The sequence below is a fragment of the Microcaecilia unicolor genome, chromosome 11 (assembly GCF_901765095.1).
Source record: "Microcaecilia unicolor chromosome 11, aMicUni1.1, whole genome shotgun sequence".
Classification (NCBI taxonomy): domain Eukaryota; kingdom Metazoa; phylum Chordata; class Amphibia; order Gymnophiona; family Siphonopidae; genus Microcaecilia; species Microcaecilia unicolor.
Window position 1 is genome coordinate 184,567,990 of NC_044041.1, and position 60,948 is coordinate 184,628,937.

The 60,948-nt window shown below is 45.9% G+C and overlaps 1 protein-coding gene and 1 long non-coding RNA gene across 2 annotated transcripts; both read right to left on the reverse strand.

The window, feature by feature from the left end:
- Positions 1–21,546: 21,546 nt before the first annotated feature.
- On the reverse strand, positions 21,547–24,086 carry LOC115479656. The gene is made up of 3 exons (XR_003943733.1): positions 23,812–24,086; positions 22,411–22,417; positions 21,547–21,691 (listed from the first exon to the last, which is right to left on the reverse strand). It is a non-coding gene; the product is annotated as an uncharacterized LOC115479656 (long non-coding RNA).
- Positions 24,087–27,645: 3,559 nt separating this feature from the next.
- On the reverse strand, positions 27,646–60,258 carry PTAFR (platelet activating factor receptor). The gene is made up of 3 exons (XM_030218973.1): positions 60,172–60,258; positions 49,191–49,421; positions 27,646–28,981 (listed from the first exon to the last, which is right to left on the reverse strand). Exon 3 carries the CDS (start codon positions 28,944–28,946, stop codon positions 27,870–27,872), a length of 1,077 nt encoding a protein of 358 aa, XP_030074833.1. The 5' UTR covers positions 28,947–28,981; positions 49,191–49,421; positions 60,172–60,258; the 3' UTR covers positions 27,646–27,869.
- Positions 60,259–60,948: the final 690 nt, after the last annotated feature.

The following is a 60,948-nucleotide window of genomic DNA, read 5'->3' on the forward strand; positions in this document are numbered from 1 at the left end:
CCTTCTACATGGAATGTTGCTAGTGGAATAGCAACATTCCATGTAGAATCTCCAATAGTAGCAACATTCCATGTAGAATCTCCAATAGCAGGGGCGTAGCCAGACACCCAATTTTGGGTGGGCCTGGGCCCAAGATGGGTGGGCAGAAGAACCCCACCCCATCCCATAGGTGATTTGGTCTCTCCTCTCGCCTGCATGCCATATGGTCTCTCAAATATCCCTCCTCTCCTGCACACCTTTTAAATTTCAGATTTTCACCAGCAGTGAAGAGCAACTAATACACACTACTCATGTAGGCCCCACATCCTTCCCACTGATGCAGCTTCCTGTTTCCGCATAGGCGGGAATACGTCAGAGGGAAGGCTGTGGGGCCGGTGTAAGCAGTATGTATCAGTCGCTGCTTCCTGCAGGCGAAGATCTGCTATTTATAAGGTATGCAGGAGGGACGGTTGTTGGGAATCTCTGCCGGCCACATCAAAGGTGTGCTGCTACCGGTGGGCCTGAGCTCAAAGTGGGTGGGCCTGGGCCCACCCAAGCCCACCCTTGGCTACGCCACTGTCCAATAGTATCTATTTTATTTTTGTTACATTTGTACCCTGCGCTTTCCCACTCATGGCAGGCTCAATGCGGCTTACATGGGGCAATGGAGGGTTAAGTGACTTGCCCAGAGTCACAAGGAGCTGCCTGTGCCTGAAGTGGGAATCCAACTCAGTTCCTCAGGACCAAAGTCCACCACCCTAACCACTAGGCCACTCCTCCACTCCTCCACTCCATAACAAGATGTTGCTGATGCCCGATGCAACAGAACACATTTTGTAACTTTCTCTCAATGCTGGTAAGCATAATGGTGCTTCTCTTCACAGCTGAACTTCATGCAGAAACCATTACTGTTAGCAGCTTTCTTTTGTAGACCATTTTATTTTTATTTTATTTGTTACATTTGTACCCCACATTTTCCCACCTATTTGCAGGCTCAATGTGGCTTACATAATACCGTAAAGGCGTTCGCCAGTCGGTGATAACAAATAGAAGGTTGTATTGTGGTCAGATGAGGTAGGTGTGTGTCAGGCACCGTGAAGGTAGAAGGGAATGAGGATTGTAGATTAGTCAGTACGATCATTGGTTGTGCTGTGTTGCTGGATGTGGGGATTTACGTTGGATAAGCCTTTTTGAAGAGGTTGGTTTTTAGTGATTTTCTGACGTCTAGATGGTTATGGATTGCTCTTACAGCTTTGGGGAGTCCATTCCATAGTTGCGCTCTTACGTAGGAGAAGCTGGATGCATAAGTTGTTTTGTATTTAAGTCCTTATCGTGAAGATCCGATTCTGTTTCTGGTCTATGAGGTCTGTCATGTATCCTGGGACTACGCCGTAGATGATTTTGTGGACAAAGGTGCAGATTTTGAAGATGATCCGTTCTTTGATTGGGAACCAGTACAATATAGCCTGGTGCTACCCAATAAGAACTTCTAAAAAAAAAAAAAAACCCTGCTATATTATAAAAGTTAGTGGCTGGCAGTCAGAGCTGCTCCAGATCCCAGCCCTGGATCCTAGCTTTGCTTCAACGTGCTCCTGTTAGCATCTGCAGAAACTGCAGGCAGAGACTCTGGCCTTTAGTTAAGTAATGGTGCCATCTCGTGGCAACTGTATAAATTTCGCTTGGGGGCCCTTTTACTAAGCCACGGCAAAAGGTGGCCTGCGGTAGTGCGAGAGTGTCTTTTGGGCATGCGCCGGGACCATTTTTACAATGTCCTGGAAAAAGAGCCTTTTTTTTTTGAAGGTGCCAGAAAATGGACGTGTGACAAAATAAAAACCAGTCAGTAGGCATGCAGCACGCACCCACTGACGTTTACCGCCGGGTAAGCACCACCCGGTAGAAAATAGAAAGTATTTTCTACTGCATGTTTTTGGTGCATGCCAAATTCAGAATTACTGCCCGGGCGACATTGGTTGGAGTGGAGGAGTGGCCTAGTGGTTAGGGTGGTGGACTTTGGTCCTGGGGAACTGAGGAACTGAGTTTGATTCCCGGCACAGGCAGCTCCTTGTGACTCTGGGCAAGTCACTTAACCCTCCATTGCCTGCCGCATTGAGCCTGCCATGAGTGGGAAAGTGCGGGGTACAAATGTAACACAAATAAAATAGATACTATTGGAGATTCTACATGGAATGTTGTTACTATTGGAGATTCTACATGGAATGTTGCTATTCCACTAGCAACATTCCATGTAGAAGGCTGCGCAGGCTTCTGTTTCTGTGAGTCTGACGTCCTGCACATACGTGCAGGACGTCAGACTCACAGAAGCAGAAGCCTGCGCGGCCACATTGGTGATCTGCAAGGGCCGACTTCTACATGGAATGTAGAATCTCAAATAGTAGCAACAGTGGAGGAGTGGTCTAGTGGTTAGGGTGGCGGACTTTGGTCCTGAGGAACTGAGTTCAATTCCTGGCACAGGCAGCTCCTTGTGACTCTGGGCAAGTCACTTAACCCTCCATTGCCTGCCGCATTGAGCCTGCCATGAGTGGGAAAGCACGGGGTACAAATGTAACAAAAATAAATAAAATTACGAGAGATTAAATGGAGGATTATAGACCATGTGCAGCTAGGGTGGGAAGGTGGGAATGCTAGTCAGTTATTGAATTTTAAAGACCAGCGCTGGATTTTCCAACTAAAAACTTTTACAACCTGATGGACTGAATTCTGAGATTGATTGGTGGTCTCTAATCTGATTGGTTATCTGTGCAGTTCCTTGGTCCAATCATAAGCCGTGTTGTGTCGATCAACTGTAGACTATTTAAAGCTTAAGCCCGCGCTGAGACGCCGCGGCCATTTTTTTCTTCTGCAGGAGCATGATTACGACATAGCTGTGAGTGCTATGAAAGTTTAATATATCGCTGTAGGAATGTAAGTCAAGAAAATTTTGCTACTAGTGTTATGACAGTTTTTGATATATTTTTTTGTTCTTTTACAGAGCCTCTTCCCTGAGGAAGTTTGTCGAAACCTGGCCAAGTCGGCGGAGGTTCTCCTGTTGCCAGAAGGTGCTGCCAATTTAAAAAGATAGGTGCTGCTTCTTACTATTCACATTTTGGAAAAATGTTTGACACTGAAGATGTTTAAAATTGACAAAATCAAAAAAAAACCCACAATGGGTGATCCTTTGACGATTTGTGCCACAACCATTTTTTTCTCTTTAGAATAAGGAACGCTGAGTTCCTATGGTGTGAGCTGCATTAGTTTCTGAAGATATGGTCGAGAATATTACACATGTATAAGAATAGCCTGATGGCACTCTTGGCTATAATTATAACAAAATAAAGTTCTGTTATACATATATGAAGAAAAGTATCTTTATGTAAAGAATGGCCTCTTCCCAAAGGAAAATGGCAACATCCTACTTACCCCAATACCAAAAGATACCAAGAAAAAAACAAACGAAATCACTAACTACCATCCAGTAGCCTCTATCCCGTTGATAATTAAATTGATGGAAAGCCTGGTAACCAAACAACTTACCGACTACATAACAAATTCTCAATACTACACGAATTCCAATCAGGATTCCGCCCCCTCCACAGCACTGAAACAGTCCTAATCACTCTCCTAGCCAAATTCAAACAGGAAATAGCAATAGGCAAAAGCATCCTTCTCCTCCAATTCGACATGTCTAGTGCATTCGATAAACCACAATATACTACTAAGACTACTAGACTACTTCAGGATTGGTGGAAAATACTTAGCTGGATCAAGGGTTTCCTGACCACGAGAACATACCAGGTGAAATCAAACTCAAATATATCACCACCGTGGAAAGCAACTGCGGAGTACCTCAAGGATCACCACTATCACCAATCCTCTTCAACCTAATGATGACCCCATTAGCCAAGTCCTTATCCAACCAAGGCCTCAACCCTTTCATCTATGCAGACGACGTCACAATATACATTCCGTACAAACACAAACTGACAGAAATCACCTACGAAATCAAGCTCAGTGTGAACATCATGGAATCTTGGGCCAATGCTTTTCAACTAAAACTCAACAAATTAAAAACACACTGCCTCATCCTCTCATCCCAATACAGCGCGGACAACCCCACAAATATCAACATCCCAGACCATAACCTCCCTATCTCAGACAACCTGAAAAACCTTGGTGTTACACTAGACCGCAACTTAACTCTAGAGAGCCAAGTGAAATCCACAACAAAGAAAATGTTCCATTCAATGTGGAAGCTTAAACACGTGAAACCATTCTTCCTGAGGGAAACATTCCGTAACCTGATACAATCAATGGTACTAAGCCACTTAGACTATTGTAATGGAATTTATGCGGGATGCAAAGAACAAATCCTAAAGAAACTTCAGACCGTCCAAATCACAGCAGCCAGACTTATTTTTGGCAAAACATGATTTGAAAGCGCAAAGCCTCTCCGTGAAAAGCTACATTGGCTTCCAATTAAAGAACGTATTGCCTTCAAAATCTGTACCATGGTCCACAAAATTATCTACGGTGAAGTCCCGGGATATATGATAGACCTTATTGACCCACCAACTAGAAACACATCCAATTCAACACGAACATACCTGAATCTGCATTACCCTAGCTGCAAAGGTCTTAAATACAAATCCACTTACGCATCCAGCTTTTCCTACATAAGCACACAACTGTGGAACGCACTACCAACAACCGTGAAAACAACGTATGACCACCTTAACTTCCGTAAACTATTAAAGACTAATCTGTTCGAGAAGGCATACCCCACTGATCCAACCTAAATGACTGATCTCGACAACACAACAAAGCAAAGCAAGTAACGGCCAGAACACATCCAGTCCATTGACTGTCCCACATGATCTTCTGTATTTGTTCACACTGGAGACTGTAACACACCTCCGGCACTATGTACATAACTACATAAGCATCGCCATACTGGGACAGACCAAGGGTCCATCAAGCCCAGCACCCTGTCACCAACAGTGGCCAATGTGTAAGCCACATTGAGCCTGCAAATAGGTGGAAAAATGTGGGATACAAATGTGACAAATAATAAAATAATAATAAGTCCCAACATATACAATATATGGTCCGATAATTGGAATATTTCTAGGATAAGCAGCATAAAATGTATTGTACTGTTTTGGGATCTTGCCAGGTATTTGTAACCTACTGTTTGAAACAGGATGCTGGGCTTGATGGACCTTCAGTCTGTCCCAGTATGGCAACTCTTACGTTCTGTTCTTATGTCTTTGATTTTAGAACGCTTTGGCATCATGGATTTTCTTTCCTTTGCACGATAAGCATCTATTTTGATTCAGGTCCTAATTACAGGGTGATAGAATCCTTTTTGTGGGTTAAATAGTGTATTAACTGTAAAAATGGACTTTCTGATTACTGCTCGCCTTGTACATGGGTAAAGCTCTGCATAGACCAACAACTTATGCACTTTTCTCTGTGGGCTCTAGGTGGCGCTTTTGGTCAGGGAGAGACAAATACCGTACTGTCGTTTTAAATAAAGCTGTGACCTACTTTTGCCTTTCAAATGTATCGAGAGACACAAATCTGTGCAAGGGATTTTGAGGAACAGGCATTACGCAAGAAAAGGCTTGCGCAGATCTTTTATTTGATTAATGTGGTAAAATTTGCAGTTAAGAACTACTCATAGGGTGTGGATAATTTGATTATCTATTTTTTTTTGTTACATTTGTACCCTGTGCTTTCCCACTCATGGCAGGCTCAATGCAGCTTACATGGGGCAATGGAGGGCTAAGTGACTTGCCCAGAGTCACAAGGAGCTGCCTGTGCCTGAAGTGGGAATCAAACTCCGTTCCTTATTTTTGGTTTTGTAGTTTATTTGGTTGTGTTTACCAAAAAACATTCCATTAGGGAGATTTTGTGTGGTTGCTATTCCACTAGCAACATTCCATGCAGAAGTTGGCCCTTGCAGATCACCAATGTGGTCACGCAGGCTTCTGTTTCTGTGAGTCTGACGTCCTGCATCAGACTCACAGAAACAGAAGCCTGCGTAGCCTTCTACATGGAATGTTGCTAGTGGAATAGCAACATTCCATGTAGAATCTCCAATAGTAGCAACATTCCATGTAGAATCTCCAATAGTATCTATTTTATTTTTGTTACATTTGTACCCTGCGCTTTCCCACTCATGGCAGGCTCAATGCGGCTTACATGGGGCAATGGAGGGTTAAGTGACTATCCCAGAGTCACAAGGAGCTGCCTGTGCCTGAAGTGGGAATTGAACTCAGTTCCTCAGGACCAAAGTCCACCACTAGGCCACTCCAGCACTCCACTCTATTCTTTAGTTAGGAAGGTTAGGGTTGATATTCAAAGCAATTTAACCAGGCAGGAGAGGCTGCGATGAACGAAGGCTAGTGCTGGGTAGACTTGTACGGTCTGTATCCTGTATATGGCAATCAGCGTCTTAGGATGGGCAGGAAAGGGCTTTGAAGACAACTTCAGCGGCTGGAACCTGAGAACAATGCAGGGCAGACTTTTACAGTCTGTGTCCCACAAATAACAAGACAGATAGGCTGGAGGGGCTTCAAAAGCAACTCCAGTAGTTGGAAGGACAGGGGCTGGGCGGACTTCTGTGGTCTGTGTCACAGAAACGCTAAAGAAAGACCATGATCAAGTATTTTACACATTCATTGTTGATTTAATCATGAATTGATAATGAGTGGGACAGTTGGGCAGACTGGATGGACTGTTCAGGTCTTTATCTGCCGTCACTTACTAAGTTACATATGTAGCGCATTTACACATGTAAACTCTGCTATCTACACAGGTAGAAGCAGTGGCGTACCAAGGAGGGGGCGGTGGGGGCGGTCTGCCCCGAGTGCACGCCGCTGGGGGGGGGTGCCACGCGCCTGTTGGCTCCGAGTCCGCTCGTTCCCTCCCTGCTGCTCCCTCTGCGCAGAACAGGTTACTTCCTGTTCCGGGGCAGAGGAAGCAGCAGGGAACGAGCGGACTCGGAGCCAACAGGCGCACGGCACCCCCCCCCCCCAGCAGGTAAAAATGCACCCGGGGGGTTGCGTTGCACCTGGCGGGGGGTGTAATTTCACCGGGGGGGGGGGCGCGCTGCACCCGGGGGGTGTAATTTCACGGGGGGGGGGTTGCGCTGCACCCGGGGGGGGGGGGCACATTGGCAATCCGCCCCGGGTGTCAGCCAGCCTAGGAAAGCCACTGGGTAGAAGCCATGTAAGCCTTTGAAAATGATCTTCTGAATGATCAAAATCAATAAGAAGCATAAGAAAATGGCCAACAGACCCAGAACAAATTACTACTGTCCCTATTCAACAAGTTCTGTTGATGGGCCTAAGCCATCAGAGACAGACTAAACCAGTCTTAACTTTGTCTTTTTACGTCCGTGAACTTGGTCTTATTGTCCTAAATCACACCTACAAGTGCCTGGATGCTGTAGAGCAAAATCAGGGCTTGCTCAGTCTGCCTCCAATATCCTGGCGCCCTCTGGGAATTATGGTGGAAGGGTAGGATTTCTGATGGCAAAGGTGGGAATAGGAAATGGATTCTCCTGGAATGCATGGGGATAGCAAGAACTGAATTACAGGGAATAGGAAGAAGGAACTGAACCTTTGCTCAAAGCCCACCTCTTCAATGTTGCTTTCGGCACCTAACCTTTATACCTTTCAGGAAATCTAGACTGCCCCTATTTGACTGACTGTACATTTGTCCTTTAGATTGTAAGCTCCTTTGAGCAGGGACTGTCCTTCTATGTTAAATTGTACAGCGCTGCGTAACCCTAGTAGCGCTTTAGAAATGTCAAGTAGTAGTAGTAGTAGTGCTGAGGGAAGGAGGAAGTGATTCTTGTTATAGAACTGTGAGAAAGAGGAAGTGAATTTTTACAGTACGGTTGGAGAAAGATAGAACTGAATATAGATATTCCCAGTATTTTGAAGGAATATCTAGATTTACTAAAATTCCAGAGGCAAATATGATATTGCTGTGCTCCTATATTGCTCGCCAGACACCAGTAAATAAAAGACATCTGAAAGTTTGAGCACCTCCTTATCCACCCTCCCTGACAGAGTCCCGGGATTTGTGATGTCAGCAGGTGTGAAAGATCTATAGCTTGCAAGTTCCTCCAATTCACTGCTGACCACAGAATCTATTAGCAGGGCCGCCGAGAGGAGGGGGCAGGGATGGCAAAATTCCCCAGGCCCGGGCCACCAAGGAGGGCCCAATGCCATCTCTCACCCTCTCCTGCTCCCAGGCCGCTGGTGCCACAGTCCCATCTCCAACTGCCTACCCTCAGCTCCCTTCTGTCTGTCTTCCAACCCTCTGCATTTAAAAAAAAATCTCTAAAGCAGCAGGCCCAGCGCCTTCTCTGCGAAAGCAGCAGCTCTCCTCTGGTGGGCCTTCCCTCACTGTGTCCTGCCCTCCTCTGATGTAACTTCCTATTTCCGCGAGGGCGGGACACAGCGAGGGAAAGCCCGCCCAAGGCGATCTGCTGCTTTTGCAGAGAAAGTGCTGCGCCTGCTGCTTTAGAGATTTGGTTTTTTTAATTTAAATGAAGGGGTCGAATGGCAGGCAGAAGGGAGCAGAGGGTAGGTAGGTGGAGACTGGGAACTGCGGCGCTGGCAGCCTGGGATCAGGAGAGGGAGGAGACAGAAGTAGCGATTGAGGGGTGGGGGGGGCAATCCTTTGGGGGCGGGGTGGCGGTGATCCTGGGGGCAGGGCGCTGGTGATCCTGGAGGGGGCGTGGCGATCCTGGGGAGGGGCGCGGCCTTGACCCCGGGCCCAGCTCAGTCTCTCAGCGGCCCTGTCCATCGGCCATACCATCTGTAAATGTGAGCTGCAGATTTGACTTTCAGTGATGATCAAGGAGAATGCTGAAGTCTGGAATTCATCTGCTGTATCTTATATTTTTAAGTTTAACACCTAGTGCTATGGGTATGAAATGCAAATATTAAAAAAAAATTATTAGTAAAGGCTTGCTCTGGGGGCAGGAGATTGTGACTTTCCCTGTTTACATGTATTTTTTTGGTATTTCTTCAGTTCATTCCAAGAATTCATTTTAATCAAAAATTTTACACAACAGAACTTTCTCATGTGGGCCAGTTGAACATATATATGCATGTTAACTTGTAGGTTAACCTGCATTAAGTCAGCTTTGCACACACTAAGGGACTTGTTTATAAAGATTTACTAGCATTTTTAGCACAAGCTAACTGTGTAGATGCCCATAATATTCCTATAGGCGTCTACACGGTTAATGCTTGCTAATTTTTAGCACGCGCTAAAACCACTAGCTCACCTTTATAGACGTGTCCCTAAATTTTCAATGTAAATGCTTCTCACACTGGCAATGTCACTTCTCTACTGTGGGATTCAGCTATATCAGCACACAATGGCAATGGGACCTGCACATAGTTCTTCATCGGTTCACAATATTAATGATTTTTCATAGTTTTTTCAACTTTTTAATATTTTTACTCTTTTTAGTTACTTCTATTACTAAATGCTCATCTTAATTAGATGTGTCGAACCAGGGGTTGATGGTACCCCTGGTTCGACACATCTAATTAAGATGAGTACTTAGTAAAAGGAGTAATTAAAAAGATTAAACATTTTAAAAAGTTGAAAAAACTATGAAAAATCATTAATATTGTGATCCGATGAAGAACTATGTGCAGGTCCCATTGCCATTAACAAAGATTGGCAATGTGCACAACTGAGGTCACCAAGAAGCTGATAAGTGGTGAATGATTGATGAATAAGTAGTGGTGGTAAAGAAACAAGGTGGTGGGAATAAAGTATTGTGTGCCTAAATTTTTCAAAGCATGCTAACAAATGCACCTCTCTAGCATGAAATGAGCACAGTGATTGAGTCCAAGGAGGTCGGGGACAGGTTACTTCTTCCAGGCCCAACAATGTCTGAAAAATAAGACATCAAGTCCTGATTTCTCACAAATGAAACATCACACTCATGCTTGCTGGTCAAAAAAAAAGGGGGTATTATATTGGGAGTGATATGGCCAGGCGTACTGCCACCTGCAATGAATCTGTTTGGTTTCTTGCTGTTTGATTGACTTTTTTTTTCTTCTCTATTGTGTTTTATTATTGATTGATTTGATTTTTAGAGGTCTTTTTATTGAATACTCTTCATACCTACAAAGCAACAAGAACAGGATGAAAACGAAATGTATAAACTTTGCCAAAATCTTACAATCGTAAACCAAAATCGAACAGCCTTATGGGTAAGGATAATCTTACAACGTAAACTCCAGTTTAACAAGAAGGAAATGCATTGCAACCCTTGTATATTTCAGATCCCCCCTCCCCAATAATTCACCCGAATCTTGTGATGATTGTTCTTTTGGGGTATCACATAAAGCCTTGGTATTGCTTTGAAAGGAAGTTAATCAAGTTGATTGCATTGACATCAACATCCATGTGAGAAATCCAAAGGAGGTGCCTATTTTAAGGAAGTGTAAATATACCCCTCGGGTACTCTGTTCTGTGGATAAATCTCTCTTGTCTGTCCCCGTCTCCTCTACTGCTAATTCAAGACTCCGTTCCTTTTATCTCGCTGCACCTCACGCCTGGAATAGACTTCCCAACCTTGTAAGTCTAGCCCCGTCCTTGGCCGTTTTCAAATCCAAGCTAAAAGCCCACCTCTTTAATGCTGCTTTTGAATCCTAACCACAACTCTGTACTCTTTTATCCCCTCCTCTTTAATTCCCTTACCTCTTAGTTGTTCTGTCTGTTTGTCTGTCCTACTTAGATTGTGAGCTCATTGAGCAGGGACTGTCTTTTTATGTATGATGTACAACACTGCATATGCCTTGTAGCGCTATAGAAGTGATAAGTAGTAGTAGTAAATATGTTTTTAAGCTCTAGGTATGCATCCACACAACTCTGCCTTAGCTCCCCCCTCCCAAACTACTCCTCCTAATAGGATCTTGTAGGTGTACTTACCTATATACCCACAAGAAAGGCAAGTGACAGAAGTATGCACACACAACTTTCCACATATAGAGCCAAACTCTAGACCGTCCCTGCTGTGTTGCAGCCATTCTGCTAGGTCCTGCCTAGTTCTATGCTTCAGTCAGTTCTAGTCAGGTCCTGTCTTCTCCAGCTCCCGGACTCTGCCAAAGCCAAAACCAAAATTCAGTTGGCCTCTAGGTCTTGCATCCGATGAAAGACCTCACATTCATGATGAGACTACTAAGATTTTGTAGGAGGGAGCATATAGGAAGGTTCAGAGGGAATTAATTTAGCATTTTCAGGCCCAAGAAATCACTGTGTAGGTCAGGAGTGGGCAACCTTTATACACAGAGTTCCACATTAATGTCAGTACTATCTCTAGCAGGCCTAACGTCAGAACTAGAAAGACTCAGAGTTCCATAGATCTTCTGAGGTAAATAAATAAATAATTTAAAGATTTAACTAAAAATGATAGCGGCAAATGCTAGAGTGCCTATTCTGAAAATATTTGCGAAATACAGTATTTAAAATTGCAAAAAATCTGGTTAATGTTGTTTTCTGGTCATAAAATTCAATGGCAGGCCACATTTGGCCCATGGGCTGCAGGTTACCCACCCCTGGTGTAGGTACTAGCAGATCTACTTGTGAGAAAGCAGCAGGGCCACCAAGATAGTGGTATCAGATAACCTTCCTCTCCCAATTGAACTGATCATTGCGGGGTTTCAGTGTCTGGATCGCAGCAAGTAATCAGGAGAAACTCAGTCTGGGTTTGTCCGAGAATTGCACACTGAACAGAGGGAAATACCTGAGGAGATTTCCTGGACTTGGAGGGGACATCCTATAAAGCTACCTTGGAAGTCCAGACTGATCTGTGAAGGACCAAACTCTGGTTCATCCTAAGCAGACCATAAGGAGGTTTTGAGAATATTTATCATATTGCTGATGTTGGTTAGTTTTTGGTTGTTTTTTTTTTTCCTGTGCCCTTACTCCAAAGTATCAAATGGAAAGCAAGTTTGTAATTGGTGAGGTTTTGAAAAAGGTCACAGCAAGAAACTCGTGATGAAGGAGCATCTGTTTTGAGTATACTTCAGAGAAAAAAATCAAGGATGCTGTTTGCCCACCCAGGGACTCACAAGAAGAAGGAATCAGGAGCTGCTCTTCAAGCAGAAGATCAGAAACCAGTTAGCATGGAGGCTGGTGCAATAGGACCAGAGGGTGGCCTGAAAGGTTACAGCAGAAGCTAAGAGGGTTTTTCTGCTCATGAAATGGAGTTATATTCCTGACCGTGGGACCCTTTACCAAGCTACGGTAAGTACTAATGAGCAAAAATGACATACCATGGGGGTGCGCTGAGGTGTCCTTTGGTAATATCAGGATGTGTGCACGCTACCTATCCAATAAAAAATTCGCTACCTACCCGATAAAAAATTCGCTATCTACCCGATAAAAAATTAATTTGTTTTTGTGATGGGGGTGTGTCTGGGAGTGGGGAGGGGGTGTGTTCTGCACTAATCAGTTAGCACAACTACATGGCAACACGCTAACCGATTAGCACACGCTTAGCACATGAACCTATGCCACCTACATAATGGCAAAATTAGTGCATGGCCATTGATACAAAAATTAGGAAATTCAGCCATTTAATCCCAGAAGTAAAAATGGCTTTAGTGCACAGGAAAGACCTGCACAAGCGCTTGCTATGGCCACTTTTTATCGCTGTTTGGTAAAAAGTCCCCTTTCTGTTCCTGAATTCACCAGTTTTTTTTCTGTGTGTCTTTTGATTTTGGGGGAAAGCACCAATACAGGTGATGTATATAGAAGCGTGTGAAGCCTATGGACATATTTTTTGGGTGCAGAACGTTTCTGTAATTTAGTAATCCTTCAAGGGATTACATTTAAGATTTCTCTCATCTGCTGCCACCTTAATCTGTCCAGGGCATCGAGATCCACCAAACAGAATTATCCTGTGGTACTGTCATCTTGGCATGTATGTCTAGACACAACACCGCCATTAATACTCCAAATCTGAACCTTCCAATTTCGGACACCCTAAAAATTCTTGGAGTGACTATCGATCGACACCTAACTCTCGAGAGTCATGCGAAAAACACAACCAAGAAGATGTTCCACTCAATGTGGAAATTAAAAAGAATAAGACCGTTCTTCCCAAGGACAGTTTTCCGCAACCTGGTACAATCAACAGTACTCAGTCATCTAGACTACTGCTACGCACTCTACGCTGGCTGTAAAGAACAAATAATCAAGAAACCTCAGACAGCCCAGAACACTGCAGCTAGACTTATATTCGGTAAAACTAAATATGAAAGTGCTAAACCCCTACGAGAAAAACTACACTGGCTCCCACTCAAAGAACGCATCATGTTCAAAATATGCTCCCTAGTCCACAAAATCATTCACAGAGATGCACCAGCCTACATATCAGACCTGATAGACCTACCCCCCAGGAATACCAAAAGATCATCACGCACATTCCTTAATCTGCACTTCCCTAACTGCAAAGGACTAAAATACAAACTAATGCACGCGTCAAACTTTACCTACTTGAGTGCAAAGTTATGGAACATACTGCCGCGAAAATTAAAATCGATCTACGAACTAACGAACTTTTGCAAACTACTGAAGACCCATCTCTTTAACAAAGTATACCCCAAAGATCAACCAACGTAAATATACACAACTCCTCCACATACATTCAAAACTGTCCGACAGTATCTGCTGTTATACCACTATCATGTTTTTCTTTATCATGTTGCCAAAGATCCTTCTGTAACACTAAATATCTATTTTCTAATGTATTTCCACTATTCATGATGTATTGTAAGCCACATTGAGCCTGCAAAGAGGTGGGAAAATGTGGGATACAAATGCAATAAATAAACAAACACGTCGTTCTATTTTAATGAAGTAGGTCCTCTCTTTGGAATAACCTACCTAAGGGTTTAAGAAAGGTCTCAAAACATTTTTATTGCTGGACGCATTTGGAGATTGTTTAACTTAAGAGATATCTTCTACCAACTGATGCAGGGCAATGAAGGGGAGAGCGTACATAGAAGGATTGAACAAGGGCATGCAATATGGAATATGCACTCTGGAATGCACTGCCTGAAAGGTTCCGCTTAACACAAGACTATCTCTACTTCAGGAAGCAGGTGAAAGCTTGACACTTCAACCAGGTCTTTAATGGAAGAAGTAACTAACTCCTTAGTCTCACTCACACACACAAGGAGTGACTCAGGCTGCATATACTGCGGTAAGACATATTTATCCACTCCTACCCTAGCTGAGATAATATTTAACCATCTCTCTGACCTCATGTGCAACTTTCTTTAACTCACCTTACTTTCCAACTCTTCCTACTTTCTTACCTATCTATATGTTACATTTTTTCTTTACCCTTCACTATCAATTAAAATGTTCTATTACGTATTGTGTTGACATTGTAAGTACTTTCCTGTTGCTCATGATTGATCTATTCTTACTGTCCACTGCCTTGAGTGAATTCCTTCAAAAAGGCGGTAAATAAATCCTAATAAATAAATATGCAAAAGCAGCTTTTCTCCTCTGTCCTTTATATGAAATATTTTTCTTTTTCTACCTTTTTTCTATAATTTTAATATTGTAAACTGCTACATTGGCAGCTCCAAATGGCAGAATAGCAAATTTTGAAAAACTGTGCAAACTCTGTTCAGGCAGGGAAGGCCTTGGTGCAGGTTGCCTCCCCCACCCCCAGGACTTCACTTTTCTCACAAAAGTGACCCCTGCTGAGTGACCCAAACCTCACTACAAGTTAGAGAAGAATGGAGTTTGTGTCGCTCATCAAATTATCCTTCTTACCAAGCTTCATGGTTAAAGATTGACAGGCAGATGATCAAAAGCCCTGCGCTGTTCCAAACAGCGCTCTAAAATAGCGCTGGAACAGCGCGGGGCGCTACTAGACCTATGATCAGAGATAATGCATGCAAATTTAAGCAGCACAATTATCTCTGCTCATGGGGTAGAAGTGTGGGAGAATTGTGCCTGAGCATGCACTCAGCATAATCCTCCCACACTTGTTTGACAGGTCTGGGCTGGAGACCAATGAAAAGAGAAGGACGCCCATCTTTAAATCGGAAGATGGACGTCCTCAACTGCCCTGTTGCAGGGACGGCCAGATTTCAAGGGGGTGTTGGAGGTATAGCGATGGGGCAGTTGAGGACGTCCAAAATGTGGACGTTTCTGTGGCGGGGCAGTAGAAGACGTCCAAATTTTGGACATTTCTGCAATGGGCAGTTAAGGACGTCCAAAATTGGATGTTTCTATGAGAAAGACGTCTTTCTCATAGAAACATCCAATTTTGGACATCCTTAACTGCCCATTGCAGAAACGTCCAAATTCTGGACGTCCTCACCTACCCCGTCACAGAAACGTCCAAATTTTGGACGTCCTCAACTGCCCTCGCTGGCAGGTTTGCTGTAGGGGGGAATGGGGGCCTGCCAGCATGCAAATGCATGCTGGACAGGGCTCACCATTCCTCCCCTATGATCTGCAAACCCTAACGCCAGCTCGGAGCTGGCATACGGTTTGTCGCAGCCAGCGACCCAATCTTTGGCACACTGGTCGCTGATCATTGGGGATGACTGCGTTAAGCACTGATTAGCATGCATGTGCAAGCTACTTGCGCTAAGAGCCCTGTTTAGCATGCATTTGCATGCTAATTGCGCTAAGAGCCCTCAAGCACGTTGTTTCACGTGCTCGAGGGCTCTGATCATGGGGCGGTAGCAAACGCCAGTGCTAGTATGGCGCTAACAGCCTCTAGCGCCGGCGTTTGCTTTTGATCATCTGCCTGTGAGTGCCTGCAGAAGCTAAAAGAAAAGGTGAAAAAGATAAACACATTTTGGTGTCTCAAGGGTTGTGTTGAAACTGCCTTTCTGTGCTTTCCCTGTGCCATGCCCTGTGGTTTTGCTGCGCTGTGGTTTCTATAGAAATAGGTCATGACAAGGGCTGGATACAACGCTCTGGTCAAAGGATGTTTCAGAGACTTTTAAGCCAGAGCATGTTTATGCTACAACTTCATCTTTCTTCATGGCCTTTTCTGTCCCATTTTGACATCGGTGACTGTGCCCCTCCTGGAGAAAAGGAGAAGTCTGTCAAGGAAGCAGAAGTGGGAGATATTTATTCATCACTAAACTTTATGCTTCTTAAATGCCAACGGCCCAGAAAAATCATAGATTCTTGCAACACTATGCTGTGTCATGGAGGATTATTGACGAGTCCTACTCCGAGTCATCGGGGTGGATGGGCAGTAGTACCTCGTGCCTCTTGAGTTTGGTGGCATGGATGCCCACGTAGACCTGAGTTCACTCACTTCCAATGCAAATAAAATACTGATATTTGCAATTAACTTCATGACTGCAATTTCATGAGGAACTGCTCAGTTTTATTTAATGTAATAATTTTTGTATACTGTCATTCCATGAGTACACAGCTGTTTCTAAAACCGGCTGTGAACAAGGCAGAATGAAGTGGTAACAGAGTTATGTGTCTCCTGCTCTCACAGAGACACTCATGAATATCTCGCTTCATTAATCTCTCCAAGGAACTTGGTCCCAAGTCCCCCTCAGCACAGGTTCTATAGTCTCATATGTCTAGTTAATAGGGGATTCTCCTTCTTTTGAGTAGTAAGTTAATGGCCCCGATGCTCTGATCTTTGGGCGAGGGTTGGCCTTCCACTACACTGACCAATGTATGTTGTCGTGACCAGATCAATAGAGCCCAGTGTCTCAAGGACTGACAAGGTCACCAGAGAGTGACCAAAGGCATGCCAGGGTCCCTGGGAGTCAGTGTCTCAGGTGGTAATGAGGTTTGTGAATTTGCAGTAAGAGTTATTTTGTCCCCCGTCAAGTGTGATAATATTCAGATCTGAAGTTCACTGAGGGACCCTTTTACAAAGGTGTGCCAAAAGGTGACCTGCGGTAGTATGGGCATGTGTATTGGACACGCGCTGGACCATTTCTCCACTGTGTCTGAAAAAAAGGGTTTGGGGAAATGTATGTGTAGCAAAATGAAAATCTGCAAGCATCTATTTATGGTCTGAGCCCTTAACACCACCCATTGACTTAGCGGTAAGGGGTCATGCGTTACTTGTGTGGTAACCACCCAGTGTGCACCAACTGCCGGTTACCACCAGGAATGCCCCTGCGGTAGAAAATTATTTTCTACCGTGGGTTTCCGGCATGTGCCAAACTCAGAATTACTGCCATGCACAGACGCTAGCTGGGTGGTAATGCCAATTTGACGCACACTGCATGCATGTAGGCCCTTTGTAAAAAGGTCCCTGAGGAAGGAAGAATTGTTTCTGTACTATGATTTGCTCTAAAACCTGATTGGCGTGGATGGAGAACTTGTGATGAAGCTGTATGTGAAAGAAGATGTTCTTAATTTATCTTTTCAGTGGTCTCAGACCGGAAAGGTAAAGGTGAAACTGGACACGAGAGGTCAAGTTTAGAGTTTTTTTAAAATAAAGGATGAACCACAGCAGATTTCCAGAGATTTGGAAGAGACCCCCCCCCCCCCCCCCTCCCTCTGTTAAGCTATGTGAGACCAATTGGTAAGCAAAAGGGAGAAACTCCAGATTTTGCTCCCTCAACCAATCTGGGGGAAGAGGGTCCAGAACTGACGGGGCCCTATTTACCGCAATTAACAGTTTCCTAAATTGTGTAAAGGAAGGGATATTAAAATTAGTCCACGAATGCGACCCTAACCCATTAGTTGATCTTGTTGAAACTACCGATGGAGTTGGTTCAGTGAAAGTGGCCTCTAATGTCTGAATCTTAGAACAGAAAAATGTTCCAAGGATGTCAGCTGAAGGGTGTTTATTGCAAGAGTTGTTGGCTGAAGAACATCCTCTGGCATCTTCCTACAGCTCATGCCAACCCTGTCCAAGATTATCTGCTCTGGAAATGGTGGGGATTACTGTCTAACGCAATAGTAACATAGTAAATGTCAGCAGATAAAGACCTACATGGTCCATCCAGTCTGCCCAACGGGGTAGTCAGAGTTGAATGCAGCACTCAAAAAAAAAAAAAAACAACCAAGAAGCTGCAGCAGGAATTGAATCTGGTTCCCCTGACTCTTAACCACTGCACTAACCGTTAGGCTTACACAGGGGGGAGGAACTGGACAGTGAACCTGTTACCTGTTGAGATGTTGAGGAGGAGGAGGATATGGGAGGAGATGAGGATGCTGTCTCTTGCAGAGGGGAAGAAATCAGTTTTTGAGATCTAAGTAATAACATTTCAGAAACAGGATAAAAGTACTAGGGTTGATATTCTGCGCTGTTTAAGTAGTCAGGAGAGGCAGGGCCGCCGAGAAGGGGGGACGGGGGGACAAATATCCCGGGGCCCAGGCCTCCAGGGGGGCCCGGCGCCGCCGCCGCCGCCACCTGGCCCACCCTCTGCCGCCGCCTGGCCCGCCCTCCATCACTCCCAGAACTAACCTTAAGCCTCCTTTCACTTCGCAGCAAGCAGCAGCAGGTCAGGCCACTCCTTCCATGTCTCGCCCTCGCCTGACGTAACGTCTGCGAGGGCGGGGCACGGAAGGAAGGACGAGAGGTCTGCCCTGCCGCTGCTTGCTGCAAAGTGAAAGAAGGCTTAAGGTTAGTTCCGAGGGCCCGGCCCGATAGCGGGTGGAGGGGGGCCCGGCAACCTCGGGTGGGTGGGCGACGGGGGGGGGCCCGGCGATCTCGGGTGGTTGGCGACCTCGGGTGGGCGGGCCTGGCGATCTCGGGTGGGTGGAGACCTCGGGTGAGGGGGGCCCGGGGGCGGCCTTGTCCTGGGCCCGGCTCCGGCTCTCGGCGGCCCTGAGGAGAGGATCCTTCCCAGATCTATAGAGCTGACGGGCTCAAGCATTGATATTCAGCTGCATTTACCTGGAGAATGATGCTGTGTAAAATACAGTCTTTATGAGTAGTTGAAGACTCAGAGGCCCAGATGCATCAACCATAAGTTAAAAAATCAAAAACGCAAAAGTCCTTACCGAAGTTGAAAGAATGAAGAATGCACTAAAAACAGAAGTCCCACATGTTCGGTTCGGTATTTGAAAGTCGAATGCATTACAGAAGTGTAATCCCCGTCGTTAATCTGCCCGTAAAGCATGCGCAGAGCAGCCAAGCGTTATGCTGGCTGCTCTGCACATGCCACAAATGTCAAAACCCAAAACAAAAAAAAAACACGTTGAAAATAAAAAGGGCAAAGGCGCTCGTCAGGAGCATCCTGTATGGATGCCCTTGCCCCCCCCCTCCCCCGAGGTCGCCGCTGCTCCCCGCTTCTGCATGTATTAAATAAAAAATAAAAACAAAAAAAACAAAGTTTAGCAGCCCGTAAGTTACCCACGTCAGAGGAGGGCGGGCCCAGGAAGAACAGAGGGACGTCGGAGAAGGCAGCACTGATCGCCGATCAGTTGTTCTTGCCCGTGCAGCGCCTTCACACACAGGTGAGAGGCGCTGCACAGGCCGGTAAAGTGGAGGGGGGGGGTCCGGTAGAGGGGGGTAGTGGCGGCGACGAGCTCAGGGAGCAGGGCACAGGGGCGGAGGATGGCGGGAGGCGGAGCTGTGTTAGAAGGAGAAAAACAGAGAGAGGAAGGGAGGGGGACCGGGGCTGCTAAACTTTGGTGTTTTGTTTTTATTTTTTATTTAATACATGCAGAAGCGGGGAGCAGCGGTGACCTTGGGGGGGGGGGGCGGGGGCAAGGCCGTCCATACAGGACGCTCCTGACAAGCGCCCTTGCCCCCTCCCAATCCTTTTTTGATTTTGTTTTCGTTTCATTTGTATTGTTTGCAGAGGGAAGTGGGGAGCCACATGTTTGTGTTGTTTGTTTTGTTTTTCAACATGCCAGCTTGGAATTTTAAGGTGCAGGGGGAAGCGGGGAGATGACAGCTCAGGCCTTTACGACTGCTCTGACCATACGTTTAATATGTCATGGTAAATGATTCACTATAATTGTCGGTATTGTTAGTGCATCCCGAATCGTCCACATTACAATGGTAGTTACTCTTTTGTATTCCGTTTTCGTTAGCTGCTTGCTTCGTCGGAAAAAGGCCTTTAATACATGTAACGGTTAGGAATTTTCTTTGTTAAAAGGTTGTTAGAGGGTCATTAAGGTTTAGTGAATCTGGCCCAGAGAGGCAGTACTTCCCTCAAGCAGTCCCGAGTACCATGTCACCCAGATAAGTCATCTGAGGAGGTGGAGACCTGAGCTGACCCCTATAAACTCACGGGTTCAGTCATAAGCCAGGACACTAAGAAAAGAGGATGAGAAACTTCTGGTAAGCTGAGACTCAGAAACAATTCCTTTATTCATGGACAATTGCAGAGTAGAAAAACGGCAAAGAAGAAAACATTCTCTCTGAAATATATGTAAAAAACACGTGCAACATTTCACAGGTTTTAATTGAATGAGAGCTTGTCCTAGATGAGGGATTGTTGAATAATGATTCACATTTGCACAAATTCTGTGAAAATAAATTAAAATAGAATTGCAAGGGCATACATTTAAAGAGTTGTTAATAATTTGGACCACAGTAAAGCAGAAATTCAGGTAGCCCATGATTCCGTTAACACTTTTCCTAAATATACAAGGGGACAGTTTTCAAAGCACTTGACACGGCTAAGTTGTCTGAAAGTTCAACCCTCTCCCCCTTCTGAAATGGCTAAATGTATTGCCACAGGCATAGCCAGGGGGCGCAAGGGTCGCTCCCCCAAACAGATTTTAAAGAAAACGTTGCCTATGTCGATGCCAGCTGTTGTCAATGGGGGTTTTAAAAAAAAATTACAGTATTGACTTTCTCCCCTTCCCTTTCCACTGCTTCCACCCCACCGTGGAACCAGTAGCACCCCTCCTTCTCCAAGTGCAACACCGCTTTCTATTCCCCCCCCCCCCCCCACGATCGTCAAACTTCCTTTGTTTAGTGACCCTTGCAGCGTATAACACGTTGCCTGTCTGAGTCGGTGTTGGATCCTTCCCTCTGCGTGTCCCGCCCCTCTGACACAACTTCCTATTTCTGTGATAGTGGGGCACACAGAGGAAAGGATTGGATCCAATGCCAGCTCAGATAGGCAGCGTGTTATACTCTGCATGGGCTGCTAAACAAAGTATATTTGATGGTCTGGAGTGGGGGGAGGGAGAACAGAAAATGGTACTGGACTCAGGGAGATGGGTTGAAGGAAGCAGGCACTGGACCAGGGGGATGGTTGAAAGAAGGAGGCACTGGATGAGGGGGGGGGGGGGTGCTTGAAAGAAGAAGGAGGTACTGGATTGGAGGGGGGGGGGGGTGGGATGAAAGAAGAAGGAGGTATTGCAATCTTCACTCGGGTAGTGGCAGCAGCACTCATAGGCTGCCTGTGGCCTGCTCCAGGACTTCCTGTCTGACCTGTCCCACCCTTCACAAAACAGGAAGTTGCATCAGAAGGGGCAGGATGGTTCAGGGCAGCCTATGAGTGCTGCTGCCAGGTTGAAGACTGCAGCAGAGATGATTTTAAGGTATGGGCGGGGGGGGGGGGGGGGGGGGGGGTGCCAGGTCTGACATATAAATATGCCACTGGTAGGACAGCTATTTTTGTGGTTCTATATAGGCAGATAATTATCCGAGCACTGGAACTGAATATTTGACGCCAGAAAAACTTCCAGGTCGGCCACAGCAATCTGTACCGATATTCAGCAGCATGAAGATCAGCAACTAACATACCTGCTTATAATCGAACGAGAATAACGCCCAAGTTCCGACCTAAATCGGGAGATGGGCGTTCTTCTCACAAAAACAAATAAAGCGGCATAATCGAAAGCCGAACTTTGGACGCTTTCAACTGCACTCCGTCGCGGATGCGGACAAAGTTGACGGGGGAGTGTCGGAGGCGTGGTGAAGGCGGAACTGGGGCGTGGTTATCACCCGAACAGAGATGGGCGCCCTTCGCCGATAATGGATGCGTTTGTAGCTAGAATTTAGGGCACTTTTCCTGGACCCTGTTTTTTGACGAATAAGGCCCCAAAAAGTGCCCTAAATGACCAGATGACCCCCAGAGGGAGTCGGGGATGACCTCCCCTGACTCCCCCAGTGGTCACTAACCCCCTCCCACCACAACAAATGATGTTTCACAACTTTTTACTTTCACCCTCAAATGTCATACCCTCCTCCCAAGCAGCAGTATGCAGGTCCCTGGAACAGTTGTTAGGGGGTGCAGTGGACGTCAGGCAGGTGGACCCAGGCCCATCCCCCCCTACCTGTTACAATTGTGCTGCTTAATGCTACTAGTCGTCCAACCCCCCCCAAACCCCCTGTACCCACATGTAGGTGCCCCCCTTCACCGCTTAGGGCTATAGTACTGGTGTAGACTTGTGGGCAGTGGGTTTTGAGGGGGATTTGGGGGGCTCAACACCCAAGGGAAGGGTGCTATGCACCTGGGAGCTCTTTTACCTTTTTTTTTGTTTTTGTAAAAGTGCCCCCTAGGGTGCCGGTTGGTGTCCTGGCATGTGAGGGGGACCAGTGCACTATGAATCCTGGCCCCTCCCACGAACAAATGCCTTGCATTTATTCGTTTTTGAGCTGGGCGATTTCATTTTCCATTATCGGTGAAAAGCAAAAACGCCCAGCTCACACCTTGGCGAATAAAGCATGGGCGTCTATTTTTTTTAAAAAATACGGTTCACTCCGCCCCTTCACGGACCCGTTCTCGGAGATTAACGCCCATGGAGATAGGCGTTTCTGGTCGATTATGCCCCTCATAGTAACATAGTAGATGACGGCAGAAAAAGACCTGCACGGTCCATCCAGTCTGCCCAACAAGACAACTCATGTATGCTACTTTTTGTGTATACCCTACTTTGATTTGTACCTATGCTCTTCAGGGAACAGACCATATAAGTCTGCCCAGCACTATCCCCGCCTCCCAACCACCAGCCCTGCCTCCCAACCACCGGTTCTGGCACAGACCGTATAAGTCTGCCCAGCACTATCCCCGCCTCCCACCACCGGCTCTGGCACAGACCGTATAAGTCTGCCCATCACTATCCCCGTCTCCCACCACCGGCTCTGGCACAGACCGTATAAGTCTGCCCAGCACTATCCCCGCCTCCCAACCACCAGCCCCGCCTCCCAACCACCGGTTCTGGCACAGACCGTATAAGTCTGCCCAGCACTATCCCCGCCTCCCACCACTGGCTCTGGCACAGACCGTATAAGTCTGCCCATCACTATCCCCGTCTCCCACCACCGGCTCTGGCACAGACCGTGTAAGTCTGCCCTGCACTATCCCTGCCTCCCAACTTCCAGTCCTGCCTCCCACCACTGGCTCTGGCACAGACCGTATAAATCTGCCCTGCACTGTCCCCGCCTCCCAACCTCCAGCCCCGCCTCTCACTACCAGCTCTGCTATCCAATCTCGGTTAAGCTCCTGAGGATCCATTCCTTCTGAACAGGATTCCTTTATATTTATCCCACGCATGTTTGAATTTCGTTACCGTTTTCATCTCCACCACCTCCCGCGGGAGGGCATTCCAAGCATCCACCACTCTCTCCGTGAAGAAATACTTCCTGACATTTTTCTTGAGTCTGCCCCCCTTCAATCTCATTTCATGTCCTCTCGTTCTACCACCTTCGTATCTCCGGAAAAGATTCGTTTGCGGATTAATACCTTTCAAATATTTGAACGTCTGTATCATATCACCCCTGTTTCTCCTTTCCTCCAGGGTATACATGTTCAGGTCAGCAAGTCTCTCCTCATACGTCTTGTTACGCAAATCCCATACCATTCTCGTAGCTTTTCTTTGCACCGCTTTGATTCTTTTTACATTCTTTGGGACATACAGAATGATTTAACCAGGCAGGAGCTTTTCCTGCCTGGCTAAATCACTTCGAATATCAACTGGCTTCTTTTCTTCAGAGAAAATGCTCACACCAAAACCAAGTACAAACACGGTATCAGCAGGTACTCTCTACCTGCAGTTTAGTTTCAAGTGAAAGGACATACACACTTTTACTTTCAAACATACTGTAAAACAGTAAAACATCATTTCGGTTGTAGGGGCCAAATAAATCGATCTCCGGCCCTGTCCTCAAGCTCTCCAGTTGCTGACGAGGTGTTGGGAAAATGGTAGGTAGGGCTGGGAAAATGGTAGGTAGGGCTGGGGCACCAGTGGGGGGGGGGGGGGGGGGGGGTTGCTGGGGTCATAATATAAGGAGAGGGCAAAATCAGGACCAGAATGTATTTATTGGGCTTTCAGCACTGCTTGTTCAAGGCAACTTAAATAATTACTAGAATTCAGGTTTAACAAATCCATGCCCCAAACTGCATCTAAGGCCAGTGCCCGAGGAGTTAATAGGGGTAATATGAAGACATTTCCACAGGTAAGACAGTGTTTTGTGTGAGGAAATAGCCTTTTATGAAATTGCCCAGACTAGATGTATGTAAACCATATACAACTTGTATGCGCATAAGTTTATCTGATCTGAGGGGAGATATTACTGGGGACAGGGTTGGTGAAGGGTCAACCTTTATGGAGAAATTTCTGTAGACTTTGTCTGAGTACAAAATACTGATTCACATGTGTAACACAGTAACATAGTAAGTGACGGCAGATAAAGAACTGAACAGTCCATCCAGTCTCCCCAACAGTCGTATTCATTCTCAATTCTCGATTAAATCAACAAATGAACGTGATATTATGTACTTGACCATGGTCTTTCTTTGTTGTTTCTGGGACATAGACTGTTTAGAAGTCTGCCCAGCTCTGCCCTTATGTTCCAACTACTGGAGTTTCCGTCAAAGCCTAGCTGAATCCATCTTGTCAATTGTGGGACACGGACCATAAAAGTCTGTCCGGCACTGTCTTCATGTTCGAAATTACTGGAGTTTCCATCATAGCTCTCTGCCACCTATCCTAAACCGGATCGCTATATGCGGGACTCAGACCATATAACCCAGCCCAACACTGGCCTTAGTTGATACAGCCAGAGTAGCCATCTAAGCACCATTTGACATGTGAGCCCTCCAAAACCCACCCAAAACCCACTGTACCCACATGTAGGTGCCCCCCTTCATCCCTAAGGACTATGGTAGTGGTGTACAGTTGTGGGGAGTGGGTTTGGGGGGCTCAGCACACAAGGTAAGGGAGCTATGTACCTGGGAGCAATTTCTGAAGTCCACTGCAGTGCCCCCTAGGGTGCCCGGTTGGTGTCCTGGCATGTCAGGGGGACCAGTGCACTACGAATGCTGGCTCCTCCCATGACCAAAGGGCTTGGATTTGGTCATTTTTGAGATGGGCGTCCTTGGTTTCCATTATCTACGAAAACTGGGGACAACCATCTCTTAGGTAGACGATCTCAACATTTAGGTCGACCATCTCTAAGGTCGACCTAAATGTTGAGATTTGGGCATCCCCGACCGTATTATCGAAACGAAAGATGGGCGCCCATCTTGTTTCGATAATACGGGTTTCCCCGCCCCTTCGTGGCACCGTCCTTACAGATGGGCGCCCTTAGAGATGGTCGTCGACATTCGAAAATGCCCCTCCACGTGTTCATCCCACGCCTTTTTGAATTCTGCCACAGTTTTATTTCTCCACCACCTCCCTCGGGAGGGCATTCCAGGCGTCCACCACCCTCTCCATGACAAAGAACTTTCTGACATTACTCCTAAGTCTACCACTCCGCAACCTCAATTCATGTCCTCTAGTTTTACCATTTTCTCTTTTCTGGAAAATATTTGCTTCTATATTAATACCTTTCAAGTATTTAAACATCTGTATAATATCTCCCCTGTCCCTCCTCTCTTCTAGGGTATACATATTCAGGTCTTCCAGTCTCTTCTCATATGACTTTTCATATGTCATATGAAAAACACTTCTTGTAAAATTAAGTCACGTGTAAAAGTATCCGTGATGCAATCAAGCGTGTGTTTGCACGTGATTTTACAGTAGGCGTGTAAAGGGAAGAAGCTTAGGGGGAATGAGGGTGGAGACATAAATATATCCAGAAGTTGGTTGCAAACAACTAATTATTGCAGTTAATTGTCACTCATTAAAATTTGCATGCACATCTGGCTGCAGGCTATTCTTTTTTTATTTATGAAATTTCAACTTATATGCATTACAACATATGCACAATTGGAAATTAAGACTAGTACAATAAACAAAGCAAAAATGATCTCAAACAAAACTATAATTATTAGTCTACAAATAAGGAATCCAAGATTAGAAATAAAATTAAAGAAAAATTATTCCAGATAAACCAGAAATATTTGAAACAGCAGTGTGCAAGAGACTTCAAACTAGCTGGTGGAGGCAGATAACATTCTACTTAACAATGCCATTATTACATAGTAACATAGTAGATGCCAGCAGATAAAGACCTGTATGGTCCATCCAGTCTGCCCAATAAGATAAACTCATAGCATAAGGTATTATGATGTCATACTACTTATGCATACTTGCTCTTGATTAGACAAGGAACTTTCCCTATTCTATAAGTCATGGTGCCTAACTCTACTAGCACATAACCCAATAGGGGGTGGGGCCATGGGCATGTCGGGCCGTTCTGAACAGTTGCATGCATGGTGCTAGAATATTGCCTGAACACACATAACTTGAACACCAGCATTTACACCAGGTTTCTGCAGGCTTAAATGCGGATGCCTAAAGTTAGGCATGGGAATCGGCACTAAGGAGGAGATTCTATATATGGCACCTAAAATATTGGTGCTGAAATCAGTGCCGACTAACCATATTCTATAATCGATGCCTAGATTTAGGCACCGATTATAGAATACACTTAGTTCATATTTCAGCGCCTAAATCTACACGCATCCATTTACACCAATGAAAACTGGTGTAAATCCCTGCGCGTAGATTTAGGTGCACTAAGCCATATTCTATAATTAAGCGCGTAAATTTTGGAACGCCCACCCTTTTTGTCTGCACATGTTAGAAGTTCGGCGCACTTTGTTACAGAATACGCTTGGCGAGTTGTGTGCCTAAATTCTAATCAGTGCCAGTTAGCGCTCATTATTGCTTGTTAAGCACTGTTATCAGCACTCATGAGCTTGTTAAGCTTGTTAAATTACGCATATTGTTATAGAATCCACGCGATTTTGGCGCCGATCTTTAGGCGCACTATATAGAATCCAGGGGTAAGTGAGATATTTATCCACCCCCTCCCACCCCCAGTTTAACTTCCTCTTTGTATTCTGTAGAAAATCTGTGTAGCCTACACTGTGTTGCTTTGAGAAAGGAAGGTGGAGCAGCTCATTTTCTCTTGGAAGTTAGCTGCATTTGCTCCAATGGGTTGCTGTCAAGTACTGGAACACATTTGTCCTATGGCTGTGTAGTCACACTGGCCCTCAAAACCTAGAGGAGAAACTTCCAGAAAGAGGCTTGATTGAGGGTTTCTTTTCCCTTCTTAAGTGCAGCATTTCCCCATATAAAACATTATATTATGTAAACATCCTTCACCTCCATTCTTGGGGCAATTATGTCTTCCATATCACAAAAGAGCAGTGCGTTGTTTTTTTTCTAGCAAAAAAGGTGCCGATGCTAGGCCACCCTTCAGGAGTGGGGTGATCACTGAGGGAACCACCCCATAATAGCCAGGACCCCTGCAATCAGTCACAGAATCTATGACAAGACCGTCCATGGGTCAACTTTAGCAGACAATGGAAAAGGTGCCGGTATTCAGTACCCCCAAGTACCCCCTCAAAAAAAGCCCTGCGTAAGAGTAATCTAACAAAACGAGAAGAGGCAAGAAACAGTTTGGATTCAAGTAAGAGGGCTCAGTTTGTCATGAGGCTATTACACCACTGGTACTAATGGAGTTGGGAGTCCTTTCAAGATCAGTTTCCATACTTCAGAAAATGCATGACCCTTTTTTACTTTCTAATGGAGTCTACAGCAAGCTCGTTAAGGGGCACCATAGCAGCCTCCAGTCCTGTTTCCGTGGTTTGCCGGGAACACTTTCGGCTACCACGCATACTCTTAATGTGCTCCACAAGATGTCGCCGGAACTTTTTGGTAAGAAAACAGTATATGATGGGGTCCAGCACGCAGTTGGTACTCATAAGACATAGAGTCACCTGATGGGCATCGTTCAGCTGTTGACGCAAGGCGCAGTTATCCTTTTGCCATATTTCCAGGACCGTCAGAGTCCAGGGCCCGTGGATCATGTGGTGAGGAACAAAGCAGATGACAAAGACTGCCAGGACAGCACACACCATCCAGAGTGCCCTCTGCTTCACACTGGAACTCTGTCTGACGTTCGCAGGTTGGGACATCAGCGTCCTGATAATGACCAGGTTGCACACCAGAATGACCAGAAAGATGATGAAGAAAACTCCAATCAACAGGAAGTGGATAGCAACCAGCAATGTGTTACTTGTGCTGCTGTAGTTCTCAAAACACCGGGTGACATTGCCCGTTTCAGTCATTTTCTCATTAGTGCCACTGACAAAGAGGAAATAGGAGGCACCACTGACCGTGACTAGCCATATAGAACAGGATATGATGATACCACGTTTCCTGGCGGTGGACTGGGCGGTTTCCACTGGCCTGGTGACCGCTTGGAAGCGGTTGTAGCTGATGACTCCCAGAAATGCCACCGAACAGTAGGTGTTGATAAAGAAGAAGCAGCCGGCCAGGTTGCAGAGGAAACTGGGCATGATCCAGTCGCCCTGGTTATGGTAATACACAATCCAGAGTGGCATAGTGACCAGGAAGAGCAGGTCTGCCATGGAAAGATTCAGCATAAAAATCTTGATCTCACTCAGCCTCCCGGTGGGGTACACGTGGGTAAACACCCAGAGCACATAGCAGTTGGCAACGAAACCCAAAGTGAATATCAGGCTGTAGGAGATGGTGAAGAAGCTGTATCTGAAATCAGAATCCACCTGGCAGGAGCTGCTGTTGGGAAAAGGCGGGTTGATATCCATCAGGGACGGGTCGTGTGTCATCACTCACAATGCCCAGCTATTTTTTTTTTCTTCTCCTACAAACGTAAGTGACAAAAGATAGTATTAGATATACCGTAAAAAGGTTGGTTGTATAGTAGTAACATAGTAGATGACGGCAGAAAAAGACCTGCACGGTCCATCCAGTCTGCCCAACAAGATAACTCATATGTGCTACTTTTTGTGTATACCTTACTTTGATTTGTACCTATGCTCTTCAGGGCACAGACCGTATAAGTCTGCCCAGCACTAGCCCCGCTTCCCAACCACCAGCCCCGCCTCCCAACCACCGGCTCTGGCACAGACCGTATAAGTCTGCCCAGCACTATCCCCGCCTCCCACCACCGGCTCTGGCACAGACCATATAAGTCTGCCCAGCACTATCCCTGCCTCCCAACCTCCAGTCCCGCCTCCCACTACCGGCTCTGCTATCCAATCTTAGTTAAGCTCCTGAGGATCCATTCCTTTTAAACAGGATTCCTTTATGTTTATCCCACGCATGTTTGAATTCCATTACCGTTTTCATCTCCACCACCTCCACCACTAGATTATAGTGGCCTCTAAGCTGTGACATTTCCCCTCCCCCCCTCCCTGAATAAGTAGGAAGTAAATTTTAGGTTTACAAGTTTTCTATGCTTGTGAAAGTATATGTATAAAATGTTACATTGCATGCAAACATTTTTTGATTGATCTTTTTTTTTCTTTTTTTTAAATTGATTTGAATTATTAAACAAGCAAAAGTACTTGTACAGAAAAGTTCGGTTAATTACAAAGGTTAGTATCAAAGTAATATATGCATAAAAGAAATAAGTCACTCTTAACTTCACAAAAGTCCACAATTTAGGTCCAAGATTCCTAATAAATGGAGATTAAGGAAAAAAATGTATTTCTTTTTATTTTAGTTATTTAAGTAAAGTCTCAGCGGGTGTGCCAGATGATAATTGTTCATAAGAGTATTGCTACTTCCAGCATCTCGTCTAGATGATATAAAAGCTGCGAGTTGAGAAGGTTCATAATAGGCAAATTTCTGTGTCTGGTATCTGATCAAACATTTGCAGGGATATTTAAGAAAAAAAGTATCTCCTATTTGAAGTGCTTCTGATTTCATTTGAAGAAATTGCTGGCATCTTTTTTGCGTATCCCTTAAAACATCCGGATAGATTCGGACTTTAAAACCTTTAAAGGTCTATTTTGAAAAAATAATCTTAGAATCCAAATTTTGTCTGCAGTTAAGGCGACTGTAGCCACCAGGAGTGGCCTAGTGGTTAGGGTGGTGGACTCTGGTCCTGGGGAACTGAGTTTGATTCCCATTTACTACTATTCAACATTTCTACTACTATTTAACATTTCTAGAGCGCTACTAGGGTTACGCAGCGCTGTACAATTTAACATAGAAGGACAGTCCCTGCTTAAAGAGCTTACAATCTAAAGGAGAAATGTACAGTCAGTCGAGTAGGGCAGTCAAATTGGGGCAGTCTAGATTTCCTGAAAGGTATAAAGGTTAGGTACCGAAGGCAACATTGAAGAGGTGGGCTTTGAGCAAGGATTTGAAGATGGGTAGGGAGGGGGCTTGGCGTAGGGGCTCAGGAAGTTTATTCCAAGCATAGGGTGAGGCAAGGCAGAATGGGCGGAGCTGGGAGTTGGCGGTGATGGAGAAGGGTACTGAGAGGAGGGATTTGTCCTGTGAGCGGAGGTTTCGGGCGGGGACGTAAGGGGAGATGAGGGTAGAGAGGTAATGAGGGGCTGGAGACTGAGTGCGTTTGTAGGTAAGAAGGAGAAGTTTGAACATTTCAGGCAAGGGCAGCTCCTTGTGACTCTGGGCAAGTCACTTAACCCTCCATTGCCCCAGGTACAAATAAGTACCTGTATATGTAAGCCGCATTGAGCCTGCCACGAGTGGGAAAGCGCGGGGTACAAATGTAACAACAACAAAAAAGGTAGTTGATGTTACTCGTTCTAAGTCAGATGTTTCCAGCAAAGCTGAAACGTCTAGAGCCTGATTGTTCTGGAATTGTTGATTTTCATCACCTTTAATGGGGAGATAGTATACCTGTGAAAATGGGGGGATATTGTCGTCCCCCACCGCCAAAACTTCTTTAAGGTAATTTTTTAACATTTCTTGAGGAGAGACTGTTTTCTGTTGAGGAAAATTAATAAAGTGTAAATGATTTATTTTAGTTACATTTGTACCCCCACGCTTTCCCACTCATGGCAGGCTCAATGCGGCTTACATATTGTATACAGGTACTTATTTGTACCTGGGGCAATGGAGGGTTAAGTGACTTGCCCAGAGTCACAAGGAGCTGTGCGTGAAGTGGGAATTGAACTCAGTTCCTCAGGACCAGAGTCCACTACCCTAACCACTAGGCCACTCCTCCACTGTTGCTACTATTTGAGATTCTACATGAAATGTTGCTATTCCACTAGCAACATTCCATGTAGAAGTCGGCCCTTGCAGATCACCAATGTGTAGGACGTCAGACTCACAGAAACAGAAGCCTGCGCAGCCTTCTACATGTGGAATAGCAACATTCCATGTAGAATCTCCAATAGTATCTATTTTATTTTTGTTACATTTGTACCCTGCACTTTCCCACTCATGGCAGGCTCAATGCGGCTTACGTGGGGCAATGGAGGGTTAAGTGATTTGCCCAGAGTCACAAGGAGCTGCCTGTGCCTGAAGTGGGAATCGAACTCAGTTCCTCAGTTCCCCAGGACCAAAGTCCACCACCCTAACCACTAGGCCACTCCTCCACTGTTGCTACTATTTGAGATTCTACATGGAATGTTGCTATTCCACTAGCAACATTCCATGTAGAAGTCGGCACTTGCAGATCACCAATGTGGCCGCGCAGGCTTCTGCTTCTGTGAGTCTGACGTCCTGCACGTATGTGCAGGACGTCAGACTCACAGAAACAGAAGCCTGCGCAGCTTTTTCTACATGGAATGTTGCTAGTGGAATAACAACATTCCATGTAGAATCTCCAATAGTAGCAACATTCCATGTAGAATCTCCAATAGTATCTATTTTATTTTTGTTACATCTGTACCCTGCGCTTTCCCACTCATGCCAGGCTCAATGCAGCTTACATGGGGCAATGGAGGGTTAAGTGACTTGCCCAGAGTCACAAGGAGCTGCCTGTGCCTGAAGTGGGAATCGAACTCAGTTCCTCAGGACCAGAGTCCACCACCCTAACCACTAGGCCACTCCTCCACAGATTATTACTTCTAGAGTAATTTTCAAAAATTTCAGTCTTTCTTCTAAGAGTCATCAGGTCTTTAACCATATTGTTTTGAAGTTGTTGAATTTGCTGAATATCCTTTTCTTGATTTAGAACCTGATGATTCAAAGTTTTCAAACCACTTTCTGTTTCTTTCAAATTCCCCTTTAAAACTTTTATTTCTTCCGTCATTTTTTTAAAACCTGGGGACATAATACTTTTCCTAAGTCAGCTATTAAAGTCCAAAGATTATCTAAAGTCGCTTCAGTAGGTTTATTAAGAAAAAATGCAAACTGAGTGGTCAGTACCTTATTCATCATTATTAAAGTAATATATTATAATAAAGAGACCCCTTGTAAGGTGAGGCAATATTCTGTAGTTTATCTAGGTTACATGTAAATGTAAAGGTGGAAGGTCTACTTAATTTGAAAGCACTATTGTTAAGCATATAACAGAAATATTAGGGTCTGTATTGTTGTCAGCCATGCTTATGTAGCAGCGATTAGTCTTGGTTCTAGTTTACTATCCACCTTATAATTGAAAGAGAAAAACGCCTAGATTTCGACCCAAATCGGGAGATAGACGTTTATCTCACAAAAACGAATAAATCGGTATAATGGAAAGCCGATTTTGGACGTTTTCAACTGCACTCCATCGCGGAAGCGTACAAAGTTGACGGGGGCGTGTCGGAGGCGTGGCGAAGGTGGAACTGGGGCGTGGTTATCGGCCGAGGAGAGATGGGCGCCTTTCGCCGATAATGGACAAAAAGTATGCGTTTGTAGCTAGAATTTAGGGCACTTTTCCTGGACCCTGTTTTTTCACGAATAAGGCCCCAAAAAGTGCCCTAAATGACCAGATTACCCCCAGAGGGAATCGGGGATGACCTCCCCTGCAGGGCCGTGCCGATGCGGTAAGCGAGGTAAGCGCCGCAGGGGGGCGCCCACCTCTGGAGGGCGCCACCGCGGTGCTTACCCTCGCCCCGCGCCGCCGCCCGCCGAGGACTTTAAATTACCTCGGTCGCAGGCTGCAGCAGCGTCGGTGAAAGCGCTGCCGACGTCTCCCTTCCCTTGCACTCATTGGTTCCCTCAGTGTCCCGCCTTCTTCTGACGTCAGAAGAAGGCGGACACTGAGGGAACCAAGAGCGCGGTGGGGGCGGTCCGCCCCGGGTGTCAGCGGGTGGGGGGTGCTCCGCTCCCGCTGCTCCCACCCTACCTTCTTTTAAAAAAGAAATCAGTAAAGCGGCGTGGCAGGCAGCGCAGCTTCGCATCTGCCCTGCTTGTAAAACAAGTAGATCTCCTCGTCGGGCCTTCGCTCACTGGGTCCCGCCCTCCTCTGAGGTAACTTCCTATTTCCTCGAGGGCGGGACCCAGTGAGCGAAGGCCCGACGAGGAGATCTACTTGTTTTACAAGCAGGGCAGACGCGAAGCTGCGCTGTCTGCCACGCTGCTTTACTGATTTATTTTTTAAAAGAAGGTAGGGTGGGAGCAGCGGGAGCGGAGCACCCCCCCCACCCGCTGTCATCTCGACAGAGCTGGTACTCGGGTCGGATCAGGGGTGCCCAGATGACAGAAGGGGATGGGGAGGGGAGGCCAGATGACAGAAGGGGATGGGGAGGGGAGCCCAGATGACAGAAGGGGATGGGGGGGGATGGGGAGGGGAGGGGAGGGGAGCCCAGATGACAGAAGGGGATGGGGAGGGGAGCCCAGATGACAGAAGGGGATGGGGAGGGGATGGGAGGGGAGCCCAGATGACAGAAGGGGATGGGAGGGGAGCCCAGATGACAGAAGGGGATGGGGAGGGGAGGGGAGGGGAGCCCAGATGACAGAAGGGGATGGGAGGGGAGCCCAGATGACAGAAGGGGATGGGGAGCCCAGATGACAGAAGGGGATGGGGGGAGGGGAGGGGAGGGGAGCCCAGATGACAGAAGGGGATGGGGAGGGGAGCCCAGATGACAGAAGGGGATGGGGAGGGGATGGGAGGGGAGCCCAGATGACAGAAGGGGATGGGAGGGGAGCCCAGATGACAGAAGGGGATGGGGAGGGGAGGGGAGGGGAGGGGAGCCCAGATGACAGAAGGGGATGGGAGGGGAGCCCAGATGACAGAAGGGGATGGGGAGCCCAGATGACAGAAGGGGATGGGGAGGGGAGGGGAGGGGAGCCCAGATGACAGAAGGGGATGGGGAGGGGAGCCCAGATGACAGAAGGGGATGGGGAGGGGAGGGGAGGGGAGCCCAGATGACAGAAGGGGATGGGGAGGGGAAGGGAGTGGAGGGGAACCCAGATGACAGAAGGGGATGGGGAGCCCAGATGACAGAAAGGGATGGGATGGGGAGAGGAGGGGAGGGGAGGGGAGCCCAGATGGCAGAAGGGGATGGGGAGCCCAGATGACAGAAGGGGATGGGAGGGGAGCCCAGATGACAGAAGGGGATGGGGAGCCCAGATGACAGAAGGGGATGGGGATGGGGAGGGGAGGGGAGGGGAACCCAGATGACAGAAGGGGATGGGGAGCCCAGATGACAGAAGGGGATGGGGAGGGGAGGGGAGGGGAGCCCAGATGACAGAAGGGGAGGGGAGCCCAGATGACAGAAGGGGATGGGAGCCCAGATGACAGAAGGGGTTGGGGAGGGGAGCCCAGATGACAGAAGGGGATGGGGAGGGGAGCCCAGATGGCAGAAGGGGATGGGAAGGGGAGCCCAGATAGGGGATGGGGTGGGGTGCCCAGATGGCAGATGGGGAGGGGAGCCCAGATGGGAGAAGGTGATGGGGTGGGGTGCCCAGATGGGAGAAGGGGATGGGGAGGGGAGCCCAGATGGGGTCTGGGGCTGAAAGGGGAGGCCCTAATGCAAGGCATGTGGATGAAGGGAGCTGGAACTGGGGGCTGAAAAGGAGGGTAGGTGGGATAAGGGGGCTAGTACTGGGACTGGGGGCTGAAAAGGGACAAGAGCTGAAACTGTGGGGACTGGGGGCTGAAAAGAAGACAGGGAGAAGTGGCTGGGGCTGAAGCTAGTGAGAGAAAAGGGCTGGGTTTGAAACTGGGGGCTGAAAAGGGGACAGGGAGAAGTGGCTGGGGGGCCGAAGCTCAAGACTGGTCGGAGAACAAAACCCCCTTCCTCAGGTCAGGATAGGATACTGTAACAGCACTATACTGTATTGACCTGAGGAAGGATGTTTTGGCCTCTAAAAGCTAAATGTATTAGTCCAATAAAATGGTATTATTTTATTTTATTTCTATTTGTTAATTTGTAAAGTGGTGATTGGTTCTTGTTAGTTTTTTTTCAAATTTACATCTGCAGTCTTTATATTTTGCACAGTACTAGGGGACATTTTCTGTTTCTGTGTGCAGAGTCTGGCATCTTGGGGGTTCAGTTTAATTTTTGTCTAAATAGCGTTTGGAATATGTCCACTTTGAGAATTTACATCTGCTATCTTATTTTGCAATGTATAGCAATTTGTTTCTAAGAATATTGCTGACAATTCCTGTCAGTGTGGCAAGTGGTGAGCGATCATTTTCACCGGGGGGGGGGGGGGGGCGTGATCATTTTCACGGGGGGTAGGGGCGCCAACTGATAGTCTGCAGGGGGGCGCCAGAGACCCTAGGCACGGCCCTGCTCCCCTGATTCCCCCAGTGGTCACTAACCCCCTCCCACCACAAAAAATGATGTTTCACAACTTTTTATTTTCACCCTCAAATGTCATACCCACCTCCCTGGCAGCAGTATGCAGGTCCCTGGAGCAGTTGTTAGGGGGTGCAGTGGACTTCAGGCAGGTGGACCCAGGCCCATCCCCCCCCCCACCTGTTACAATTGTGCTGGTAAATGGGAGCCCTCCAAACCGCCCCCCAAACCCACTGTACCCACATGTAGGTGCCCCCCTTCACCCCTTAGGGCTATAGTAATGGTGTAGACTTGTGGGCGGTGGGTTTTGAGGGGGATTTGGGGGGCTCAACACCCAAGGGAAGGGTGCTATGCACCTGGGAGCTCTTTTACCTTTTTTTTTTTGTTTTTGTAAAAGTGCCCCCTAGGGTGCCCGGTTGGTGTCCTGGCATGTGAGGGGGACCAGTGCACTACGAATCCTGGCCCCTCCCACGAACAAATGCCTTGGATTTATTCGTTTTTGAGCTGGGCGCTTTCATTTTCCATTATCACTGAAAAACAAAAACGCCCAGCTCACACATTGTCGAATAAAACATGGACGTCTATTTTTTTTTCGAAAATACGGTTCGGTCCGCCCCTTCACGGACCCGTTCTCGGAGATAAACGCCCATGGAGATAGACGTTTTCGTTCGATTATGCCCCTCCTTGTCTTCAAGTGTGAGGAGTAACTCAATACAGTGATATCAATCTCCCAAACACATATTGTTTATCTACATAAGTCAGTCTGTTAATTCGACATAATTATTAATCTTCAGATTTCTTAAAAGTTTCCCACCATATGGGAACTACGTCCCAAACTGTTAATGGTGTTCCTTACATCCTCATTGATCCAACCGTAAATCACACTTCTATATATTTCCTTTTATTTTATCTCTATATAAACGTTTTTGTTTTTTTAGTGAAAGTAGATTTATTTTAAAAATACAAGTAGTACTTAACTTAGTTTAAAGCGTTTAGCAGCAATGGGTTTTCATCCAGCCAAACCTCCACCATTAACAGTTTGGGACGTAGTTCCCATATGGTGGGAAACTTTTAAGAAATCTGAAGATCCCCGGACACATTAAAATATATGTATGGATCCATCACTAATAATTATGTCGAATTAACAGACTGACTTACAGTATGTAGATAAACAACATGTGTTTGGGAGATTGATATCACTGTATAACAATAGTGCTTAACACCTTGTACTAATTACTTATTTTGTTTTTTTCTTTTCTTCATTATTAACTAGTAAAAAAAGGCCCGTTTCTGGAACGAATGAAACGGGCGCTAGCAAGGTTTTCCTGGGAGTGTGTATGTTTGAGAGAGCCAGAGTGAATGTGTGACAGAGTGAGACTGTCTGTGTGACAGTGTGTGTGTGAGAATGAGAGTGTGTGACAGGGCCCCCTCCCCTGTTCCTAATGCCCCTCACCCCGTTCCCTCCCCTCCTTTTCCTCCTCCTTCCCACACTTTGGGTTCCTTAAGGCTTTCAAAAGTCTATGTACCCCCCGTGGCCCTAACGCCCAGTATCCGGATACCCCAACCGCTTCCTCCTCACCCCTCCCCCAAGATGTAATACTTTCACGTCCTTCATTTTTAAAAAAAAAGTGTCCTATCTACCCTGTGTACAAATGCCCGGCATTCAGATTGTGTTCCTCTCGTAAATTTTCATTTCTTTCTTTCATTCATTCAGAACTTGCCCCCCCCCCCCCCCCCCCCCCCCCCCCGAACACTTTTGGTTCCTTCAGTCTTTTAAAACTCTCCTATGTACCCTGTGTACTAATGGCCAGCACTGAGATTGTTTTCCTGTCCCAAATTTGCATGTCTTTCAGTCATTCACAACTCCCCCCACCTCTTCTCCAGTTTAACACTTTCGTTTCCTTCAGTCTTTTAAAACTCTCCTATCTACCCTGTGTCCTAATGGCCAGCATTCAGATTGTTTTCCTTACCCAAATGTTCAAGTCTTTCAGAACTCCCCCCCTCCCCCCATTTAACACTTTCGGTTCCTTCAGTCTTTTAAAACTCTCCTATCTACCTTGTGTCCTAATGGCCAGCACTCAGATTGTTTTGCTTTGCCAAATTGTCTGTCACTGATGTCACTGAGGTCAGTGCGTGCCTGCCTAGCAGACCACTTCCGGCAGGCAGGGTCCCAAGCACATCCTGTTGGAGGTGAGAATTATTATATAGGAAGAGTGCCCTCAGCAAAAACCACTCTTTTTAGGCAATACATTTCTTTGCCAGGCAGTATAGCACTTCTTTCATCAGGCTTCTCTTAATTTTCTGTATGTGCTATTGCCTGTCTCAATAGTGTTCCTATTCCAAATAAGTAAATAAATCAAAACGTGGACTTATCTCTGAAATGTTTTTTACAACTTGTGGCTTCACTCTCCTCAGATCGCTATCTTCGACCAATTGACTGGCTTCCCCTAGATAGCGATCTGAGGAGAGTGAAGCCACAAGTTACATACAGAAAATTAAGAGAAGCCCGATGAAAGAAGTGCTAATAAAGGAAAAAAAACAAAATAAGTAATTAGTACTAGGTGTTAAGCACTATTGTTAAGCATATAACAGAAATATTAGGGTCGGTATTGCCGTTAGCCATGCTTACTGTATGTAGCAGTGATTAGTCTTGGTACTTACATACAGCCAAAACTAAATTGTAAGTTTTATGTCAAGCTGTACCTCGGGGAATCTTGTGATAAATGCAGTTAATACATCCCAATAAATAAGTATCCTTTTCAGGAAGAAAATGAAAACATGATTATTTTCTTTGAAGTAGATCTGGGAGAGTTCAGGTTTTTCAGGATTACCACAATGAATATGCATGAGATAGAATTGCATACTAAGCAGTTCCAATATATACTGTATCTCATGCATATTCATTGTGGTAATCCTGAAAACCTGTCTGGCTTGGTGTGCCTCCAGGAGAGGATTGAGAAGCTCAGGCCAATGGCATCAGATGACTTTGAGCCAGCATTGGAAGCAGTGGCATAGCCATAGAGGGGTCTGGCAGGCCTGGGTCTCTCCAGTGTGAGTTTGAACCCCCCCCCCCCCCCAAAAAAAAAAGAATTGAGGCACTGTCTTCTATTTTGGCTGGCAGGGGTCCCCAAATCCTGCCAGCGGAAGCCTTCCTCAAACTGAAGCCTGGCAGCTGGCGGCACATTTCCTGTGCTGCCCCCGTGCCACCCTTCCCCCCCCTGTTTTTGTGAAACTGAGCATGCATGAAGGAGGCATGCACCTAGCATATGCAAGGGGCAGACCTCTCCCGTGTATTTTTGTAAAAAATCAAGCATGTGTGGAGGTAGGGGGGCCTTGCGCTGCGGTAGACCAGGAGAAGCACTGTCCACTGCCAGGCTTTGGGTTGAGGAGGGTTTCCATTGGTGGAGCTTGAGACCCCTGCCAGCTCAGGTATGTGGGGTTGCAGGAGGGGGGGAGGAGAGCATTGTGAGGCAGGACAAAATTTTGTGTTTCCCACACACACACACACACACACACACACACACACAAGCTTTGGGCTCAAGTCCCTGCAAAATCTGAAGTCTGGCTATGTGCCTGCTTGGAAGACTTCAAGATCGTTCTTAAGCTACTGGAAGAAGGAAAAGGGGAAGGGGAAATGGGACTTGATATACCACCTTTCTGAGGTTTTTGCAACTACATTCAATGCGGTTTACATATATTCAGGTACTTATTTTGTAGCAGGGGCAATGGAGGGTTAAGTGAGTTGCCCAGAGTCACAAGGAGCTGCAGTGGGAATACAACTCAGTTCCCCAGAATCAGAGTCCCCTGCACTAACCACTAGGCTACTCCTCCACTAGCAACAGTGCATGTAGAAGCCTGCCCTTGCAGATCAGCAATGTGGCCGTGCAGGCTTCTGTTTCTGTGAGTCTGACGTCCTGCAGGATTCCATGTAGAATCTCAAATAGTAGCAACAGAATCTCAATAGTAGCAACATTTCATCTAGAATCTCCAATAATAGCAACATTCCATGTAGAATCTCAAATAGGCTGGGATTCTGGAATCTTGCTATTCTTTGGGGTTCTACATGGAATGTTGCTACTCTTTGAGATTGTGCATGGAATCCTGTTAATGGGACTTGATATATTGTATCTGGGGCAACGGTGGGTGAAGTGACTTGCCCAGAGTCACAAGGAGCTGAAATAGGAATTGAACTCAGTTCCCCAGGATCAAAGTCCACTGCACTAACCACTAGGCTACTCCTCCATTGCACAAGAAGATACCTTGTGCTGCAGAAACCAGCATGAAGTTACAACAGAGTAACAGAACAACTCTTTACAACATTGTTAGATAAAAGAGCCATAAAGGTTGAGCAGGACTTTGATAACTGCTGCAACTGTTTCAGTTGCCCTGTCAAATAATAACTCCTGATGTATTTATCATTTCTCCAGTGTTGCTAAACAGATGCAGAACTGTAAAAGAGAAAAGGGAAAAAACCTCAAGCAGGGTGTTGTGAAACTGAAACCCACACAGACTGCTTTTCTGATAACAAGTGGGGGATTTTCTGCTGGAAAAAAAGTATCATGTTATTTTCTTTTCTCTGTTTTGTTTTGTTTTATTTCTATTTATTACCTGCTGGGAAACAAAATGATTCTCAGGCAGTGTCTTTTGCAGATAATAGGACCAATTCAGAGCTGGTTAACTGGGACAGAGAGGCTCCTAGCTAGTTAATTAGTGTTCACCGGGGTACTACTACTACTTATCACTTCTATATCGCTACAAGGCATACGCAGCGCTGTACACCATACATGAAAAGACAGTCCCTGCTCAAAGAGCTCACAATCTAAAAATGGAATGTTGCTAGTGGAATAGCAGCATTCCGTGTAGAATCTCAAATAGTAGCAACATTCCATGTAGAATCTCAAGTAATAGCAACATTCCAGAATCTCAAATAGTAACAACATTCCATGTTCCACTGCACTAACCACTAGGCTACTCCTCCACTAGCAACATTCCATCTAGAAGCCTGCCCTTGCAGATCAGCAACGCTGCCGCGCAGGCTTCTGTTTCTGTGAGTCTGATGTCCTGCACGTGCAGGACGTCAGACTCACAGAAACAGAAGCCTGCGCGGCCGCGTTGCTGATCTGCAAGGGCAGGCTTCTACATTACTACTACTAATACTTATCACTTCTATAGCGCTACAAGGCATACACAACGCTGTACACCATACATGAAAAGACAGTCCCTGCTCAAAGAGCTCACAATCTAAATAGGACAGACAAACAGAACAACTAAGAGGTAAGGGAATTAAAGAGGTGCGGATAAAAGGGTACAGGGCAAGTGAGTAGTGGTTAGGAGTCAAAAGCAGTGTTAAAGAGGTGGGCTTTTAGCCTGGACGTTCAGGCTTGGGAAGTCTATTCCAGGCGTGAGGTGCAGCGAGATAAAAGGAACGGAGTCTGGAATTAGCAGTAGAGGAGAAGGGGACAAACAAGATTTTCACCTGCATATAATCAGATGGTGTCACTGAATATCGTGTCTGACCAACTTGGCATTATCCAGTTAGAGGCCGTCCGTGGGCAGAGAAGGAGTTACCCAGGCACCGTTGCTATTCTGCAGCAGTAACCAAATAGATATCAGGTTATCCTAGGACAGCATAAAAGGTCTGAAAAGAAAATTGTATTCTAACTATTATTGAGGGTGTTTGTGTCAGATTAGCCTAAGGCCAGAGAGTTCTCAGTCTGATATAAAAAGCAGGGATTTGGACATGCCAAGTTTAAACAGAAGCTTAGGTGGTCAGGGTTGGGGTGGCGGCGGCGGCGGCGGCGAGGGGCGTGTTGTTTGCTCGGCGCGCCTTCGGCCTTCCCTTCTGTCTCTCAAGCTCTGGTCCCGCCCTTGCGGAAACAGGAAATGAGGGCGGGACCAGAGCTTGAGAGACGGATGGGGGGGCCGAGGGCGCGCCGAGCGGACAGCACGCTTTTCGCTGCCAGTGCCGCCTTGACCCCGACCAGGTGTGCCTTTTGGATTTCGGAGGAAGGGGGAGCCCTGGTGCTCGGAGGGAGGGTGGGCGGGCGGCGTGGTGCTCGGTGGGTGGGAGGGAGGGCAGACGGACGGACCAGCGACGGCGCACGTGCCAACAGAGTGAGCTGTGCGTGCCCTCTCTGCCACGCGTGCCATAGGTTCGCCATCACTGACTTATACGATCACTTTACAACCTTGTATCTGTTATTAACCGACTGGGCAAGCGCCATTGACGGTACTATGTAAGCCACATTGAACCTGCAAATAGGTGGGAAAATGTGGGGTACAAATGCAATAAATAAATAAATAAAATAACATAAGTGGGCGAGCTCCAAAGGTATTTCAGAAGAGGCTAAGCCAGGTGCTGATGGAACAACCTGGCACAAGCATAACTTCAGATCACGTACTTGGTGGATAAGACAATAGTATGGAACCAACAGTATAAAAGTATGGCATGAAATAAGACACTTTATAAACACATATATGGCGAAAAGACAAAACAAATTGCAGTTAAAGAGGACCAATAAAGTACCTTATATTGGCTTTTAGCTGACATGGAGGGGCATAATCGAATGGGGGCGCCCATCTCTAAGGGCGCCCATCTCCGAGGACGGCCCCGGGATGGGGCGGAGCCAACCGCATTATCGAAGATGGGCGTCCATCTTTCATTTCGATAATACGGTCGGGGCCGGCCAAATCTCAACATTTAGGTCAACCTTAGAGATGGTCGACCTAAATGTTGAGATCGCCGGGCTTAGAGATGGCCGACCTCGGTTTTCGTCGATAATGGAAACCGAGGCCGGCCATCTCAAAACCGGCCAAATCCAAGCCATTTGGTCATGAGAGGAGCCACCATTTGTAGTGCACTGGTCCCCCTCACATGCCAGGACACCAACCAGGCACCCTAGGGGGCACTGCAGTGGACTTCACAAATTGCTCCCAGATGCATAGCTCCCTTACCTTGGGTGCTGAACCCCACAAATCCACCCAAAACCCACTACCCACAATTGTACAACACTACCATAGCCCTTAAAGGGTAAAGGGGGGCACCTACATGTGGGTACAGTGGGTTTCTGGTGGGTTTTGAAGGGCTCCCATTTACCACCACAAGTGTAACAGATAGGGGGGGATGGGCCTGGATCTGCCTGCCTGAAGTGCACTGCAGTACCCACTAAAAACTGCTCCAGGGACCTGCATAGTGCTGTGATGGAGCTGGGTATGACATTTGAGGCTGGCATAGAGGCTGGCAAAAAATGTTTTTAATTTTTTTTTTGGGTGGAAGGGGGTTGGTGACCACTGGGGGAGTAAGGGGAGGTGATCCCCGATTGCCTCCGGTGGTCATCTGGTCAGTTCGGGCACCTTTTCAAGGTTTGGTCATTAACAAAAAGGGACCCAGTAAAGTCGGCCAAATGCTCGTCAGGGACGCCCTTCTTTTTTCCATTATCGGCCGAGGACGTCCATCTCTTAACCACGCCCCTGTCCCGCCTTCGGTACATTGCCGACACGCTCTCTTGAACTTTGGCCGTCCCTGCGACGGAAAGCAGTTGAAGCCGGTCAAAATTGGCTTTCGATTATAACGATTTGGCCGCCCTTAGGATAATGGTGCCTACCTCCCGATTTGTGTTGGAAGATGGGCGCCCTTCTCCTTCGAAAATGAGCTGGTTTGTTATCTAAAATTTGAAACCAAAAAGTGTTAAAACTGTGCAAGAAATGCCACAACCCATTATCTCAGATAGTGCCCAGAAATATCTAGTCTCAGCAGTAACGTACCAAGGGTGGGGCAGTGGGTGTGGTCTGCCCCAGAAGCGGGCATCAAGAGGGTACATGGCGCAGTTGTGTGACTGTTGGCTCTGCCAGTCCCCTGCCCCCCTCTGACGTTACTTCCTGTTCTGGCAGGGGACCGGCAGAGCCGACAACTGTGTGACTGCTCTGTGCACCCAATTGCTAGCACTGGAGGAAGGCTGGTGGGGGTGACACACCTCAGGGGGGGGCGTAGTAGCGACCCGCTCCGGGTGGCAAGCAATCTAGGTATGCCACTGAGCCCCAGTGACTTTACTTATTGTATAAAACATTAATACAGAGATTCTTTTTCAGGCTGGACAGAAAAAAAAATAACAACAGGTTTTTAAAGAAGTTGGAAAGAAATATTTCAGAAAATCACCAAGGAGAACGAATGCAGAGTGGAAGAAAATCCAATCCAAGAAACCAGTCAAAACTCACAAAATGAAAACTCCAAGTAGACTTTATTAGGACCCTACACGGTCGTGTTTCGGCTATAGAGCCTTCATCAGGGGTCAATACGCTGATGTTCTGTTGAGCATATGATACTACTGGAGCACTGAAAATAACACACAGTCAAACTCAGAGACAAAAAAGGTCACTAGCGATCACTGCAAACAAACACAACTGCAAAGAAAAAGCCATTTGCTTACACACATTCACAGAGCGTGCTGGATCAGAGTCTAGCTTGGAAGCCATACCGTACAAACAGTGCAATCCACAGGAAGCACAAGTCCTATCAAGGTTGGATTAAGACCAACTGCTGCCCTAAACACAGCTCAACAATGGTGCCCTTTCATTACTTAACTGACAAGACATTAAGACTCAATAAGTTTTATATATATATATATATATATATATATAATTAGAAAAAACTGAAATTCATGTTGGAGAATGGGTGTGGCAGACAGCAGTGAAAGAGTTAAGGGTGTGATAGAGGGGGAAAACACTGTGCCCCTCCTTCCCTTGGTGCCCTAAGTACATGCTTATTTTGCTTAATGGTTAATCCAGGGTTGAGACCTATACTGAGTGAAACTGAAAATAAATTATGCATAGATTGAGGAAAAAGCTACTACAAGTGCTGTTTGTCACCAGAAGAGCAGTGCATTTACGGAAGACTTGTGCAATTAGAACACAAACCACTTGAAACCAGAACAGAGAAACCTTCTGTCAAATGTCCCAAATGATTGTAACACTTGCTCTAGGCAGAGTGTGTAGATCAGATAATGCCTAGCTTCTAGCAGGAACACTAATTAAGACCATATCACCCCAATACACATATAGAAAGTTTCAGACCTTGAAATGGTCATATTTCATGGAAGTAGCAGGTGCAGAAGTGGTGAAGTGTATGGGGAAACTGGAGGTGAGAGTGAGCTTCAGGGACAGATACTGCAGCAAGAGAGGTTTGTGCTGTTGGAGGTGGTTGTTACGAGGACTGAGACAGGGGAAGTGTTTTGCAAGGTGAAAGGAGAAGCTGCACTTTACAATGAGTGGGAATGGGGAGCTGGGGAGAGATTTATTGAGGAGAGAAACAGAGACAGGTTTACGAGAGAGGAAACGCTTTATTGTTCCTGCACGTAGAACAAATTTCAAGAGGGTGTAGCAAGATTCTTGGAAGTTGGAGCTTTTATTGGTCTGACAAAACAAAACTGAACATGTGTCCACGATGTCAAGCCTGAAGTTTTCGATGAATAACGCTACCGTGCTCTGTGGTGAAGAATGCGCAAAAACATTTGTCAGGATGATGAAAAGCTCAGTTTTTGACAGATTGCACCATTTCCTGGCAGCTTTTTACAATACAAGACACAGTTGTTTGGATTTTGTAATTCAGGCTTCAGGATGTACGCCATCTAATTCTTGTTGCACTTTTAATTGTTAAATAAGTGAACATTTTTTTGTACTCTATGCTTTGGTGATTTAAAGGTTGGGGTTTAAAAGAGGTAAGGTAGGTTTATTGATAACGACAATAAGAATTTTAAAAAGCAAACTTTATTAACTAGTCTCCCTACTCTTCTCCCCATAGTTTTTAAAACCTGTACTACAGCATACAGCATTAACAGATAGCCTCTAGAAGGCACAGCAGGGTCTAGTTTAGTCTTGGAAGAAAAAAAAAAGAGAGAGAAGTAAGCATTATTAATTAGTTTCCATAAGTGTACAACCCCTTTCCCCACAATTTTAAACTGAAACTTTCTCTAGAGGTAGAAACTTAACAGCCATGAGCATTAAAAATGATTATAGCAGGGCATAAACTTTGTCTTAAAAGAAAGTACTTTCTGTTCTTTGCTGGAAGTAAGGTAGCAGTGCTAGTGACCTGAATTAGGTGTTAATTAAGGTGTGAGGAAGGTAGAATAGCTGCAAAGGTTACTAGGGCTAACTATGTTAGCTTCAAAGGGTTGGTTTGAAGCAGTCCCCTAAGAATCAAAACTATACAGAAAAGAAAGGTTGCAGGAAACTTTCTTTCTGAGAAGCTCTGAGAGAAGAGGACATTCCCCCTTTCCTTTCCATGTCATCTAAAAGGTTGGTGGTTGGCTGGATCACATTCTAATATACATGGGGGATGTGGGCACACTGTAATGAAGGTAGATGAAGGGACAGAACTGTTATGGGCTGCTATGCCTGTAGTACTTATGTTGGGCCCTGAAGTGCCAAATTAGGGCAGGGTCTTCTCTGCAGATCTGCCCGTACTGGCGCTGGAATAACTTAAGATTCCAGTGGATCCCGAAGTGTCTGCAAAACACAAGTTGGTGGCGACAAGGTTTCTTTCTTTCTTTCTTTATTTATTTATTTGTTGCATTTGTATCCCACATTTTCCCACCTATTTGCAGGCTCAATGTGGCTTACAATTTTCCGTCATGACATATGCCATTTCAGAGTGCAGATACAATTGGAAATATATATGAAATCAGAATGTACAGAATATCCAATGTTCCGGGACAGAGGGAGCTGCAGCGAACCAGTGAAGTTAGTGAACTCGGAGCCGACAGGCACGCGCCGCGGCACCCCCCCAGCGGCGTGCACCCGGGGTGGACCGCTCCCACCGCACCCCCTTGGTACGCCACTGCCCCTATTTTATATCTTTTATGATTAATAAAAAAATTTTAATCTTCACCATTGGAGTTCCGTCTTCATTTTTCATCATTTTTGTTCTCATTTTTTAGAGTCATCTTCGCTGTTTTGTGTATTATAGTGTAGTGGTGGGGAGACCCACAATTACTTGGCACTGGATATTCTGTACATTCTGATTTCAGCAATGTTTTGTTTTTCTTTCTTATGACAATTCAATAACATGTATTGCAACAAGAAAGGACCTCAGTGCATGTGACCCTGCCTGTGTATGGTGCTTGCATGAGTGGGGCTGTGATCCTGGGGGGCAACGCTTCACACTCACCTTGCCACAGTGGCGTTCCTAGGCTGGCTAACACCCGGGGCAGATCGTCCCCACCGCCCCCCCTTGGTATGCCACTGCCTTGCCAGGGTGCCTCTGATGGATTTCCATGCCCTCATGGAGATGTTGTGGGGGGGGGAGGGGCGGGGAGGTGGTAGTGGTGTTTAAAAATTTCTCTCCTGTGCCTAAGGCACAGGAGCACCAGGAGCTCTGGCACTGTGAAATTCGGCTCCCTTTGCAGAGACGTGACTGTCCACACTGACCAATGTTCCTCCACGTACAGAGGTATATACGCGCATTTTGCATGTGAAGGGAACGTCCTGCCGTTGCCGCAGATGTTTTCTGGACGCGGGGACCGGTACCGCCATTGCAGCTTTGCATAGTGTATTTTTTGATTGGTGGAAACGTTTATCTCCGAATGTCTGACATTTGCAGTGCATCCCTCTTTCTAAACATTTTTTCCTGTATTTTCAAGTATCGGAAAATATTTATATCTTTCTTCTATTACAGACTTGTGTTCTTAGATGCTTCACTTCCCCAACTGTAAAGGTCTAAAATACAAACTAACGCATGCGTCAACCTTTTCCTACTTGAGCACACAATTCTGGAACGCGCTGCCACGCAGCTTGAAAACGATCTGCGAATTAACTAACTTCCGCAAACTACTGAAGACTCATCTCTTTAACAAGGCATACCACAAAGATCAACAAATGTGAATCCCTACACATATATCCAGAATTGTCTTACAACATTTGCTTGTTACTCTACTATCATGTTTCATCACTATCATAGTACCCAAGACCCTTATGTTATACTAAATGTATATTCTCCTATACATTTCCATCATTCATGATGTATTGTAAGCCACATTGAGCCTGCAAAGAGGTGGGAAAATGTGGGATACAAATGTAATAAATAAATAAATAAACATTTATTTTGCCATTTGAACGTCCTATTGAAAATGCCTCTCCGCATGTCATTAAAAATGTCACAAGCGAGCAATGGGGCATGTGTCTCCCTCATTATCTGGAGCCAGGGGCTGTCTTGTTGCATAAGGGGGTGAATCTCCGCACAGAAAGTCCAGCTATGCACAAAATGATGATAGTAAAAAGTGAATCCATAAATAAATTGGGCTGTCAGGAAAAAAAATACTGGAAGGCTGTTAAGTAAAACGTATTTTTCCTGAGTTTTAACCCTCTTTATTGGATGAACGTAATGCATTTATGACTAGTTTTTGAGAGCTGTATTTCCTTCACCAGGAGCAATGAGCAAAGGATGCATTTCAGTGTGTAGGTGTCTGCAAAGGCATGTAGAAACCTGGATGCTCTGATAACTGATATCTGGTTTGTACATGACAGTTGGCAAAAATTGCATGAATGGCATTAACAGATTTCTCCTTATATCTTATTTAGAAAAGCTCTCAAAACGTATTTGTTTTCTAGACAAAGATTGTGATTTTATCCCTTTGTTTGGAACTTGTAATATTACTTGTTTTAAAGATTGTTAATGTATAGGCTTTGTGATGTGTATTGCAAACTCCTTCTAATGTGGAGTTTCTTGGTTGTAATCTGCTTTGTAGTGTTAAAAGTGGAATAGAAGTCTGTAAATACAAATACAAACATCGTATCTATATTTTTGGAATGTTCTTCCATATCACTTGTATTCTGCTGACATTTATCATATTTCTGTTATATGATTGTTCTACAGTGCTGTTAAATGTTTATATTTTTTATATCATTTCATGTTAGTCCCATTACTAGGTTTCAATTTGCCATCTCTTTTTTACCTCACTGATTGGATTTATCCTTATATTTGGACGTTTTACTATTGTTATGATATTAACAAAATCATAAGTTTTATGTCAAGCTGCACCTGCTAAATACCACATTTGGTGATTTTCTTCATAAAGGCGGTTAATAAATCCCAATAAATAAATAACAATTATCCCACTGATCTATGCCCATAAAGACTGGGGTTTGGTTCTTAGTTGTACCCTCCCTAATACTCCGAAGCACAGTTATTCAGCTTTGGATTTTCAAATCTCAGGAAGAACTCTAATTTTCAGGATATCAACAGTGAATATTCATAAGACCCACCAAGATATATTTGATCTTCAAACCTGGTTAATTTTGCCCACTTTGGGTATCTTTGAAGACCAGATGTGTGTGTGGAGCGTGAAGTTACATAGAATGTCGCCGGAAATCATCCAGTTCAATACACATGCCAATTGTATGAGAAGAGATGACCCAGCTTACCTCGATTACTGAGTTCAGAGAGCTGAGGTGGCTCCCAAGTCTGCGCCTTCTGGCTGCGGCCAGTATCTGTCTGTCCTGTGTCTTGAAAAGGCAGCCCGGTGTGAGTAGGAACAATGCCCTCCAGAGTGCCTGCCTGCCACTGTCAGCATGCAGCGAATAAAGTTCTGGCTTCTGGCAGGGTAAGGCAAAACAGGAAGTCCATTTCATCAGAAACAGGGTGAAAAAAAAGTGCTGGAGGGACACAGGAAACCAAATGAGTGTCAGAAGCAAGACTTGAAAGCGGCAGCTGGTTTAGACTAATCATGGTGTCAGAGACATTAAAGGCTTTTTTTTTATTCCCATAATACCTGATTGGCTGCTTAATTCCCCAGAAATTTCTTCAAATGCATCTTTTAGAAATCAAACTCTTTAGAGCTCCTAATTAGCAATAAATGGCCCTAATCATTTTCTGCCATTTTAAATGAGAGCCTGCACAACAGAATTATTTTCAGGTCCCATCGGAAGGGCTGCCGAGAGACAAAGCCAGACCCAAGGCAGGGCCGCCCCCTAACCGGGCCCCTGCAGCTGCAACCCCCCCTCCCTCTACCGGGCTACTGCCACCCTACTCCCCCACCGAGCTGCTGCTGCCCAGATGATTGAAAGACCCGTGCTTTTCCAAACAGCGCTCTAAAAATAGCGCTGGAACAGTGCAGGGCTTTACCGCCCTTATGATCAGAGATAGCATGCAAATTTATGTGCGCTATTATCTCTGATCATAGGGTAAAGTGCAGGAGGCACAATCCTCCCACACTTGATTGAGAGGTCTGGGCTGTCAAAAGCCCAGACCTGTCAAACACAGGGACTGGAGGTCCGGGGGACAACCAGACTCCAAACAGCATGGCCCTGGTGGCCTAATGCTCCCAACAAACCCCCACCCCAAGCCAGCGGCTGGTGGTTTGGCAGGCCTCCAGTCCTTCCAACCCCCCAGACACAAGTTCATGGGGGGCTGGAGATCCACTGGATCTCCAGCCCCCTTAACCCCCACTCACCCCCCTCCCAAAAAAGCCCTGGTGGCCCAGTGGGCCGCAAATCAAGCCCCCTATAATCTGGCGGTCTAGCGGCTCTTTTCCCTGCCCCCATACCTTTGTTGGAGGAGGGAGGTAGTACACTCTCTCCTCTTCCAGCTACGCCACCTCAAAAATGGCGGCTCCCAGCCCTGCCCAGTGTATCCCGGAATGCACTGGGTGGGGCTTCACACCATATAAGGGAGTTTATATGGTGTGAAGTCCAGCCCAGCACATCCCAGAATGCACTGGGCAGGGCTGAGTGTTGCAGTTTTCAAGGTGACGCTGCTGGAAGCAGAGGGAGTGTACTACCTCCCTCCTCTAACAAAGGTACGGGGGGTGGGGAAGAGGGCAGCTAGGTCACCAGGTTGGGAGGGGGACTTAATTTGTGGCCCACTGGGCCACCAGGGCGTTCTTTGGGGAGATACTAGGGGCCATCAGACCTCTAGTACCTGTGTCGCTGGCTCAGGGTAGGGGGAGTTGGGGTTCCTGCTCCTGCGGGGGGGGGGGGGACTGTATTGGGGGAATGGGGGGTCTTCTAGCATGCTGAACAGGGCTCGCCATTCTTCCTCAATGGTCTGCAAACCCTAACACCAGCTCCGAGCTGACGTAGGGTTTGCCGCTGACAGCATGCCAATGTTTGCTGCGCTGCTTGTTGATCATATGTTTAGCATGTGTTTGCATGCTACTTGCACTAAGAGCCCTGTTTTTCATGCATTTGCATGCTAGTTGCATTCAGAGCCCATGAGCGTGTTGTTTCGTGCACTCGGAGGCTCTGATCATGAGGTGGTAGCAAAAACAGGCACTAGTATGGAGCTAATAGCCTCTAGACCATCGGCCCATCAGTCTCTCTTCTGCTCTTGTGTCCCAGCTCTGCCACAGTCCCTCCAGCCTATGTGGAAATAGGAAGTACTTCACACAGGAGGAGGCAGGACGAGGCAGGAAGAAGGACCTGTGTGATAGAGCATAGTTACCACATTAATGCAATAACCCGGGTTCTGGCACACAGAAGCAGGAGAGAGACAGACCGAGGGAGCAGAACCTTCTACTTCAGTGCCTGCCTGCCTGTCACTGGACGCCTTGCCAGCACCAGACCCTACTTGGAAGATGGGCCCAGGGAAATCTTGCCTCCCCTCTCAGCGGCCCTACCCATCTGGCACTGTTACGTAAACTCACCCCCTGAGTAAATTGCGCTGAAAATTTAGCATGAAAAATATTATGCGTTGAGCACTATTCTATAAAGAATATCTGTACTTTATAGAATAGCCACCTAATCCACACCTAACTTAAGGTGCCTGAATTTACGCCTGCCAAAACCAAGTGTAAATGCCAGTACCTAAATTAGGCGCAGATTGGGCGTAACTCGTAGGAACGCCCCCTTGAAAGTACACACTATGGACTCATTCTATACAGGGCTGCCGAGAGGAGGGGGGCAGGGGGGACAAAATTCCCCAGGCCCGGGCCTCCAAGAGGGGCCCAGCGCCGGGGTCAGGCCACTGGCGCTACAGTTCCTGGTCTCACCTGCCTGCCTCCTCAGCTCCGGGCCCCCTGCATTTGAAGCGGCAGTCACAGGTTGCCTCCCTTCTGGCCTTCCCTCCCTGTGTCCCGCTCTCGCGGAAACCAGAAGCTACATCAGACGAGGGCGGGACACAGGGAGGGAAGGCCAGAAAAGAGGCGATCTGCGACTGCCGCCTTGAATGCAGGGGGCCCAGAGCCATGGAGGCAGGCAGGTGAGACCATGGACTACAACGGCAGGGGGAGCAACGGGGGCGGCAGTAACGGGGAGCGGAGGCAGGGCGGCCTTGCCCCGGGCCCGGCCAAGTCTCTCGGTGGCCCTGGTCCTATATATGGTGCCTAAATTTACCGTACACTAGGCAATTGCGCTTAAGCGTATTCTAAATAATGTGTGTAAATTTACAATAAGTATTTAGAATACACTTAAGCGTAGTTCATGCGCTGAATCTATGTGCATCCATTTACGCCAATGAAAAGCTGGTGTAAATCCCTGCGCGTAGATTTATGCGTACTGGCTCATATTTTATAACAACGCGCGAAGATTTTAGAAAGCCCAAAAAATGCCCGTTTCCACACCTCTAAGAATGCCCCTTCTTGCCTCTGCGCATTATAAGTTAGGCACAGTATATTACAGAATACACTTAGCAATGTACGCATGTGAATTCTAATTTTTGCCAATTAGTGCTCATTATTGCTTGTTAAGAGCTGCTAATGCTTAACACCTTGTTAAAACAATCTACGCACGTAGTTATAAAATATGCCTAGATTTACACACAGAATCGCATGTAACTTTAGGCGTGCTAGATAGAATCCGGGGGTATGGCCCTTATTCTATAAAGGTTATGCTCCTAAATTTACACTCCTAAAATTTATGCTCCTAAATTATGAGCACACTCACTCTCTGTCTCTCACATACACTCTCTCTCTCACACACAGACTCACACACATACTCTGTCTCACACACACTCACTCTCTCTCTCTCTCTCTCTCTCTCTCTCTCTCTCTCTGACAAACACACACACACACACAGACACACTCTGTCTGTCTGTCTCTCTCTCACTCATTCTCTCTCACATACACGCTCCATCTCTCACCCACACACTGTCTCTCAAGCATACACACTCCGAGGAAAGGGGGCATGGGACACACTGGGGAGGAGAGGGAGAGGGGCATGGAACTCGGAGGGAAGTGGGGGCCAAGAACTCGGGGGGGAGGAGAGAGAGGGAGGAAGGAGAGAGAGGGAGAGTGGGAGGGAGGCCTGCACCTCGGATGGAAGGGGAGCCTGGAACTCGGAGGGGAGGAGAGGGAGGGAGGGAGGGAGGGAAGAAGGGGGTCATGGAACTCGGAGCCCCCCACACACACACTTACTCTCTGTCTCTCACATACACTCTCTCTCACACACTCTATCTCTCTCTCACACACTCTATCTCTCTCTCACACACTCACTCTCACACACACATACACTCTGTCTCTCACACACTCTCTATTTTTCTGACACAAACACACACACACTCTGTCTCTCACTCATTCTCTCTCTCTCTCACACACACACACTTTCTCTCTCACACTCTCTCTCTCTCTCTCTCAAACATACACACTCCAAGGAAAACCTTGCTAGCGCCCGTTTCATTTGTGTCAGAAACGGGCCTGTTTTACTAGTTTATTCATAAAGATTATGATATTTAGTGAAAAACATTTTCTTATGTTGACTAGAATTCTTGAAAATAAAAACATACATTTAATCCAGAAAACAGTTTTTCATACTTAGCAGGTTTAGGAACTTACCTCTTCAATTTTCAAAATAACTCTTTCAGGGGCCCTTTCATTAAAGCATGTTTTATTTAAATCTTTTATTTTTTAATAAAAAGATATTAAAGAAATGCTCACATAGTACAGTGACGCAATGGACCTTGTTTACTAAGCCGTGCTAGAGGTGTACTAATGTTCTTAGCACGCGCCAACTGTGTAGATGCCCATAATTTTACTATGGGTGTCTACATGGTTAGTGCATGCTCATTTTTAGCACGTGCTAAAAACGCTAGTGCACCTTAGTAAACAGAGCCCAATATGTTTTGTTTTTAGCATAATAACTAAAACCACTCTAGCACTAAAATAGTGTCTATATTGGATGGGGAAAAAGTCTCAACTGACTGTGGCAAAAATCACAATCATTCGTTGCACACAGTAAAATGTCATCATAGACTAAAAAAAGCCCTTTCTTCGTCTATCGAGTCTCTTTGCTATCTATTATTTTTTTGTTTTTTCAGGAATCGAGCGTCCTCATGCATCAAGTCTTTCCAAGTTTGTTTGAACTTACCTTGATGTTGTAGACTACTAGGACTAGAGGGCATGAGTTGAAGCTACAGTGTGGTAAATTTAAAACGAATCGGAGAAAATTTTTCTTCACCCAACGTGTAATTAGACTCTGGAATTCGTTGCCGGAGAACGTGGTACGGGCGGTTAGCTTGACGGAGTTTAAAAAGGGGTTAGATAGATTCCTAAAGGACAAGTCCATAGACCGCTATTAAATGGACTTGGAAAAATTCCGCATTTTTAGGTATAACTTGTCTGGAATGTTTTTACGTTTGGGGAGCGTGCCAGGTGCCCTTGACCTGGATTGGCCACTGTCGGTGACAGGATGCTGGGCTAGATGGACCTTTGGTCTTTCCCAGTATGGCACTACTTATGTACTTATGTACTTATGTACGTGCGGTCCCAACGGTCCCATTTCACGCTGCTTCCTCGGAGTCTACAATATCAAGATAAGTTCATTTTAAGTTATCTTTTTTTATTCAAAAAAACTTGATGCATGAGGACGCTCGATTCCTGAAAAAACAAAAAAATTAAGTTATGTGCGTTGTTATAGAATATGCTTGGATTTTGGCGTGGCTCTCTAGCACGCTATATAGAATCTGGGATTAAGGGCTTAACGCCCTTTAGTAAAAGGGTCCCTTACCCAGAAAACTCTGCATTTACCCTGTAAATTGCTCATAAATATTGCTGTCCCTATTGGAATCTACTCAGAATACGAAGACAGGCAGGTAAATGAACTTGAATCTGTACAAGTTGGTTTCCAGCCTAAGCGTGCTTAAGTCATATTAAAACGGGATTTCTGGAGTATATTTGGAAAGAACAATGGCTGCCAGATTCTGTTTAGGTCACCCAAAGTTGGACGCGCACATTTGGATGTGAATCCCAGATCCATACCTAAACTAAATCGTTAAACCCTCCTTTTACAAAGCTGCTAGAGCAGCTTTGCAAAAGAGGGGGGAAAGTAAATTAGGCATTAATAATCAATTATTGGCATTAATTGGCAATCATTAGGAGCCATACGCAGATCTATCCTCTGTCCTATTCTATGTAAATCTCTCTCATGCATATCGGGAGGGATCTACATGTGCTTACTCCGTTGAGTGATCGAGCATGATGTTTGAAGATTCTTAATTAAAGCATTTATAAATGTTTATCTCCCTGAAGAAACATTTCTCGTGAAACACAGCTTGTGTTGGAGATAAGGGAGTTGGTTATAAGGCTTTTAGAAGACTTTTACATTTGGGGTGCCCAGTGGAACGATCCTACCATCATAATTAACATCATAGCGTCATGAACATCAAGAACATTAACCAAATTAACATCAATTAAATTGTTCTATTATGTATTGTGTGGACATTATAAGTAGTATACTATCCAGCTCATTTTCGAAAGAGATCCCCGGCCATCTTCCGACACAAATCGGGAGATGGCTGGTGATCTCCTGAACCCAGCCAAATCGGTATTATCGAAAGCCGATTTTGGCCGGCGCCAACTGCTTTCCGTTGCGGAGCTGGCGAAACTTCAAGGGGGGGTGTCGGTAGGGTAGTGAAGGCAGGACAGGGGCGGGACAGGGGCGTGCTCACGAGATGGCCGGCTTTGCCCGATAATGAAAAAAAAGTCAGGCTTGATGAGCATTTTGCCGGCTTTACTTGGTCCCTTTTTTTTCACAACCAAGCTTCAAAAAGGAGCCTCAACTGACCAAATGACCAACGGAGGGAATCGGGGATGACCTCCCCTTACTCCCCCAGTGGTCACCAACCCCCTCCCACCCAAAAAAAACCAGAAAAAAAACTTTTTTGCTAGCCTCTATGCCAGCCTCAAATGTCATACCCAGCTCCCTGATAGCAGTATGCAAGTCCCTGGAGCAGTTTTTAGTGGGTGCAGTGCACTTCAGACAGGTGGACCCAGGCCCATCCCCCCCCCCCAACTGTTACACTTGTGGTAGTAAATGGGAGCCCTCCAAAACCCATCCAAAACCCACTGTACCCACATGTAGGTGTCCCCTTCACCCCTTAGGGCTATGGTAATGGTGTAGAGTTGTGGCCAGTGGGTTTTGGGGGGGGGGGATTTGGGGGGGCTAAACAACCAAGGGAAGGGAGCTATGCCCCTGGGAGCTATTTTTTTTTTTTTAATTTGTAGAAGTGCCCCCTAGGGTGCCCAGTTGGTGTCCTGGCATGTCAGGGGGGCCAGTGCACTACAAATGCTGGCTCCTCCCACGAGCAAATGCCTTACATTTCACCGGGTTTGAGATCACCAGCATTATTTTCCATTATGGCCGAAAACTGATGCCGGCCATCTCAAACCCGGCGAACTCTGACACTTGGCCGGGCCCAACCGTATTAGCAAAGAAAAAGATGGCCAGCCATCTTTTTCGAAAATACAGTTGGTTCCGCCCACTTACGGCGCCGGCCCCGAAGATGGCCGGCCAGCTATTTGGCCGGCGCCATTCGATCATGCCCCTCCATGCCATACTTTGTATTGTTACTTCAATTCTTTTACTGCTGTAATTGTCTATTGCTCATGTTTGATTTATTCTTACTGTACACCGCCTTGACGGAATTCCTTCAAAAAGGCGGTAAATAAATCCTAATGAATGAATAAATAAGAAGTGGTTCTTTAAGTTGCAGCATAAGATACATTTTTGGTTCTTGCTTTCATCTGGTTTTGCACAAAATAATTGAAGGTGCAACATAAAAATGAACTGAATTTTGACTCCACACAAACTACACATGTGCAATGATGGGAGGGTAGGTGGCTTCCAGTTGGAATCACCTGGGTCCAGGGCCGCCGAGAGACTGGGCCAGGCCCGGGACAAGGCCGCCCCCGGGCCCCCCCCCCCCCCACCCCCGGGCCCTCTGCACTGACCTTAAGCGTCTCACCTTCGAAAGCCCAGCAAGCAGCGGCAGACCATTCCTTCCTTCTGCGTCCCACCCTCGCGGAAGTTACGTCAGGTGAGGGCGGGACACGGAAGGAAGGAGTGGTCTGCCGCTGCTTGCTGCGCTTTCGAGGGTGAGGCGCTTAAATTCAATGCCAGGGAGCGACGGAGGGCGGGGGCGGTGGCACCGGGCCCCCCCCCAGGAGGCCCGGGCCCGGAGAATTTTGTCCCCCCTGTCCCCCCCTCTCGGCGGCTCTGCCCGGGTCTGAGCAAATATCCTACATTCAAAAGCAATTGTTTGCAGTTCACTCATTACACTATTTGCCTAGTTCAAGTTTGGGTGTTTTTTGTTTAATTATAACTCGACGGACTGGGATATTGATTGGTTTCTCCATTTTTATAATTTGCATGCGTATTCGTTAGGGATATCCCGAAAACCTGACCGGCCTGTGGACCCCTTTGAGTACCCCTTCTGCAATTTTATTTATTTATTTATTTATTACATTTGTATCCCACATTTTCCCACCTATTTGCAGGCTCAATGTGGCTTACATAGTACCGGAGAGACATTCGCCAGTTCGGTAAAGAAACAAATACAGGTGGTATTATGGTTGAGTAAGGAACATATGTTTCAGTTACAATCGGAATAAAGGAGAGGAAAGATTATTTAGTGTCCATTACAAGCTTTGGTTATGTTATGTTGTGTTGTAGAGTGCAGGCATTTAAGTTGGGTCGGCGAGGTATGCCTTTTTGAACAGGTAGGTTTTCAATGTTTTTCTGAAGTTTAGGTGGTCGTAGGTTGTCTTCACAACTTTTGGCAGTGCGTTCCATAGTTCTGTACTTGTATAGGAGTCCGGACGCATGGGTTGTTTTGTATTTAATTTATTTTGCAATTTGGATAGTGGAGGTTTAGGTATGTTCAAGATGATCTGGCTATAAGTACATAAGTACATAAATAATGCCATACTGGGAAAAGACCAAGGGTCCATCGAGCCCAGCATCCTGTCCACGACAGCGGCCAATCCAGGCCAAGGGCACCTGGCAAGCTTCCCAAATGTACAAACATTCTATACATGTTATTCCTGGGATTTTGGATTTTTCCAAGTCTGTTTAGTAGCGGTTTATGGACTTGTCCTTTAGGAAACCGTCCAACCCCTTTTTAAACTCTGCTAAGCTAACCGCCTTCACCACATTTTCCAGCAATGAATTCCAGAGTTTAATTATACGTTGGGTGAAGAAAAATTTTCTCCGATTTGTTTTAAATTTACTACACTGTAGTTTCATCGCATGCCCCCTAGTCCTAGTATTTTTGGAAAGCGTGAACAGATGCTTCACATCCACCTGTTCCACTCCACTCATTATTTTATATACCTCTATCATGTCTCCCCTCAGCCGTCTCTTCTCCAAGCTGAAAAGCCCTAGCCTCCTTAGTCTTTCTTCATAGTGAAGTCGTCCCATCCCCGCTATCATTTTAGTCGCCCTTCGCTGCACCTTTTCCAGTTCTACTATGTCTTTCTTGAGATGCGGCTATGTTTCTGAATGAAGGGGTAGTGTGGTGGGAAAGAAAAAGACATCGCAGAGCAGAATTGAGCCTAGATCTGAGAGAGGCAGGGGTAGCAAGACAAGAATCATGTAGATGGTTAAACACACCAAAGTGTGGTACTCATTTAGCACAGTGTCTATAAATGGGAAAAGCAGGTTTGTGTAACTGCCAGCGGTAAAGTAACGTCTAAATGAAATCATTGTTTGCGGCCTGAGTTATGCCATATCTTACCTGGGAATAAGGCTGAACAACACTTATTATTTAAAATAATGATAATAATAATAATTGTCTTACATTTCCAAACCAGTTTTCCAATTTTAGCACAAAGCAGTACATTTTAGATGTACAGAGCACATTCCTGATTTTCTAAGAAACAGCTTTTTCTCCTGTGCTATATACATTTCTTTTTCATACAATTTCATTTTTGCCACCTTAAGTAGAGGAGTGTGGTAGCCGTGTTAGTCCACTCTTAAGGTTATCAATAGAAATCAAACAAAATAAAACATGGAAAAGAAAATAAGATGATACCTTTTTTATTGGACATAACTTAATACATTTCTTGATTAGCTTTCGAAGGTCGCCCTTCTTCGTCAGATCGGAAATAAGCAAATGTGCTAGCTGACAGTGTATATAAGTGAAAACATTCAAGCATTACTATGACAGTAAAATAGATACCATTGGAGATTCTACATGGAATGTTGCTATTCCACTAGCAACATTCCATGTAGAAGGCTGCGCAGGCTTCTGTTTCTGTGAGTCTGACGTCCTGCACGTACGTGCAGGACGTCAGACTCACAGAAGCAGAAGCCTGCGCGGCCACATTGGTGATCTACAAGGGCCGACTTCTACATGGAATGTTGCTAGTGGAATAGCAACATTCCATGTAGAATCTATAGAAATCAAACAAAATAAAACATGGAAAAGAAAATAAGATGATACCTTTTTTATTGGACATAACTTAATACATTTCTTGATTAGCTTTCAAAGGTTGCCCTTCTTCGTCAGATCGGAAATAAGCAAATGTGCTAGCTGACAGTGTATATAAGTGAAAACATTCAAGCATTACTATGATAGTCTGACAGGGTGGGAGGAGGGGGGTGGGTAGGAAGTATGCATGGGGACATCAAAGCATATCATTGATATTCTAACAGGGTGGGTGTGGATAGGTGAGGGGAGGGTGATCAACAGAGACATACAGCTTTATGGTTTATAATTGGCTAGGAACCCCAGATCCTTGTTAAGTCCTTTCTGTTGGGTGTTAAAATATTCAATCATTCAATCATCTCACCTATCCACACCCACCCTGTTAGAATATCAATGATATGCTTTGATGTCCCCTCCGACCCACCCCCATCCTCCCACCCTGTCAGACTGTCACAGTAATGCTTGAATGTTTTCACTTATATACACTGTCAGCTAGCACATTTGCTTATTTCCGATCTGACGAAGAAGGGCGACCTTCGAAAGCTAATCAAGAAATGTATTAAGTTATGTCCAATAAAAAAGGTATCATCTTATTTTCTTTTCCATGTTTTATTTTGTTTGATTTCTATTTTTGCCACCGAAACCTGTCAGATGGAGGGAGCCCCTCATACACAGAACATCACTCACTGACCAGCTAACACCCCTCAACAGATCCCCAAAAGTTTAAATCATAACAGCACAAAGAGAATTTAATAAAGGTCTCCTTACCTTTTGAGTTTTGAGAAAATGCAGCCAATTAATCAAAGCCAAGGAACTTTGAACTTCACACATGTAAAACCACACGGCTGGACTGGGATATCAGTAGTTTTAGTAATACTGTTTGGCTGCTCAATGTTCAGCATAAGGTAGCCGTTGATGGAATTAGTATAAAGGGAGGATCCTGAAAGACAGCCAGGAGCTCAGGGTGTGACTCATTTTCCTGCTTACATACAGGGACTCATGCTGAGTGTTAAGACTTTACTGTCATCAAAAGTAAAGTGGTGCGGTGGCCATGTTAGTCTACTTTTAAAGGTAATAAATAGAAAAATAGGAAAGGAAATAAGTGGTACCTTTTTTTATTGGACTAAATTTGATTAGCTTTCAGTGGTAACCCCTCTTCTTCCGATCAGAAATGAGCAAATGTTGACAAATAACAGAATATATAAGTGAATATATTCCAATGACAGTCTCACAGGAAGAGGGTGGGGTGGATTAGATGAGAAACAGGGAGAGCTGGGTGGGTGAGAGACAGGGAGAGACGGGTGGGTGAGAGACAGAGAGAGACGGATGGGTGATAAGAAGGTGACAAAGCAGTATGATTTTATGGTTTATAATGGGACAGAAAACCCACATTTTTGTTAAGTCCTGTCAGGTGTAACATAGTAACATAAGTAACATATGTGTAGTCGGGTATAGTAAATTTAAAACGAATCGGAGAAAAGTTTTCTTCACTCAACATGTAATTAAACTCTGGCATTCGTTGCCAGAAAATGCGGTAAAAGCAGA

Bases quoted from the DNA above. Each gene is read 5' to 3' on its own strand.
- PTAFR (XM_030218973.1), bottom strand. From the start codon at position 28,946: ATGACACACGACCCGTCCCTGATGGATATCAACCCGCCTTTTCCCAAC.